Source organism: Aristolochia californica, unplaced genomic scaffold, assembly GCF_029961685.1.
Source record: "Aristolochia californica isolate CCGP_79_NKW_82.1479 unplaced genomic scaffold, dmAriCali1.0.hap1 SCAF_8, whole genome shotgun sequence".
Taxonomy (NCBI): Eukaryota; Viridiplantae; Streptophyta; class Magnoliopsida; order Piperales; family Aristolochiaceae; genus Aristolochia; species Aristolochia californica.
This window is the reverse complement of record NW_027182279.1, coordinates 37,611,827-37,683,915: the sequence shown is the minus strand read 5'-3', so window position 1 is coordinate 37,683,915 and position 72,089 is coordinate 37,611,827. Positions and strand designations below refer to the sequence as shown.

Sequence of the window (72,089 nt, the reverse complement as noted above, 5' to 3'; positions counted from 1 at the left end):
TGTCTAGACACAAGAAAATCCAGCTTCTTAGACAATATTTGTCATTGAATCATTGGTCTTTTTCGTCCTAACCATTACTCTGCTAGCTGGTTGAAGATTGGATTTTATGTCCTGTAACTTTTAATGGATAAATTGAGGAGATGTTTCATAAGTTTGAAGGCATACTCCAAATATTATCCTTCAGTTATTCAAACGCTGTCAATTAAAATGAAATGAAATTGAAATGCATCATTTAATGAGTGCAGTATATCTCTGGAGACTAATGTCAGTGGTACTTTACGATTTGGTGTATGCCATAAAGGATGAATGTGAAATTGTACACAGGTTTGCTACATGAGCCATTCTTTTTGGAAGTGTTGGGTGTTTATGGCTGCAGCATTATATTTGAGGAGGGGGAGAATGTTGAAGTGGATGTGTAAAAACTAGAAGAGTAGAGATGCATTGCTGGGTGTTTAAAAGTTGGCCTTGAAGACAATAAAAAATTCTTTCAGATGGTTTGGGTTTTTGGGAAGAGGATTAATTAGTGCTCTAGTTAGATTAGATGTTTGGGTTGAGGAACTGCCTAGAGATTATACAAAAATAGAAATAACATGGATGAAATAGGTAATATAAGGTTTGAAGAACACTGTCTACTAATGGAGTTTGTAATGATAGAGCATGAACGTTTGCCCCCACATATTTGGACAAAGCTTTGATGACGATGATAATGAGTCATTAGTTAGTCTGTTTTCTAAATGTTGATATTTCTTGGCATTAGCTGCATATGGATTTAATGAGTCACCAACTGGAGACATCTTATGTGCACATGCACATGTATGAGTTTGGGCTCTTTTCTCATGGGGTCGTTCTCTATACTAATAGCTGCTTATGTGATTATGTTCAGTACCTGCTTGTAAATTTTCATGTCTTGACAGCACTGCCAAGTTCCACAATGTTTTTAAGGGAAGATATATCTAGAAAAAGATCTCAAAATCTGTATTGATCTACTGTTGTCCTTTGAGAATTCTGAACACCACATTGTTTCAGGGTCGGAAGGCTCGCCTGAAAGCTACAAGAAGCAGTACAGCATCACAAACCCGACCCTCTCGTGGCAGTTCTATCTCGCTCTACTCTCCTTATTCCAATTCCAACAGCTCAAATGGGGTGGACGATTATTCTAATGAGGGTGGGTTTAATGAACAATGATGTTTTATGGAAAGGTTTCTTCAAATCTTTCCAGGTTGTTGCTTGTGCAAGCGATCTGAGGTCTGAGCACATGGCTCCTCAATCACCAGTACAGACTGGAAGAATGGTTCCCCTGCTTACTAGTTGGCACTAAGAAGACAAGGTTTGAATGCATGGAATTTGTCTGTGGTTGGTTTGGGAGTTCGAACACTCAATTTACTCGCTATGGTATATGCCATATTCCGGTAAATCATAGTTGTAAGATCAGAACTTGTGGTGTTTTAGATCATTTAATGTGTTTTGTGTCATGATCCTAACAGAAACAATGAACACTTTTGGACAGATAGTGGCAAATGTGAAACATCAAAAGGAAAAGTTTTGAAAGCAGAAAGTTGCAGGTGATTGTGGGTGTTCTGTAATGAGGCAAATTCTATGGTTTCATTGGGTGGGACAGTCTCTGACACCTAAGGTGGGAATGATAGTGAGACTGATTGGGTTCCCAAAAATTTGTTGTGCCTTAGGGTTTAGGGGACCATGTCCACTAAAACTAGGATTGCTTAGGATTCGACTGTAGTCTTATGAACCTGTAGTAGTAGAGATAATGTTAAAAATTAAAGGCATTTTTTGAAGGAAGCCACAGCTTCTGTGGGTGCTTAAACTTTATTGAGATAAAGATCAAGATAAGTTTGGTTTGGCTTTAATCCATATAGTACGAGGAATTTTGTACTTAAAGGCCGACAGAGCTGCATTAGTATTCTCGTATGTCATATATGTACTAGTGCAATAATTCTTACCTGTTGCTATACCATCTGCATATATAATGTGGGCTTAATGTATTCTAATATCTGAATCGTAAAGACCAAAATCAAAGTAGAAAGGAAAAGACAGCAGGAGAATACATCACAACAAGAAGGACAAAACGGCAACAAACCAAAATCAAAGTAGAAAGGAAAAGACAGCAGGAGAATACATCACAACAAGAAGGACAAAACGGCAACAAACGTAGTTTTAAAATGATGTGGAATTAAGTAGATTAAATTCTTTCTAGCAGAGTTGGGATTCAACAAATGACCGATGAAACCCTATTGTGACAATCAAGTTACAATCCACATTGCCTCCAATTTGGTCTTTCATTAGAGAACTAAGCATATTGAAGTGGACTGTCACTTTGTGCGAGAAAAACTGCAAGCAGGTATTATGTCTTAAACATGTCTTGTTACATAGGTAACTTGTTGATATATTCACAAAATCAGTTAACTCGAAGGTTCTCTCCACTGTGAGTACCAAGTTGGGGATATATGATGTTTTCTCACCACTAGTTTGAAGGGGAATGTTAAAAGATATAGACAAACTTGAGTATTATTAATGTAATTATTCTATGGTTCTTGTCCCTTATTCACAATGGTATACTTGTAATTTTTGTATTTTTGGCATCTATAAATTAAGCTTGAGGAGAAGGATTAGGAAACAAGTTGACAACCATAATTCTCCTCCCTTTCCTCTCCTCAACATGCTCATTCTCTTTTGTCTTTCTCTTTCTCTTGCTCAGTTGTCACCAAATTTTCTTATCCTCTCCTCCTCTCCTTTATCTCAACGTTGAAGACCTTTACATTATGGAGTTCTGAAAACAACAATGTATTAGTTAAAAAGTGTTTTAGTTATGTTAGTCTTCTATTTATGTTTAATTATTCAATTGCTTTAGGATGTTATCTTTAAATCTTTGACTTTGGGTGTAATTGGGATAATGATAGTTTAATTGTAAATGGACTCTACTTGTTTCCTTTATTATTAATAGAGTTTCATTGCACTCAAGTTAAAATAAGTTAGTGAAGTATTTCTCTTTTTCATAATTTAACATGGTATCAGAGCGGGTTTTATGAGTTGATTCGGTCAACCCACAGAGATAATGTGATCATTTTCTGATATTTCACCTTTAGTAGTTTAGGTTCGTATTCTATCTTTTTGTTTTCTTTCTTGTCCCTGTACTAGTTGTTTTCTTGACTTTTGCACTTTCATAAAAAACTTTTGATATTATAAATTATATATTGACAAAAAGATCTTCAAGTCTAGTTTCCAAAAAAAATCTAATTTTGGTAATTAGAGGTTTTTACAAAGATAAATCAATATTTGAATCTACAAAAGTTAAACTACAAGAGAGGTTCGAGAAGCAGAAAAAATCTTCAACTTTCGAGTCATTTAATAATATCAAGAACGAAAATTTATATGCAAAATTATATTTAAAAAGATAGATTTGTAAGTGTATTTTCTTACCTATTAAACCAATTCTTAATCAGATTTTTCTAGAGGGAGATATCAATATCAGAAGAGTCAATGGTCATGTTGGCCAAAGAAGAAAGATCACTCATTTTAGCCAGATTACAATATTAGAAATATATTAGATTCTTTCTCTAAAAAATGTAAATTTTATGAAGAAATATTATACTTGGATGAAATTTATAGATGTCTAGTTTCAGAAAGAGAAAATTTCATATCAATTCGATTTACATGTAAGGAGATATTCACATTGGAGTTGACAACCATCAAGCTACATAATGAAGAAAATAAAGAAGTCATAAAAGATTCAAGAATGTTGTTTTTTTTATGTCATATTAGGTATCAAATTAAAGGTCTTTGAGTCTAATTTCTTAAGAAATAAACGGTTTGTGATTCTGATTTATATTGTGGAAGATATTGATATCAAAAGTACTTAAGATTAGTTTTGCTGAAAATCTTTCATTTTCCCTATTTTCTCTCCTATTATCTCTCCATGCATTGGCGTGAATTGAGTTTCTTTGACTTTCTTTTCTCCTATAATCCTAGTTTTTAGCCAAATTTCTCTTTTAATTAGAGATTTTTTTTCAATATTAATCACTCCAAGATGTGCTCATTCAAGTAATGCAAAAATTTCCTACTTTGATGTTGTTTTTTAATTTTTGTATTTTTTGTTACATGGTTGTGTATCTTATGCATTGTTAATTTAAAAAAAATTGGTCAACCCATAAAATTTATACTTGGTCAAATTTATTAAATTCTGACATTATAGTCTCCCCTAGTTTTAAAAATATCGAAAGATATAAATAAGCTTAGGTGTTATTACTATAAATATCTTATGTTTTTGTCTTTTCTTCACTCTTACGAGGGTGAAGGGTATACTTATAATATATATATATATATATATATACTCTTAATATCTATAAATATAGCTTAAAGGGGAGGGTTTGGATTGATCCATGACCCTAATTCTCTCCCACTTTTCTCTCCTCCACATGACCACTTCTCTTCCTTTTTCTCTCAGTCGACCTTACTTATCTCTTCCTCTTCTCCTCTTCTCCTCTTCTCATCCTTCCCTCTTCTCTCCAACACTCTTAAGTTGAAGATCTTGATAGTATGAAATCCTGAAATCAACAAAAAAAAGGTCTTATGAATGTTGCATAGTCGCCTCCTTCTGGTTAAAGATTACAACGATGAAGATGTAGAGTTGATCTCTCTAATGAAGAATCAGTGGACATAACAACGAAGTTGTCCATCGAAAAGACAAAGGTTGGAAACTTTGGCTTCGCCAAATGGTGAGGTCAGTGGGTGCAAAAGGACTCCATCTAGAGAGAGGCACCTCAGACCTAGGCTTCTGGGACGAGATGAGCCCAGAACTTCAAGATAATCAATATGAGTTTGCAAAGAGGAGAAGAATGACTAAAGAAGGCACATCATCATCTTTCAACCGACTCACAACTCTTGAGGAAGCAGTGGACGATGTTCGGGCCACACATGCAACAATTCTTGCTACGCAAGAACAACTAAAATGCAGCCAACAGAGGATTGAGACCTTGCTTGAGACTCTCCTTAGCCGTCTACCCCTATCAGCCTAGACCTCTCCTAGACACACAAAAATCCCTTATTACTTTTGATGATAATAAAACTTAATAGAGGTAACAATTTGTAAACTAAGTATTTCATATACTTTACCTTCAAGAGTCAATAGATCTCAAGGTCTAAAGCTTCAAAATGATCAAGCCTACTCAAGACCTTAAACATCATTGAAAGTCATCTCTTGAAGAAGCACCCACAAGGAAGAAAACAACGAGAAGACTAGAGTTCAAATGTAAAACTCATATGTCAAAACTTAGTCACAAATGTAAGAGAGAACTCCTAAACTCATTTCTTTGAGTACAATAGTGAATATGGAGCTTTAGGTCATACATTACATCTAAACATGTTTACGAACATCATAAACATCCTTTAGAACATGTTAAGGCACTTAGACAAACTCTTTCCCTTACTTTCAAGTCAACTTAGTTAAATTGGCACTAGAATGATCGATCAACCGCTGCAATGATTGATCATCCAGAAGTTTGCAGGCCAAAATTATAAAGCATGATTGATCATCCCATTTGGATTGATAGATCAATACTATCTAGGTAAGCAAATATTTCATGGAATAATCGATAATACCACACGATTGATCGATCAGACAAAATCTTGCCAGTGAGGGACATAAAGCAGGATTGATCATAGGAAGTTCACTAATCGATCATTCTTGCATTAAATGACCAAAGGGAATTCTGATTAATCGATCATCCACTAGCAATGATTGATCAACTTAAATTTTTAGGACCAATTGTAACATATTAATTGATTAGTTTATTGATCAATAAGTCACATTCTGGCAGAAAAACAACCGATATGATCAATTGATCGATCAATCACATTACAATTATCGGTCAATCAATATATTGATTTTTGAACACAGGCAAGAAACCACTAGTTTGTCTTGAGGAAGTTATAAATACCTACTAAACCACGTATAAAAAATTTAATGAGTATTTACTCTCAATCTTGCAAAACTTCTCAAAAGAGTTCTAGAGTGAGAGAGAGAGCCTTAACCTTGCAAAATACTTTACTCTTTCCATTCCTTTCCTTGTATTATATTCTAGACAAGCTCTCTCACTCCAGATTGTATTACTAAAGAAGTGGAAACTTAGATCTCTCAATGAGAAGGAATTTTGCAAGTAAAGGGTGTAAGTTTTTCTTTCTTTTGTTTACGATTTGTGAAAGGTTCATCTAGAACCTATTCAACCTAGATAGAAAAGGCCATCTAGAGCTAGAATCTAGCACCAATATCTTGGGGAGATTGTGATTGTAAAAGCGTGTATTGAGATACATATGACTTAAAGAGAACCGAAATTTCTTTGTGTAAATTCTAGCTATTAGAGCTTTAAAATAGAAGAATTTTCCAAGCAAGGGTTGGGCAGTGAATACCATTAGGGGAACATCGATAACAAAAATTCTCCTTATTTTATGGTGTGTGAATGTTTATTTTCCATTGAAATTACGAATGTACATAATATTTCATTTACACACCTTAAATAAATTTAATTTAAAATACTAAATTCACCCCCCTCTTGAGAAGCCACTTGGGTCAACAAAATCAAACTGAACAACTGAGTGGTCAACCAGTGGAGCTGAATTGTCTGATTTAGTGGCTATTGGTGGCTCATTATATTGCTGAAAAGAGGGCTGATCCAATGTCACAACCAGCCAAGGTAATCCCAAAGAAGATGAAAAACGGAGAGGAGAAGGATCATAGTAGAAGGGTTGGTTTCCAAAGAAGGCAACATTAGCTGAAATTAAGGTTTAGCACTAGGATGAGAGAGAAAATATAACCTTTTTGAGGACGGGAACACCCATGAAAATTGCATTTAGATGATCAGTGATCAAACTTGTTATGTTTTTGGATCAATGTATACACAAAACAAACACAACCACATACTTTGGTGGAGGACTTGGAAAAAGGGAATCACCAGGGAACAAAGGGAAAAGGGTGATTTATTGTTAAGGGCATTATATAACATTCAATTGATAAGGAAGCAAGTTGTAACTACTGCATGTCAGCAATAAAACTATGGATTATTCATGGAAATCATTATTGTTCGCGTAACCTCTAAAATATGTCAATTCTTCCTCTCATCCACATCATTTTGTTGAGATGTGTAGGCACATGATGCTTGATGTTGAATACCCTTTTTCTCACAATATGGACGAAAATGAGATAAAAGATACTCTTGAGCATTATCATTATGAAGTACTTTTACTGTTTTGTTAAATTGTGTGTCAGCCATTACACAAAAAGATTCATAAATTTGAAAACATCTGATCTTTCTTTCATCAAGAATAACCAAGTGACATGAGTATAATCATATACAAATATGAAAAATATAAAAAAATGAGTAACACTGGGGACATGCACTTTCTTTCATTAAGAATAACCAAGTGACATGAGTATATTCATATACAAATATGAAAAATATAAAAAAATGAGTAACACTGGGGATGTGCACTAGGCCCGGAGATCTGATTGAATTAAAGAAAAATAAGTGTACTAACTTTCTAAAAGTGAGAAAGGTAATTACTATTATGATGTTTTCCCAATTCCCAAGATTCACAAGGTAACTTAATAAGGGGCTTTTTAGTGGTTGAATTAGAGATTGAAAAATTGTAAAGAGGGATTTCTAAGGCAATTGGATTTCTAAGGCAATTGTGCCACCGTAGAGCATCTTTGTTTGTTGCACCCACTACTGAAATTATTTGCTTGTTTAGAAAGTAACAACCTCTCTACTCATGGCCTCCACCAATCACCTGTTTGGTTTGAATATAATGACCAAAAATTATTAATTGACTCATTGACATGAGACTAAGAGGAAATTGAGGGGTAAATAAAATAATTGATAAAGTGATGAAGATGCAATAGAGGAGCCTATGCATTGAATTTTTGTTTGAGAGCCATCAGAAATAGAAACATATTTATTTGTAGTGCAATGAGATAAAGTGAAGTTTAAAAGGAGATGTAGTGAGATGTTTAGAAGCTTCTAAGACAATGATCGATAGTGAAGAACTAGACAATGAAACAAGGAATACATATCAATAGTGGCAACAATAGTAGCTACAAGAGTGGAAGATATGAACAACATAATTTTTTATTTCTACAATATTTCATAATCTTCACTTGTAAGAACAATCTTGCCTTGATCAGAGTCAGGGGATTCTTGTGCCTTATACCCATTAGTGACATTATCTTGATTATTCTTGAAGAATTTTGGTTTACCATGAAGTTTCTAACATCTTACAACCACATTCAGCTCCCAATAAATGTGAATTTCAGAATGTGTGAAATCACTACTATTATTGTTGTCTCAAAAGTACGTTGAGTAATTTGTGTTTCGGCCTCTAACACGAGCACAACCACCTCCCCCTCTTTCTCAGCCTCTTCTAGTGCAACTGCCAGCTCTCCCTTGAGAGAACATGGCAGAAGTGTCTATATGTAATGTTTGAGAAGTGGTTCTCTTGGCTAGAATTCATTGCACAACAACACATATGTAATCAAAAGATAGATTAACAATGGAGCTAAAAATCTGAGATTTAATTGCATCAAGATATGGTTTGAGATTGGCTAAATAAATAGCAGATATTATGGATTGTCTTTATTTTTTTTTGGACAAAAACATTTGTAGAATAAGGCTGAGTAATCTTTCGCTCTTGAAGTAGTCATCAAAATCGAGCAAAATAATCATGTAGATTATTCCCTTGTTTTGTATTGTAGCATTCCTGGAAGATATCATAAAGCTTTGGGGATTGTCAAGAGCGTAATATAATTTAGAGCAAGTGTCCCAAATTATTTTTGTTGTGTTTTTACGAATCAAGTTTTTTGCAGCCGAATGTTCCATAATATTGGTGAACTAGTTAATAACTAGTGTGTTCCTTCAACCACCTTTGATAGGAAGGGATCATTTTCATCAATAAGGGAGGGGGGGGGGGGGGGGGGGAAGTGTTGTGTGGCTTAGAGAGGTGGCTAGTAAGATCTCAAGTAATCGCTTAATACATTGGCCCCATGTAGCATAATTAGAAAGGTCTTTGAGAGGAATTGTTGTAATCCTCAAAAACTAATGCTTCCCTAAACTCACTAAGGGAACCCAATGACTTGTCCACTCTTTCAACCATGTTCTGATAATTGAATTGACCAAATATGGACATGGTAGGCTACAATTCAAAATTTGAAAGAATGAACTAAGAAGTAAGGAGAGTACACAGTATGGGTAGGAAAACACTATTGCATGTAGGTCATGAGTATAGTTGAAATAGACCATATGAGTCTGGCAGAATTGAGGAATTAAAAAAACACTCATTTGAGACTCTATAGTATGTGGAATAAATGCCAAATATATAAGAAATATTGATGTATGGAAAACGTTTTGAAAAAGAATAAGCAAACACTACATGCTTGAACATGAAATTTCTTACGATTAAAAATTGACAAAACCCTAATTTAGGGTTTCAAGCCACAAATTAGACATGAAATTTCACTAAAAATAAAAGATGAAGGAAGCCGATAACGAGGAATTTTTTAAATTATTTTTTCCATGCAATACAAATAACACAACTTGATTTGATCAAGTCTAATTAGAGAATGAAAAATTGACCCTTGTTTTGAGACAAACCCTTGCACATGTATGGAGAATTTGGAAGGCCAAAAAAAAGGAATTTAAAAGGCACCTTAAACCTAATGTTTTAATGCCTATGGAATAAAAGAACTTAATTTCAATTGAAAACTTATTTGATCAAATTGGAGAACTTGAAGGTGGAAACTTGCATGGCTTTAGTTTAACTTCCATTGAGCTTTAAATTGAAATATTGAGTAGCTTTTAATGAAACCATAGAACACCTTCTAAGACACCACATCAAATTTTTGGGTTTCATATCTGAAAGAGTTTACAAGTGTGAGTGAGAAGAGGTTAAAACGAGGTGTAGAGGAGAGAAGGAAGAGGATGAAAGAAGAAGAGAGAAATCGATGAGAGAAGAGAAAACATGTATGAGAGAAGATTAGGGCAAGTTGAAGTGCTTCTCAATTAGGTTCAACACTCCTCTTCCTCCTTTTTTTATAGATCAATCAACTCATTACATAATGTCAAATGTACCCTTGCCCTTAAATGAAAAGTTAAAAAAGTAAATACATAAGTGTTGAAATAGAAACAACCACTCTATGAACAACTTTACTTCCAACAGTTTGGGACTTGTCTTGTTTAAAAATATAGATCTTAAAGTAGGATCTTGTTTCATATAGATGGTTATTGTCAATGGCTACTTTGTGTGAAAAATATATTGGTGTTAAGCAGTAAATGCATAAGAGCTGGATGAAGATTGTTCACAACAAATCCCTGGGTGAAGAATACAAGAAAGGACTAGAGGCTTTTTTATTCAAATGACATATGAAAAATCTATGGTAGGTTTAGATAACAAGGTGTGTTGTCCTTGTCGAGTGTGTACTAATAAGGTTTATCGGGATGTACAACAAATAGAGGACCACCTGTACATTAAAAGGGGGTGTTACTAAGTTATATCCATTGGACATTTCATGGGGAACAAATTGATAGCCATGAGGGAACTCGCCAAAGGCGACCTCTACAATACATGTCAATCATCGAACAACAAGTGAATTTTGTATACTTGACGAAATTCATGATCTCATCCATGATGTGCAAGCTAAATAAACCTTCTGTAATGACAATCAATCATAGGCTAGTAGTCATACCAATTATTCAAGAATTGGAATAAGTGGGCATGACAAACTTCTCACTTGTTCATGAATGTCAATAAGGAGTTATATCCTCATGATAGTACTATGTCACATTTTTTAATGTAAGTGGTAAAAGGAAAGACTTTATGAAAGTTGGGTTTGACTTGAAAGATATGGGGATAGGAAATGACTTACACTTGAGAAGAGGCAGTGATTCGGCTTACATGTCTCTTGCATCGTTCAACATGTCTTAACAAGAGAAAAAAATGATTTTGTGTTTGGCATTGTAACAATAAATTTCCTTATGGATATCCTTCAAATATATTAGGATGCATCGAGGTTGATCCCCCATATGTATTAGACCTAAAGAGTCATAATTGCCATGTAATGATGTGACATTTACATGGATATCCATTCAATAGCATATCAACACCAATTATCTAGTTGAGATTATTCTTCAAAGACTTGTGCTCCAAAACACAAAGTTATTATCTTGAAGAAATTACAAGGTGACATCATGGTAATCCTGTGTAAGTTGGAAAATATTTTCCTATAGTCCTTTTTTTATGTGATGGTTCATCTGGCAGTTCATCTATCCTATGAAACACTACTCTATGGTTCGATACAATATCAATGGATATACCCAATTGAGAAGCTTCTTCGTAAATTAAAAATATCAATACTAAATAAAGCTTGTCTAGAAGGTTCAATCGTTCATGCATATATTGGTAATGAAGCTTTGATGTTCTACTCTATGTACTTGGATAGAGTTGAAAGAATATTTAACCAGATAGATTAGAATGATGATGGAGATGCAGAATGTGTTAGGAATCAGACGCCCTAATTCCAAACTATCGTGAACAATAACAATAATCGTAAAAGAAGGAAAAACAAATGCGAAACTACAACAAGATTTATAGAAGTTCGCCTTAAGGTGAGACTACGTCCTGTCTTTTGCCGTTGCAGTAGTCCACTATAAAGATGGAGTAGTTTAAAAGAGAAATCATTTCTCTAACCTCTTCGGCCGCAATAGATGATGTTGCTCTGATAATAATACTTCGGGTGATAAAACCTTAACAATGGCGCCCCAAAATATAAAGAGAAAATTATCGCAACCGCATTACAAGTGTGAAATACCTAAACTACCCTTAATAAAAAATAATTAATATATTATTGATCTAGTGGGGGCTCCCTGTCTTCCATCCAATCACCACAAATTCTTTATCACGAAGGTCGACCCACGTACCGATTCAGCGTAAGGTGTTAATTAGGCTCCACAACTTAACAGATTGCCTTAAGGGCAAAATTATTTTTTGTAGACTCTACTTGTCATAAAAGTGGAAGGACCAAAATAATTCTTGACCTAGTCTTGTATAAAAAAATATTGAGGGTTGTATTGAACAACTGCGACGAGATCGAAGAATATCTCTTGTAAGCTTTTGTTGACTTCCTCTTATAAGTTTAGCTATACAAGCTTTTAATTATTTAGTATTTAAGATAAATAGTAAACACAAAGATTGTTTTTAAAAGAGAGGGTATAACAAATTTGGACCAATGGCATGAAGAAGAGTTTGCTATTAGTTCAAAGAAAAGGTTAGTTTTCTCCATTAAGTATATATGGATTCAAATACAAGGTTAGTTGCATGTTAATATTCCTTATGTCATCTTATCTATTGTACATCAAAATTTTAATGGCTTGTCGTCAAGTTGAATTAAACGCTGATATCTACTATAGGTATAAATCCTATATCAATTAACACCTATTCGAGGTATATAGTTGATGGCATACACAATCCACACTGAACAACTAGAGACAAATCGTAAGACTCAAAATAACAACATCATTGTAAATGGGTATTATAAAGACTATTATGGGATTGTAACGGATGTAACTGAACTACAATACTTGGGCAATAATTCTATTTATATTCTCAAGTGCAAGTCACTTGAAGTAGTAACACAAGATAAGGTATCATGATTGTAATTGGTTCACCTTTGTCAATACCTCAAGGACATGGTGCAATGACGATCCATTCGAGTTGGTATTTCAAACAAAACAGGTTTTTACCTGGAGGACCCTTAAAGGGGTCGCTCGATGTGGATTGTCCAGAAATTAAAAAATGTGTTTGAAGTGTCAGAGCAACAACTAACTACAATTGATAATGTTGGAAGATGAAAACATATTATACAAAAAAAATAAAAAATTATACATCATTTGCAGCAAGCTGGAGTTCATGTTGTTCTCTCACCCCCAGCTTGAGGGGGAGTGTTGGCAGACACGGCACAAGCCCACACGACCAAGGAAGACACACATATCAAAGTGTATAAGAAGATGGGCCTAGGCCCATAAGACCAATGAAGACCCATGGATCCAAGAGATAAAGAAGATGAGCTCAAGGCCCATATACATTGATGGAAGGAAGGTAAATAAAGGGTCATCTCATAGAGATGGCATTGATATAATTATGTTAAAGTTCCAGGGTTAAAACCCTAAACCCTAAGTTCAGGGGTATTATTGTAATATTATAGTTTCATAAATCTATAAATAGAGTTTCAGGGAGAGGGTAAGGGATAATCAATTCCATAACCCTTCTTCCTCCAGTTTTCTTCCAATGGGTTTCTCTCCCTTTTTCTCCATGAGCTAAATTCATGGAGTCCTGAAAATCAACATGGTATCAGAGCTTTGATTTTCAAGACTCCGACTATGGTTTTTCATATCTCACTCCCCGTTGGGTTTTTTTTTCATAGTAGCTAGAACATCGTTCCTTTTATTTTTTTGCTCCTTTTTCCTGCTACTAGCATTACACAGTGTTTCTGTTTTTTTTTCTTCTATACTTCGGTAATTGACACCCGTTATGTAAGCATCAAAACCAATTTTCATATGAGAGCTTGTGCTCCTCCGCATCTGCCATCCCAAGAGAACTCATAATTTATCATCCCTGGATAACTCCAAACTTGAAGTGGTTTCTAGTCATCGAAAGTTGGGTGTTCCTCTGCTCAGAAGGACAGCCCAGGAGGAAAGTAATGGGCACACCTTTTAAGGTCCCTTAGTTCAAGCCAAAGTATTTTAGAGGGTGTAGGCGATTATACCGGCGCAGAGGGGCACTACGGCACCACCGAGACCGATACTTGATGATGCTTCTTCCGGTACTCGTGCAGGTTACCAGAGGTGCAAACCTCGGTAATGAAGTTGAGTGTGTTATGCTCTTCATCGGTCCAGACATTGTAGAGGTGAATGATGTTGGGGTGCTTCAGCTTTCGCGGCAGCCGCACCTCAGAGAAGAGACGATTGATAACCGTGCAATCATCACTGAAGTTGTGTAGTTTCACCTAGTTCCACGCCACCTCTATAACCTCCTCCTGATCAAACCCGTGGTACACCTTCTTCATTGCTCCAGCGCCGAGCAGCTTGCCATACCGGTCATAATGGCCGATTGGGTCTACTTCCATGAACGGCTTGCCGTCTTTGTCCGACGAATCTGCATTCACGCAACGCATATTCGCCTTCGAGTGAATTTTCTGGACTCCATGAATTTAGCTCATGGAGAAAAAGGGAGAGAAACCCATTGGGAGAAAACAAGAGGAAGAAGGGTTATGGACTTGATAATTCCTAACCCTCCCCCTGAAGCTCTATTTATAGATTTATGAAACTACAATATTACAATAATACCCCTGAACTTAGGGTTTAGGGTTTTAACCCTAGAACTTTAACTTAATTACATCAATGCCATCTCTATGAGATGACCCTTTATTTACCATCCCGCCATCTTGAATGACTTTTTCGTTTTGATCCTACGGAGGATTTCCTCATATGAAAGAAAACTCAGATAGCTCACGCTAACACTCCCCCTCAAGTTGGTGCTTACAGATATTGGATACCCAACTTGCCAAGTGAGTTGTATAAGTTATTGCTACATACTACTCTTGGTCTGAGACAAAATATGCCATATATCCGCTCTTCTTGAGTGCTCCATCAGGTGCGATCAGTGGAAGTCTATTTGTGCGATCCAATTCGGATGTTCAGTTCGGTCCGATTTGGTAATTCGGTTCGATCAAGTCTGGTCCGAGTCAAATCTGGTCTCGTTGTCTTCTTCGTCGAGATCACTTTTGAATCGTGCTCTCACGACGAACCAGAGATTAATTCGAGACAGTCTTTGGTGATGGGTGACGACAGAGCATCTTCGATGACGGGTGACGACAGAGCATCTTCGGTTATGGGTGACGATAGAGGGTCTTTGGTGACAACAGAGCGTCTTCGGTTTTGTGGTCACGACAAAGCATGTTTGGTAATGTGGTGACGACAGAGCATCTTCGGTGATGTCAAAGCGTCTCCGATCACGGCGACTACAGAGCAGACCTGCTCTGTTCTTCTCCTAGATGCTAAGACATTGCTCCATACTCCAGTCTTAACTCATGCTGGATGTAGCTCCTCGATCCGTGGGCTTTGAGCTTGTCTTCTATATCTCTTGGTTGCACGAGTCTTCCTTGGTCTTATGGGTTTGGGCCCTGTCTTCCAACACTCCCCCTCAAGCTGGGGTTGAGAGAATAGCATGAACTCCCAGCTTGCTGCAAATGAATGCTGGTGCTCTCGTTCATGACGCCCAACGAGTTGCTCCGAAATCTTGGACACATTTATGGAGGTAGAAAATAAGTGGTGAGTCAGGTTGACCTAGACCTGAGTTGGTCTGGTTGGGTTGACCCAGACCGAGTTGGTCCTAGTTGACTTGGTCCGGCTGGTGCAAAAACAATAACTCGGGTTGCTGGTACGCTGGCTCATTGGTCCGAGTTGACTCGGGCGAGTCCGGGTCTCTGCAGAACAGGAGCGGGCCCGACTGATTAATTGAGTTTCCTAACTTAGGAAACATTAATTTTGCTACAGTTTCGTCTTCCTCACGGGTTCTTCGGCGGAAACAGAACTCAGCAGGAGGAAACTTTCCCACATAGGCCCAAAGGAGTTTCCGAAAAACAGCAACAAAGATTTCAGGAAGATGCCAGCAGAACACCAGCGTCTACTTCTTCCCTGCGACGCTGGTGATTTCCGAACTCCAGAAACAGCAACTCCCCAATTATTCAGGGTAGAGAGTTTCTGAAATAAAAAACTGCTCCAAAATGCCAATGAAAAAATATTCCAAACCTAATGCAGAGTAGCCGAGCCTTCGGTCTTCAGAAACGGAAACCAAGCTGACAATGTTGTCTTTTTCGCTTCTGAACAGAGCGAGTTCTGGAGGTCTACGGCAATTTTGATAAAAGAAAATCTGCCAAAATCTAAAAACTAAATTCTAAGAACTGTAAAAAAAACCATCAAGAAAAGAAAAATAACAGGTTTCAGGAATCCTGAAAAAACCATACCTACGAGTCCTATAAAATCAATGCTCTAATACCATGCTGATTTTCAGGACTCCATGAATTTAGATCATAGAGAAAAAGGGAGTGAAACCCATTGGGAGAAAACAGGAGGAAGAAGGGTTATAGACTTGATGATTCCTAACCCTCCCCCTGAAGCTCTATTTATAGATTTATGAAATTATAATATTATAATAATACCCCTGAACTTAGGGTTTAGGTATAGGGTTTTAACCCTGAAACTTTAACTTAATTACATCAATCCCATCTCTATAAGATGACCTTTTATTACCATCCTGCCATCTTGTATGACTTTTCAGTTACAGAGGATTTACTCGTATGAAAGAAAACTCAGACAACACTCCCAAAATCCAAACTATCACTCGACGCAACCCTAGTCATAGTGATGTTTCCTTTCACAAGCTCCGTTTTCGAAACCAAGAAGACACACAGCAGTATTCTAAAGAAGAAAGAAGAGTTTGGGCAGTGAGTTTCCTTCCCTTCACTGGATCCCGACAAGGTCAGAAAACACAGAAGAATCGAAATCAAAATAGAAGAAGATGGAGAGAATTTGCCAAGGATGAAAGTTTCCCTTCCTGATTGCTTCTCCGGGATCCTTGGCCCGAACGTTGCTGCTCTCGGAAAGTTTCCTCTCGAAGAGAAGCTCTGTTCGATGATACTTCCTTCCATTTTTCGTTTCCAGAATCTGGATATTTTTGTTCAGCCATTCTCTTTGGCGCCGAGAAGAGGAAGAAGTAGTTGCCAAATTAATTTTTTTGTTTCCTAAGTTAGGAAACCGAATCCAGTGCATTACCATGGAGAATATTATCATTGCCGAGTTTTTTCTAGACTGTTTCCGCTGATAGTCTTAGGCGCCGAAGTGGGGAAGAAGATACTATTCATATATTTCATGTTTCCTAAGTTAGGAAACATGAGATAATCACTCGGGCCAACTCCTGTTCTGCGGAGAACCAGACTCGCCCGAGTCAAGCCAACGAGCTAGCAAACCAGCCAACCGGCAGACCCGAGGGTACTGTTTTGTTACAGTCTCGGATCTGACACAAGGATTCTTTGGGAGGATCTGGGGTCTGCCACGGGTTACGGGTCTTCCATGCATTACTGTAGGGATAGTAGGAAAACATGGGGAAGACGAAAATGAAAGATCAAGCCTAAGGGAAGCTTGAAAACCCTAGAGTTTGTTGAGGAGAACTCTAAGTCTCTTTACGCTAGATTTAACCTAATTCTTAATACTTCAATGCTTTTATTTCTCATTACTCTTACCCCTTAAATAGGGTTCACCCTGTTAGGGTTTACAATAAAATATTCTAAAAATACCCCTATAAATAAAATATTCCAAAAATACCCCTATAAATAAAATATTCCAAAAATACCCCTATGGCCTAAAACTGAAATAAAATAACATAAATTATAGAAAATAATAAAATAATAATGTTATTGCGTGCATAACATTACACCCCCCTTGGAAGACGAGCTTGTCCTCAAGCTCGGAAGTAGTGTCTGTATGTCGACGTCTCCACCGGTGTCGTAGTAGCATCCGCAATAACTATGACCCCCCCTCTGTTTGCCCACTTTTTTTTTTTTTGGGCCGGTCCGAGTTAACATGGGTTGACTCGGTTCAGGAACCCGGTCCGGCGTGTGACTCAGCGGACCGGGCAGATTAAATTTTCCTAAGTTAGGAAAATTTAATCGGAACTCGTCTTCTTCCTTCGGCAGTTCCCAAACTCTGCGGCCGGCGGATTCTTTCCTCACGGCACCAACGAAGGCCGGCGACGAACGTCTCCTTCCTCTCTCCCGGCACCGACGGAGTCGCCTGATTTTCCGGTGGCGTATCACAGCCCATCGGGGCTTCGCCGCCTGGATAGTTTTCGAGATAGAGGGATCTCGAAAACTTGTGAATCGTAGTTGCTCAGCCTCCCGGAACCGAGATCCCTTCCGGAAAAGTCGATTATGGCGTCGACGAACTATCCTGGTTCGCCGGTGGCGAAGAGAAGCCCGTTGGGGCTTCGCCGCTGGGAGCATTGCCGAGACAGAGAACCTCTGTTTCTCAGCCCCCCGGAACAGAGACTAGCGGAAATTCCATCGAAAATTTTGCCTACGGCACTGACGAAATTTCCTATTCCCCTCCGATTTTGGATTTGCGGTCACCCCCAAATCCTCCTGTGCTGACGAATTCGAAATTTCCTCTGTTAGGAAATCACCTCCCCGCAGCAGCTTCGGTTCGGAGATACGCACGGCGTCCATTGGGAAATGGTGAGCCCCTTCCATTTTTGAAATTCCGGTGTCTCCGCCGTCGGATTGGTGAGCTTTTCCGAGACAGTCTTCTATTCGTCTGAGAGAGCTTCTGCTGCGTCTTTTGTGCCACTGTCATGCTCGGAGAATTCAGGTTGTGTGACCTGTTTTGCAGTAGCGCGTGGGTCCCTTGTCCAGCATTCCATGAAAATTTCATATAATGCTTGTGCTTCTCTAAATTCTTTGTATAGTTTGTCCGCGGAGTTGTATACCTTCTCCATGCGAGTTTGTGTTCCTTCTTGAGATATAGAATAATAATCTATTGTGTTTCCGCTCTGACACAAGGATTCTTTGGGAGGATCTGGGGTCTGCCACGGGTCTTCCATGCATTACTGTAGGGATAGTAGGAAGACATGGGGAAGACGAAAACGCAAGATCAAGCCTAAGGGAAGCTTGAAAACCCTAGAGCTCGTTGAGGAGAACTCTAAGTCTCTTTACGCTAGATTTAACCTAATTCTTAATACTTCAATGCTTTTATTTCTCATTAGTCTTACCCCTTAAATAGGGTTCACCCTGTTAGGGTTTAAAATAAAATATTCTAAAAATACCCCTATAAATAAAATATTCCAAAAATACCCCTATAAATAAAATATTACAAAAATACCCAAGTGGCCGAAAACTGAAATAAAATAACGTAAATTAAAGAAAACACTAAAATAATAATGTTATTGCATGCATAACATGTTTCAGCACCAGCCAGACCGAGTCAAGTCGGACCAACTCAATCCGAGTCAACTTGGGTTTGGGTCAAGTTGACTCGGGCCACTTAATTTATGCCTCGGGATGTGTGCCTAATATTTCTGTGCTAATCGTTAATTTTTTTTCTCTGGCTAGATTATTATTTTTGAAGAATTTATAGATTATTCCTTGGTCAACATATTATTTGGTCTAGATATGTGCATTGGATTATTTCATGGGTGATATTACAAGGATTATTTTGGGTCGTGTTAAATGGGCCCAAGCCAAGCCCATTTCAGCTGCTGCTATTGTGTCTCTTTTGATGAGACAATATTATTGAAGAAGAGGTAGCCTCATACCATTATTTATTGTCAACCCCGTCAAAAGTATCAAATTGTTTTTTGGTTGGGAGTCCATGACGGTGGCACTTCATCCCCGTAAAAAATATCAAATTTATTTGTGGTTGGGAGTCCATGACGGCGGAACTTCATCCTCGTAAAAAAATATCAAATTTATTTGTAGTTGGTAGTCCATGACGGAGGAACTTCATCCCTGTTAAAAATATTAAATTTGTTTGTCGTTGGGAGTCAATGACAGAGGAACTTCATCCCCGTCAAAAATATCAAAATTTTTGTGGTTGGAAGTCCATGACGAAGGAACTTCATCCCCGTAAAAATTATCACATTTTTGTGGTTAGAAGTCCATGACGGAGGAACTTATTGTTATACTTATGTTACTTTCCCCCCATTAATATCATATATTACTCCACCACTTGAGAGTCGTTGTCCTATGGAGGGACATGGTGTTGGAGGTGGACACTTCAGAGTAATGTCTTAGCGGCTAGGAGTGATTTACTCTCACTGATATTATACCAGTTGGGCCTCATTGAATGAGAGTACCAACTTGAGGGGGGTGTTAGAAGATGAAGGCATATTATACAAAAAAAAGATTTTATACATCATTTGCAGCAAGCTAGGAGTTCATGTTGTTCTCTCACCCCCAGCTTGAGGGGAAGACAGGGCACAAGCCCACACGACCAAGGAAGGCCCACATATCAAAGTGTATAAGAAGATGGGTCCAAACCCATAAGACCAGGTAAGACCTATGGATCCAAGACATAAAGAAGATGGGCTCAAGGCCCATAGATCAAGGAGAAGGCCCATAGGCCCATATACATTGATGGCAGAATGGTAAATAAAGGGTCATCTCATAGAGATGGCATTGATGTAATTATGTTAAAGTTCCAGGGTTAAAACCCTAAACCCTAAACTCTAAGTTCAGGGGTATTATTGTAATATTGTAATTTCATAAATCTATAAATAGAGTTTCAGGGGGAGGGTAAGGGATAATCAATTCCAGAACCCTTCTTTCTCCAGTTTTCTCCCAATGGGTTTCTCTTCCTTTTTCTCCATGAACTAAATTTATGGAGTCCTAAAAATCAACAGATAACCAAAGGCTTACCAAATATGTTGTCAAATGATAACTTTAACGTTGTCTGAGTGGACAACGTTATTAGACCATTGACTAGGTTGGATGTTCTTCCAAAGCATCCAATTACTTCAATTCAAATGATAGATAATGAAGACAATGAGTCCCTATGGAATTGTTGGATTCAGAATGGGGGGCAACATGGATCATATTTTCAAGTATAAAAGTTTTAATTACATAACTTTTACCATTTAATTCTAAATTATAGAAACATTCATGAGTAAATGTAAAAAATGTGAGAACACAAATAGTTCGACAAACTATGAGCCAAAAGTCATTTATGCACATTCAAGAGGAGATAGTACATATTGAAGTCTTTAGTATGCTTTTTATATATTTTAGTACTAATGAAGTCATTTATGAACATTCAAGAGGAGATAGTACAAATTGAAGTTTTTAGTGTACTTTTTATTTATTTTAGTACTAGTGCAACACACTCAATTTTGTATTTAAAAAATTTGTAGGGGAAGATGTTGCTCTAAGATTGAACAATTTTGGATTACTCATCGGTAACACCATTTTGGATCTCGGTTTTCTCCTCCTCTACTGCGACTCTCCCTAGGTCGTTCCTTTGGTTTCTCTCTTCATAGGTGACAATTTGTTTTTACCTTTTACCTAAGTTGAACTTAGAGAAAATGTCATTAACGAAATAATTTTCTTTAATGTTGTCTTTATTAGGTTAGTATGTGGTAGATTAGAAATTCATTAAATTTTGAATCCACTATTAGTAGATTTATCATTATTACCTAAGTTTTTTAATAAGACTTTAATGCATTCAATTTGAATTAATTATCTTTATCTGATCTTAATTATAATTTCATGTAATACCTAAGTTTCTATATTTGATTTAATGCTATTTGGTAAATCCTAATAGGCTCATAGAAAAATTATAGATTAAGTTATTATATTTTACAAATGAAGTGATTAATCATGAAAAGATTGTAGATACCTATAATTTATTATAAATAAATTATAATAATAGTAACATGAATAACTAATAGAAGTATTAAACCTGAAATTATTATTTAATTCTTAATAAAAGTATTAGATTAATTATCGTTAAGTCGAAACAGAGCAATATCAATTATTATGTATGACAATTATACTACTTAAAAGTAATATTAGTAATATGAATTTAAAATTACTAATTTTTATTTTAATATTAATCATTAATTAAGAAAAAATTATTTAATAGAATTATTGATAGTAATAGTAACTAACTGATACAATAGAAACAATAACTTATTAATAATTAAGTATGAAGTAGTAATAGAGTAATAATAATTGTGAAATATAGAAATAATTATTAATTAATATAAAAATTTAGATGCCAATAATTAACATTTTTATTTATATTTAATCAATAATTTTGAGTAATAATGATCAACAATAATGGATAATAAATAGGACTTATTATTAATAATTTTATAATTTAATTTAACTTAGTTACTAATTAATAGGGAAGCTAAAAAATTATTATATAAGTCATTAAGTTAATTAATATGACTTATTATTTATTTATTTACAAATTACCTAAATGTTTTCAGTTATCATGAATTGTGAAGGTTTAGGGTTTCCAAAACCCTTAAAATTATTAGTAATTAATTAAATTATTAATTTGATTAATAGGAGTCATTATGTATTAATTTATAAATAATTTAAAAATAGGAAATTCAATATTATTAATTTTGAGGGTTTAAGGTTTGAAAAAACTCTGAAAACAATTATTTGTAGCTCCCCAAATGTCATGGGACATTTCCATAGCTTAAAATGGAATAAATTTTCTTTTTTTACTTTATAAATCAAAATCTTAGTGCAAGCACCAAATAATTATTTAATTAGATAAAAAAATATTTGATCAATATACTATTATTTATATTTAATTAATAATTATTGACGAATTATTAATAAAACTAAGAATTACTCAAATCAAACATTTAATGTACAAATGTGTCACCTAAATTTTTATAATATTAATGTTTTAGTTTAATTAACAAGCATACAATTGTATAAACAAAACAAGGTAAACTATTGATTTGAAACTATTTTACAAAAGATTAAAATATGGTACTAAAAAATTTAACCTGAAATTTTTGTTATTTATTGTATAAAACTTTCATTTATGATTAGCGATTTTCTAGCCACTTTTGGAAACAATGATTGATTAGTTTTTAGTTGTAATATTCTTCAAAATTAGTTCAATAATTCATTTTGTAATAATGTTAGAAACAAAGAATTGCGAATTGTAATGTAGTTTGTTGATTAACTAATAAATTTTTTTTTATCTTTTTTTAACTACTAAAAAGGAAAAAATTCTCATTTATTTCATTATAAGTTTGCCTTTAAATTTAACCAGATATATTTCTATATTTATAATATTCTTATAATATTATTTGTAAATTGTGAGGACCTAGGGTTTTGAAGAACCATTAAAATTATTAGTAAGCAAAGAAGTAATTAATAATATTAGGTGTTTAATTTAATTAATAGGGTTTGTATATTAATTGATAAATAATTTAAAATTTAAGGAAAATTAATTATTATTAATTGTGAGGATCTAGGGTTTTGAAGAACCATTATTATTACTAGTAAGCAATGAACTAGTTAATAATATTAAGTCATTGAGATTTGTAAAGGCTTCAAGCCCTAGTTTTGTAAAAGTTTTGAAAGAGAAGTTTTGTTTCTATTATATAAAAATTTCAACTTTTGCATAAACTCTTCATTCATTTCAGATGTACACGCTCTCGTCATATCTGCTAGTCTGTGCTTAAAGCATTGTAGGATTGGATCTATTCATATCGGTGAATTGCCTTTCTTAATTAAGTTTTTTGTAATGCTTATTCATTTTCTTTTCTTCTATCAAGGCCGCTAGAGTCGTTCATCTAATGGGTTTGGCTTGTAAGAAGTCATACAAGGAAAGGAGTACTTGGATGGTGTAAGAAATTGTTGGAGGAAGGGCCTAAGCCCACACGACCAAGGAAGACCCACATGACCAAGTGTGTGGAAGATGGGCTGAATCTCACAGACCAAGGAGAAGGCCCACATGCTCACACAATGGTGGCATGATGGTAAATAAAGAGTCATCTCATAAAGATGACATTGATGTAATTAGTTTATGATTTATGTTTCTTATTCACTCTTACTAGGGTGAAGGGTATTCTTATAATATTAGTACTTTTGATATCTATAAATACAACTTAAGGTGGAAGATTTGGATAAGTCTATTACCCTAATCTTCCTCTTCTTTTCTCCAAATTCGTCAATCTTCCTCTTCTCTTCCTAAAACCTCTCTCCACAACTCTTATTTTCTCCAAATTCGTCAATCTTCCTCTTCTCTTCCTCTTCTTTTTCTTCTCGCCCCTTAATCCTCTTCTATTATGATTATACATAATGTAATCCTATGTTTAAAAAAAAATGCAAACGTTATTTCTTTAAACACAATGCGCCCAAAGATATATAAATAGGTTTACTTTTTCATATGATAGCAACAAAAGCCCTTACATTTATCACTAAAGCTATTAAACATCCTAGGACAGATTGAGGATCTAGTTTAGAGCACAGATACGGAAAACATGCATAAACATCTGAATGTGTGCAAGTGTGTGAACAAAGGCCTTTAGCAAGAAGTACAAAATATATGGTTTTACCTTGAATCACTTAGGAGGATACTTGGTTAATCTGATATACTATAGTAGAAGCCGTCCATCCAATGCCAAGAGGAGCACAACTATAGAACATTAGTATGAGACAAGTTTTTGTTATATGCCCTTGTTTTCATTCTAACACTCCATTTTATTATACAATACAAGGATAGGAAACATGTTGGAGGATGTCATAATTCCAAATAAGGTAATTAAAAAATTGTTGAGACAAAAGTTTACTACTATTATTGTTAGAGAAAAATCAAAGATCCTTCCATATATCCTAATTTTGATCATAATAGACCCAACAAACTAATCATCACATTCCAATGTAATTATTGGAGTAAAGGAAGAAATTTTTTAAATCTAGGTAAAATGAATTGACCTCTTTGGCAGGAACGCTGAAGTGTTAAAACTTAAAAGTTCAAAGGAGTAAAACACTCATGAAGGATTGGATCCCTTCAACTTTTCAAACGTGTTGCTTGATTGATCAACTTTCTTAAACAAAACTATCTTTTGGCAGTCAAATTCTTGTCCTTGATTGGTAATTGGTATAATTACTTTAATTTGGATTTGTAACATCTGCCTATTGAGAGGCATTATTGAGGTGAATTAGAAATGTAAGTCTTGCAAATTGTAAACCAATCAGAACAAGGATAAGTTGATTGCTACCTGAAGAAAATCCCTTTGAGGATCTAAGTGCTTGTACCTAGTGGTGATTGTCATGTGTTGGATAGGTGTTACAATTGGATCCAAGAGATTGATTGTTGTAGATATTGTTAAGGTTAAACACATAGTTAATTAACTCTAAGGTTCAAACACCTTGAGAATGGATTAGGAATCCACAACAGTATTGAGAAAGGAATCCAAGAGATTGATTGTTATAGATGGTTGATTATGATTATTGCATGCTTGATGTGTTTATTTCAATAAATTTCCAATTTAATTGAATTATAACCATAGAAATTTGACAAACCTATTCAGCCTCTCCCTCTAGGTTTCCTTATTGGACCTTACAATTATCACATTGAAGTAATTTAGTTGCATGACTAAATAGATGCTCTACTATCGTCTTGAAACTAATAAAAATTGAAAAATCATCAGACTTCAACACCAAAGGATAAAATCAAGTGCATTAGGAAAGTCATTCAAAAGATAATATAATATTGAAAATTATTACGACAGGCAACACATCACTATGAATAACTTTCAAACGAAATTAATTGAAAATCACAAGCACTACTAGTAAACGAAGTTGTGGATTTTTACCTTTTCCAATCAACTCATAATTCATGAGAAATAGAGAGTTTTGAAAGTATCAAATGAGGCACAAAATTATTAAGGGGACACCTAAAAGGGTGTTCCAAACATATGTGTATATGTGAATCAGTAATTGAAATAGAGAGCATGTTTTCTTGCTAGGAACATATTATGCATTAAGCATTTTACCACTCACCATTATGTCTACTTGCATTAAAATCGAATTGATTAGGAAAGAATTCTAGAGAAAAATTATTTCTAGATTTGAATTTATGATCCCCAAGTCAGATTGTTGTTTATGGATGGAACAAGTGTTGGTAGACAAAACTTCTGTTTGGGAGTAGAAATATACACTCCACCACCAAAAGGTGTTGGAATTTCAGTGCTATTTCGACCAACAACCATGTAACTCCATGATAAGTAGAAAGGAAAATATCCTTGAGTTGTGTCATATGGGTTCCTAGTTATCGTACCCTTAGTTTCAAGCAAAAGAGATGCAAGTGCAACACATAGTGGTTGTGATTGAACCAAATGCCAACACATAGCAGCAATGTTGTTTGGTTTATAACAAGTTTGGCAGCAAAGGCCATCTTTGGCAGCATATTTTGAGGAAGTCATGGGAGGGACATTTCTCATGTGATTGGAGGCTTTGAAGTTCTTTACCCGTTAAAGATGACTTGGAGCCTTGTAAGTTGTAGGCCTTGGTAGATTTGGTGAATAGATTGAGAGGTGGCTATAAATTTCTTATAGAGAAGGCTGGGTTCTTTAATTGCATCTCCTAACTTTTGAGCATAAGAACTTGCCCATCAAAGGTGGGAATGGGAAGCTTGAGAGAATCATAGTGACAAAAAACTCACCAGGAGTGCCAAGGCCAATGCATGCATAGAATGTTTTGTATGCATATGTTATCGACGATTGAATCATAGCCAAGGAATCCAAATATTTTTAAAATTTTAAGATATTTAAAGATACATAAATTATATTTCCCTCTAGAAAACTCAAATTTGAAAATTAGTTTGATAAGGTAGAAAATACACTTACAATATTTCTTTTGAAATATAAAACTCCATATAAAGTCTCATTCTTGATGGCTTAAACAACTTGAAAAATGAATCTTTTTTCTGGTACTCGAACCTCTCTTATAGTTTAATCTTTGCAGTTTCAAATTTCTATTTCTCTTTATAAAAAAATCTGATTGCTAAAAAAAAAATTTGCGATGGAAAATAGACTCAAAGATTTTTTCTTCAATATATAATTTTCAATATGAAAAGTTCATTATGGAGGTGTGAATGCCAAGAAACCAACGGGTATTGGGACAAGAAAGAAAAAAAAAAGATAGAATATAAACCTAAACTATTAGTGATGGTATATTAGAAAAAGGATCACATTATCTCCGTGGGTTGACCGAATTAACTCATAGAACCCGCTCTTATACCATGTTGAATTTTTGGAAAAAATAATGATTCACTAACTTGTTGTAACTTGAGCACAATGAGCCTCTATTTATAATAGAGGAAACCAGTAGAATCCAATTACATTAAACTACCCTTATCCTAGTTATACCCAAAGTCAAATACTTAAAGTCCTAAAACAATTGAACAAATGAATACAAGTATAAGACTAACATAACTAAAATACCATTAATTGAGAATATTTTGTGAGACCTCGTCTTGTGAGACTCCTATAAGACTCCACCATATTAATGAAGTCTCTATTGAATTTTTGGAAAAAATAATGATTCACTAACTTGTTGTAACTTGAGCACAATGAGCCTCTATTTATAATAGAGGAAACCAGTAGAATCCAATTACATTAAACTACCCTTATCCTAGTTATACCCAAAGTCAAATACTTAAAGTCCTAAAACAATTGAACAAATGAATACAAGTATAAGACTAACATAACTAAAATAACGTTAATTGAGAATCTTTTGTGACCTCGTCTTGTGAGACTCCTGTAAGACTCCACCATATTAATTATGGCTCTATGAGACTTCTTACTGTGAGAGACATGTAAGACTCTTCTATACCTACTTTTCAACATTCCCCCTCAAGCTGAAGTTTATAACTTTAGCTTGCAATAAAAAATGATTCTTTGTCTTCAATATTAGTCTTCAATCTTCATTGGCTAAAAACTTTTTAATGATGTTAAATCTTTATCATTTGTTCTCCCCTTTTCTTGAATATTTTGGTCCCATAAAAATTACCTCAAAATGTGGAACAAAATACCTCTTTCTCGTACTTCTTCTTCTACTTCTTTCCCCCAAGTCGGGATAAAAATGACATAGAGACCTAGCTTGGATAAAATACAAGGTGGGAGAAGGAAATCGCTTTTAGCCATACAACAAAGCTACATACACCAGCCAAAACGGTCATAGTCTGAAACTCACTCTACTCACTTTTTAAGGGTAGCTCAAACACAAATCACCTCTTGGGTGAAAAATAAAAGACTTGACTCAAGTTGGATGTTGGGCACATTCCTATACTTTTTAGCTAGTGATTCTAGGCATTGCTCTCAAGTGATGACAATATAAGAAGATACATTAAATAAACACTACAGAAAAAACAACTTTAACTAGGAGGCAACTTTGCAACAATACTCACACTTCCAAATAAATCTAGAATATGAATTTTTTTTTTTTTGAAAAACAGGGGGCAATAGAACTTAAATAATTTGACCAAGTATAACTTTTTAGGGGTGACCACAATTTTCAGAGTTGATGATGAGTAAGACACACAACCAAATAAAAAATATAAAACTTGAAAACAACATCAAAGTAGGAATTTTTTGCATACCTTGGAAGAGTACATCATAGAGTGATTAATTCCGACTGATTAGAAGAGAAGTTTAGCTAAAAAACTAGGATTTTAGGAGAAAATGAAACTCAATTCATACCAATGCATGGAGAAATAATATGAAAGAAAAAGGAAAGATTTTTGGCAGAACTGACTTTTAGTATTTTTTATATCAATATCTCCTACAACATAAATCATAATAACAAATAGTTTGTTTTTTAAGAAAGTAGACTCAAAGAGCTATGCTTTGATACCGAATTTGACATAAAAAACTTTGTTCTGGAATCTGTTATGACCAATTGATTTTCTTCATTATGTAGCTTGATAGTTGCTGACTCCAATGCAAATCTCCTTTCATATAGATTGACATGAAATTTTCTCTTTCTGAAACTAGACTTCGATACCTTTAATTCAAGTACCATTTTTCTTCATAAAATATTTCTTTTGAGACAAAGAATTTGATAGATTTTGGATTCTATAATTTGGCCGAACTGATTACTCTTTCTTCTTTGGCCAGCAAACCCATTGACTCTCTCGATATTGACATCTCCCTCTAGAAAATTCAGATTAAGAATTGGTTTAATAGGTAGGAAAATAGACTTATAAATATATCTTTTTGACATATAATTCTCCAGATAAATTTTCGTTCTTAATGGCATAAAATGTCTCGAAAGTTGAAGTTTTCTGTTGTTGCTAGAACCTCTTTTGCACTTTGACCTTTGTAACTTCAAATATTGATTTTTCTTTATAGAAAACACCGATTGAAAAAAATCTTTTTGCTCAACATATAATTTGAAATATGAAAAGTTTCAGTATGGAGATGTGAGTGCCAAGATATCAATTGGTACTGGGATAGGAAAGAAAGAAAAAATATAGAATACGGACCTAAGTTGGTGGAGGTGATAGATTAGAAAAGGATCACACTATCTCTGTGGGTTGACCAAACCAACTCATTGAATCTGCTATGATACCATGTTGAATTTTTTGAAAAGAGAAAAACTTTACTAGCTTGTTGTAATTTGAGCGTAATGAATATGTATTTATAATAGAGGACACAAGTATAATCCAATTAAAATTAAACTACCCATATTACACCGAAAGTGAAATACTAAAAGATAAGTCCTAAAACAATTGAACAACTAAATATAAATAAAACACTTTTAACTTGAAACTGTTCTATGAGACCTCCTCATGTGAGACTCCAATAAGACACCACCATATTAATGTAGGTTATTGAGATTTTTTACTGTGAGAGTCATATAAAACTTTTTCGTATTTGCTCGTCCACGGTACTCAATTCATGTACTAATCAATGAATTATTTCTCTGTCCAAAATTCCAATAACAATAAATTAATAAATTTTAAAATGGATCTATCACCAACCTACATCATATTCTTATGCATTTTTAAAAGAGATAAGTTAGATATTGTTTGGTTTTTTACTTCAAACTATTCTTTCATAGTAAGTTCAGTGATTCCAAAGAGAATAAGCTCACCCACTACCTCACCTTTTCTTCATGATTTTGTCCACTTAGAGGGGGTTAGTCCAAAATGAAGTGAGATGAATTACTCCCGTATTAGTTCATTAGCTTTTAAGGGGTTAGTGTACAATGAATTACACTTCAAGTGAATCACGTCAATTCATTCGCTCAGGCAAAAAATGGGGAATATGGATTCAGATCTATTTTGTGAATCAAACACTTGGAAGTACATTGCTCCAGCCCGCCCCCCCCCCCCCTGTCAGCCTTCCTCTTTCCATCGCAGAGTACGGGAGGCCGAGCCTCTCAGCCTCCCTCTCTCCTCCTTTCTCCCCCAGTCGGCCTTCCTCCCTCTCAACCTGTCACAGAGAACGGGAGTTCGAGCCTCTGTCGCTGAGCCTCTCGACCTCCCGACTTCTCTTCTCTCTTGGCCTCCCTCTCGGCGTACCGTCGGAGCGCCGCCTCCGTCGCCGTTGTTGGCTGGCCCGCCGTAGTCTCCTGCCTCTGAGGAAGACGATGCTCGCCATGAGGAAAACGATGGTTTAATTTTTCCTAAGTTAGGAAAAATTAAACCATCATCATAAAAATAATAATTTATATAGTTTATTTATAAAATAATTATTTTTATTTATTTAATATATTTATTTTATAATTACTATATTAAATTAGTGATTTAATAGTTATAATTAAAATATTGTTAAATTAAATATTTGATAAATTGTTTTGGTTTAACTATCCCATTGCTATAATTAATTAAACCAATGGTTTTAAATTTTGTAACAATATATTATTAATTAATAATACATAAAAATATATATTATGATATTGATAAATATATTAATTAATTAATTTATAATTTTATTAAATTAGCGGTTTTTAATGTTAAAACATATCTTATGTTATTAAAAAATAATTTATTTATTTATTATATTATCTTATGCTATTTATTTATTTTATTTATTTATTTTAAAAAATTTATTCTAGTCACATGTAATTATTATATTAATTTATAATAAAATATAATCATTAAGTAATATAATATTTTTTATTAATTAGGATATTAATATATTCTAATACTACACGTTAAATCACTTATATGTGTAGTAACAATGTTTATTTTGGTTAATTATCTGTTTAGATACATGTTTTATTTAAGTATATTATAGGGCACTGACACTGAAATCTGTATTTCAATGTATTTAAACTCGTCTACACTGACACAAGGATGAAGACTAACCCCCCCTTATTTTTTCTTCAACTTCTTATTTTGGGTCCTTTTTGCCTCTTCGGTTTCAGTTTTTCTTAGTTGTTGTTATTTTTAAATTTTTTCTTCTACATATGTGGAGGTTGAGTTTGTACTTCTGTCTTTGACATTTTGACCTTCCAACCGACAATGTCAGAAACTAAGGACAAAAGTGTAAGGCCGAGCAGGTAACCCTAGAAGAAAATACTCGTGAATCATTAAAGAGAGGTAAAAGCTTCGAGCAAGATGGTACAACCACGGAAAAACTGGTGATATGTTGACTGATCAAATGTCTTTCCGAGTGGATTATACCTGCTATACGTTCATGGCATCAGGAATTTGGACGGGATACTGGTCGATGCAGTCGGCCCAAGCCCCCTCGGCCGCCCTCGAGATCGTCCGGTTGCACGTCCACACCGCGCTGCTACACTTGAAACCGCTCCCCAGTGCTATCTGCCACACCCGATCTCCTTTCTGCATCCTCCCCTTGGCCTCCGTGTACCCAAGCGAGTACCATGGAGACGACGACGAAGTGTTTCCGAACCTGTACAGCGTCATCCGGGAGGCTTCCACATCCTCAGCTGACAGTCGGAGGGACTTCTGAAGGTCGTCGATCACGGCGCGACCTCCGGCGTGGATGCAGAAGTGGTCGAAGGCGCGTTTAAAGTTGGGGATGTAAGGCTTGAACTTGGGGTCGTCGAATAACTTCCGGCGCAGGAGGTTCAGTACGAACATGAGCTTCTCGGATATGGGAAGGACCAGAGGACCCAGAGCGGTGATGTTTGCCCTCAGGGCTTCACCGGCAATGAAGGGTAGGTCTTTGGAGAGCGCGAAGCCGATGTATCCTTGCTCGTCGTCCAGCTGTTGCACGCAGTCGTAGGCTCGGTCATCTGCGCCCAGATGAGTCCGAATGACGTGGTTGAGACGGTACTTCGCCCGGCGCCTGTCGCTCGATCTGTTTGATATGATCAAAGCAGCTCCACCCATCCGGAACAAACAGTTGGTCACCAGCATAGGCCTCTCCTTCCCCAAATAGCTGCAAGGAGTGATGATCTCAGTGGAGAGCAGCAAAGCGTAGGAATTAGAGTGCACTTGAAGCAGGTTTTGCGCAAGCTTGAGTGCGATGAGCTCGGCGCTGCAACCCATCCCAGACAGATTATACGCCTTCACGTTTCTTCGCAGCTTGTACTTGTTGATGATCATCGAAGTTAAGGACGGGGTGGGCGCGAAGACATTGCAGTTAACCACCAGCACATCGATGTCACTAGGCTTGAGTCCAGTCTTCGCGAAGATCTCGTCGACGAGGGAGAAGATGACAAGGCGAGACTCCGCGGTGGCTGCAGCCTCGGTGGGCTCCGGCGGGACGAATTGGACTGCGGGAGGCAGGCTCGTCGCCTGACCAAGGCCGGATTTCTCAAGCACCCGCACTTGGAAATTAGCATCCTTGGGGCTGCTCTCGAAGCAAAGATAGCAATGCTCAACGAAAGTCGAGAACGGTACTCGGCATGAAGGCGGAGGCCGGAAACAGACGAAGTCGACGAGGTAAATGGTTCGATGCCTTGCGAGAACGACCCTATACAAGAAGTAACTGATGAAGCAGGCGCAGTACACGACCCTTAACATTTTGAGTTCAGGCTGCGTCATTTGCAGACGGAAACAAAACGTTCCAATCAGGAAGGCGATGATGGCAGAGAAAAGAGTGGGGAAGGAAAGATGTCTGAGCTCCATCCTTAGAACATAGAGCTTGTTGGGGGCTTTCAGGGATGCAAAGCAGCAAGCAGTGAGCAATCATGCAGCAAGGCGGAGAATTTAAAGGGTGTTTAAGGTGCAATGAATTCGGTTGGTGGGTATTTACGAAGAAGACAAAGCAGTTATTGTTTATGCCTATGCCATTTGAGTTCGAAATGTGAACCTAGCTACTGCAAAATCAGAAAACTTTAATAGATACAGTAGGGCTGCATCCTCTCTCCCTCAAAAAGAGAATTAAAGGGTTCAGACCTTCTTAGACTCAAAGTATGCTCTGACTATGGCGAAACATTTCCAAATCCCCAAATACTCTTTAGCATCATAAGTTTAAGCAGCACTTCTGGTTCGATGATCTGCTTCTGGTGAAGGGAAATTAGTCTGGAGAAGATGACCTTCTGCTGCTTTGTGCTCTGGCTGTTGTGATCTCCTCCGATCTCCATGCTGTTGCCCATACAGTACAATCCTCAAGGTTTGGACCTCTAAGGCCACTCTCTATTTTCTGTATTTACCATGCACATTTAAATAGATGCGTGCTTCAACATGGGTTGTAATTGTTCAGTCTCTGTCATCGTCTTTATAGGTCGGTCATGGTCATTACACTTGTACCTCTGGTGATGAGTTGGGATCTGCTGCTGCTCTGCTGCTCCCTGAGCAACAATTCGTACCATAATAGCTTATTGATCCAAGTTCTTTACTGATGGCTATAACCCCAACTCTATAGCTTTTCCTTTATCAAGCAAACCCTAGTATGAAGTCAGAAGTAACTCCATTGAATACACTCCTTTTAGAAAATACATTGTAAACAGTACATGAGACCCAAGTAAGGGTGGGCATCCTGTGGAGACATTTCGAACATGGCCTCTCAGGTTTTTAACCACCTGTTAAGGAGACTGTTATAGGTTCCCTAAAATTAGCCCTATTATGATGTGGTTCCACTTAGGAGACTAATCACAATATCTATTTTAGATGTTTTGCATGATTTTGTATGTCCTTGTTTTATTGAAGGTTCACCTGCTTCTTAGTTTAGTACTAATAGATCTAAATTTTTTATTGTTACTTATGATCGCCTCTCTTTTAAGTTATGTGTAATACTCAATTATACTTAGTTAATCTCCTAAAGCTTTGGTATATCAATAAATGCTCAATAATTACTCTTGAATGAATCTGAGAGTTTATTTATAAGATTTCTAGCCAAAAATAGTTATTTTTTACGCTTTAAAAAAGTTACAAAAAAGGGTTTATCAATCAATGAAATGGTGCGTGTTGCAATAGTTTGAGTGGTATTTTATGTAATTATGAGAGTGAGTGAAGTTAGATTTCAAATTCAAGGCAATGATTTGATTCATATTGAACTCTTGCTTCCTTGGGTGTTAGTGTAGACGAGTGCCCCAAAATGAAAAATATGATGTAAACAAGAGAATGGATTTTTTTGTTATAATATACTTAAATAGAACATATACATAAACTGATAATTAACCAAAATAAATATGGTTACTACACTAATAAGTGATTTAATGTAGTATTAAAATATATTAATATAATAATTAATGAAATACTATATTATAATAATTAATGATTACAATTTATTATAAAATAATATAATGATTAAGTGTGACTGTAATAAATTATAAAAAAAGTAAAAAATAAAAAATGCGAATATAATAAATAAATAAATAAATTTATTAATAACATAAGATATATTTTAACATTAAAATTCAGTAAATTAATACAGTAATAAAAATAAAAATAAAAAAATAATTTTGCAATAACACATTATATATTTTTATGTATTATTAATTAATAATTTATTGCCACAAAATTTAAAACCATTGGTTTAATTAATTATAACAATACGATAATTAAACTAAAATAATTGATCAAATGTTTACTTTAACAATATTTCAAGTACAACTATTAAATCACTAATTCAATACAGTAATTACAAACTGAATATACTGAATAAATAAAAAAACTTATTTTATTAATAATAGAAGATAGATTTTTTACGTACTATTAATTAATAATATCTTTTTACAAAATTAAAAATGATCAGTTTAATTAATTATAAAATGGGATAATTAAACCAAAATAATTGATCAAATGCTCTCTTTAACAATATTTTATTTACAATGATAGATTATAAATAACATATAATAAATAAATAAATATACTATTTTATTAATAAACTAGGATAGATTATTAATAACACACACACACACACACACACATATATATAATTAAAACTTAAAAAACATGCTTAAAAATGAACCGAGTTACTCGTAATAGTCCACAATTTATAGCATAAAAACAAACGGTTATGCCTAGGAATATAACAATGAGTTCGTGCATTTAATATTAAAATCATCAACTTACTAGTTTAATACATATGAACGACAAAATACATATTCAAAAGCAATAAGATACAACCATCAATGATCATTCCACATACTAGTTGCTATGGCATCTCGAAATTGTGCAGCTCTTGTGGATCCTAATACATGTAGCCTCCGCATTTTTATTGATTGGCTGTCTTCATCCACAAAAAATGACCATCCAAATTATACTTGATAGTGAAAACCCATTTACAACCCACATGTTTCTATCTGAGAGGAAGTGAAATGAGAGTCCAAGTCTGATTATTGTACAATGAATTCAATTCTTCTGCCATTGTCGCCTTCCATCCTAGATGCCTCGGAGCCTCTTGATATGTCTATGGAACAGAGATGGAAGAAATAGATGCACGAAATTGATAACATGAAGAAGACAACAAATCGTGAGAAACAAAATTGCATATTGGGTGAGAAGTGGAGGGCCTAGTGCTAGTTCTAGGCTCCTTCTACGAAGCTATGGGCCTAGTATAAAAAAGGTGGACAAAAAATAACAGGGGAAGAAGAGCTTACCTCGGAGGGATCCGTAAACTCCATAAGTGTGGTATCGATTGATGCTTCAAGAGGCTAAACTAGATCCGGATCAAGTGGCACAACAAGCTTCAGAGCTACTTGAGCAGATGAAATATCTAGAGGAGCATCTTTTGAAGAATAAAAAGATGTGTCCTCAAAAAAGGTTACATCCTTAGAGATAGTTAACTTATAAAGAGAAGGATTGTAGCAGACATAACCATTTTGGGTAGAAAAGTAACAAAAAAATAAAAAATACACTTAAGAGACTTAGGGTCAAACTTACTCTTTTGTGGGGATGTGACATGAATAAAGCATGTGCAACAAAAGACCTTCAAAGGAAGGGAGAAGAGGAGAAAGAGAGAGACTTTGACAGAACAGTCTAAGGAGGAATTTGAGAGGGAAGAGGAGAGACTTGATGATCTACCCCTTGCCTTGAGCCTCTATTTATAATTTATGAAGGATTATTATAATGACTAAAATGCCCTTAGGGCTATAAGCTTTCAAAAAGAAAAGACATAAGTAGACATACATCATCATCTTTAAATACACCCTTGTGCCATGCTTATGATAAGACATGCATTTCTTCTTCCATGGCAGCCTTCCATCCTGGATGTCTCAGAGCCTCCTAATAGGACAATGGAACAAAGATATTAAAAATAGATCTAAGAAACTGATAGCATGAAGAAGATAATCGATGTTGAGAAACAAAGTTTGAAATAGAATGAGAAGTGGAGGGCCTAGTGCAAGTTCGAGGCTCCTTCCATAGAGCTATGGGCCAAGTATCACATTGTGGCCAAATACAACAGGAGAAGATGGACTTACGTCAGAGGGATCCATAAACTCTACAGGTGTGGTGTTGGTCGAGTCTTCAGGGGGTTGAAGTTGAACCGCATCAATTGGCTACGGGCTTCGGAGTTGGCTAAAGTGATGAAAGATCTGGAGGTGTATCTTTTGAGGAATAAAAAGATGTGTTCTAAAAAAATGTGACATCCCTAAAAGCAATTAACTTCCGAAGAGAGGGATTATAGCAGACATAGCCTTTTTGGATATGAGAGTAACCCAAAAAGATACACTTAATTTATTTAGGCTCAAGTTTACTCTTTTGAGGGGATGTGATATGAACAAAGCATGTACAACTAAAAACTTTCAAAGGAAGGGAGAAGAAGTCTTCATTCGAAAACTAAGAATTGAAGAATGTAGTCTATTAATAAGGTTTAGGTTGTAAAAATGGTATGAGGCCAGTAAAAATAGGGCACTTTCGTAGAGTAGAGTAGGCCACAAGTTACTTCAAAGATATGTCAATTTTTCCTTTTAGCTACACCATTTGGTTGATGGGTGTAGGCACATGATGTTTGATGAATAATGCCATTATCGTGGCAAAATGATTGAAATTCACTAGATGGGTACTCTTTGGTATTATTTGAGTGAAACACTTGAATTTGTTTTCCAAACTGAGTGGACACCATAGCATGAGAGGATTTAAATATGAATTTTTTTCTAATAGTTCTTTAAACAGAAATAGCCATGTGACTCGAGTAAAGTCATCAACAAAGGTGACTTAAGGGAGAAAAAATACTTAAGTTGAGACATGTTCGAGACACTTAATGGTCCCCATATATCTGAATTAATTAATGAAAAAGGAGCAACACCTTTAAGTTTGGTTCAAAGAGAATATGATGTCCTTTGGTGTGTTGCTCAACTGACAGACATCACAATTGAAAGTTGGTCAAGTTTTTAAGGATGGAAATAATTGCTAAAGTGATGTTGCAGACTGATGATCAAGCTGGTTGTACCATGACCTTGCCTCTATCTGAGAAGTGGCAATCACAGTGATTGGAGGCAGGTTCAAGTAATAAAGGCCCCCCTATTCATAGTCGCCACTAATCACCTGCTTCATTTGTGAGATCCTCGAAGACACAAGAAGAAGATGGAAAGCTGATAGAGCAATTAAAACATTTGGTTAATTGGCTAACATATAACAAATTTAAGGAAAATTGAGGGACAAATAAGACATCAATTAGAGGAAGACATGGTGTGACAAAGGACGATCCCTTCCCAAGAACTTTGGTTTGGGATTTATCGGCAATGGTAACAAACTTGTTTGGTAGACATGGAAATAGAGAATGTAATAGACTCTTATTACCTATAAGATGCTCGGAGGCCCCTGAGTTGATGATCCAGAATGAAGAGGAGGAAGTGGCATAAATTATATCTGAAGTAGTGGTGGGAACAATAGTAGTTGAAGGTATTGGAGAAGATGAAGGAGATACCATAAGAGTTCGCATCCTTTGGAACAGGTCATAATCATCATTAATGAGAGTTTACTTTCCTCGTTGATTGATTGGGCAGTATTATTCTCATTTTGAACTAAGACTTGGTTGGCAGTGACCCAGTCTACTTTGCCATGAAGCTTCCAGTAGGTATCCACCAGATGATGCAATCCACCATAGTGAGTGCAGACCCGATTGTCTGACCTTGAAGAACCAGAGCCACTTCTACCACCTCTTGCTTGGCCTCTATAATTTCTACCATGCCCTTGGGTGGTAGAAGATGTACCTCTATTTCTTGAGTATATAGTAGATGATACTTCAGTATGAGAAGTGGAGGAAGGATTTGGGATACGAAGTAATGTTGTACTGATGTCATCGAATGATGGAAGTACAGAGGAGCTAAGAAGTTGGATTTTGGCTACTTCAAGATATGGCTTGATATTTGACAAGAAGATAGTAGCTGATAAGGTCTCACGCTGTTTTTCTTGAACCAGTATATCAGTTGAATATGGCTGAGTAAGTTTCCACCCTTGAATCAGCTCTCTAAATCTAGCCAAAAATTCATGCAGGTTTTCTCCTTATTTTGTAGTAAACATGTTCAGAAATACACCATATAATTTTTGTAAATTCTTGGTGCTAGAGTACAACTTGGAGCAAGTGTCACATATCTACTTTGCGGTCTCAAGGTGGACAACATTATTTGCTGCATGTTTTTCCATGCTATTAGTGTGCCAACTAATGACAAGTGTGTCATTCTAGAGCCATTTAATATAGGAACTATCATCTTCATCTATAGGCAGAGTTGGTTTAGCCAAATGTCCTAAGAGTTCTTTAGTGATAAGGAATCTTTTAACCAACTGAGCCCAACTTAAGTAATTTGATAACCCTTTCAAGGGTATTACGATAATATTAAGTAAGCCCCTTTTACCACTCATATGCACATAATCTTCTACCATTACTAATGTATATACAGTGCACTATATGAGCCAACCAATAATAGAGGAGAGGAAATCAATCAAGCCAAACCAAGTCAAACTGAACCAAACCGAGTCAATTAACAATTCACACTAAGACAAACCAAACCAAGGCCTTAATCATGCAAGTAATTAAGGAGATTATGATTCCATATGCTAATCCAAATCAAATAAGATTGATTCCTATTGAATTTATGGAAAAGAGAAATACTTCATTGACTTATTATAATCAGAGTACATAAACCTTTATTTATAATAGAGGAAAGTAGTAAAATCTAATTACAATTAAATTACCCATGTCCCAATTATACCCAAACTCTAATACTTAAAGATAAGTCCTAGCATAATTAAATAAACTAAAATAAATAGAAGATTAACATGACTAAAACACGTTTAAACTGAAACTCTTATGTGGGTCCATATCTTATGGGCTTGAGCCCATCTTCCAATATTCTTAGATATGTAGGCCTTCTTTGGTTGTGTGGGCAAGGGCCTATCTTCCAACACTCCCCCTCACGCTAGGGGTGAGAGAACATCATGAACCCCCAACTTGCTGTAAATGATGTATGGGATCTTCTTGTATAAAATGGCAGTCCTCCATATCTTTCAACACTCTCCCTCATGCTAGTGGCTCTTCCATGAGGCCCAGTTGGCATAAGATAAGTGAGAGTAAAATCACTCCAAGTCGTATGACATTGCTCCATACTCCAGTAGGGCACACTCCTATCTTTTGTAGGTAGTGGGTCTATACGCAATGCTAAGAAGTATAATAAAACTCCTCCATCATCATGTCCCTCCACAGGACAATGACTCCCAAGTGGTAGGACTAATAAATGCCAATTAAGGGGGTTATAATATAGATGTAGTAAGCTCTTCCACCACAGTCTCCTCACCCTGGCACCGACTCTCACAAGTAGAAATTAACGAGTAACATAGATGAAGTAATAAACTCCTCTGTCACGGTGTCCCAACCCAGGCACCGACTCTCACAGGTAGAAATTAACGGGTAACATAGATGTAGTAATAAGCTCCTCTGTCACGGTGTCCCAACCCGGGCACTGACTCTCACAAGTAGAAATGGGTGATCAATGGGTAATGCCTGTCATTCACAAGACGGCGATAAAAGACCCACAGGTATATATATAAAAAAGTCTCAATGGACTTAAAACACCCATATGTATACGTGATGGACTTAAACTCCCATCCGAAGCAACACTCAAAAGGTTACAATAAAGGTTGGCCCAAAGATATGTGTGAGAGTCAAATAAAGGATGGTATGAGAAAGGATACTGAGGCCACCACTTCTTCAATAATAATGCCTCATCCAAAGAGACACAATAGGAGCAGCTAAAAAGGGTTTGGGCCCATATAACATGAACCAAAATAAAAATCCTTGTAAAATGACTCATAAAATAATCCAATGCAATATGTTGACCAAAGAATATGTTGCAAATACCTCAAAATAATAATCCAGCCGAAGAAATAGAATCGATTCGAGCCGAGTCAGGTATCACCAATAATTCAACTTCTTAGATGCAAAAGCTTCATCTTTTGTGTTTTCCCTTTTCTTGAATATTTTTGTCACATTAAAATTACTACAATATATAAAATACCTTTTTCCTATACTTCTTCTACTTCTCCCCCTCAAGTTGGGAGGTAATGGTAGTGATCCTAGCTTGAACCAAATAACATAAATGTAGTAGTAAACAACTCAAAACAAGGAGAAGTGAGATATTTTCTTGATATAGCAACTCAAAAAGTGACGTAAAACCATCAGATTAAATTCAGATTTTTCAATGCAATAGGATACCAACATGACCTTTGATTCTTCCAATGGGAATATATCTTTAAATATAGGTCAGATTGACATGAAACTTCCTCATTATGAAACTAGACTAAAATACCTTTCATCCAAATATAACTTCTCTTTATAAAATATAATTATTTTGAGATAAATAATCTGATAGATCTCGATCTCTGTAATCTGGCCGAACTAAATACTCTTTCTCCTTTTGCCAGCATGACTATTGACTTTTCCAAGATCAATATCTCCCTATAAAAAACTTAGATGGATAATTGGTTGAATAGGTAAGAAAATAGACTTATAAATATTTCTTTTGATATATAATTCTCCACATACAGTCTAGTTCTTGATAGCATAAAATAGCTCAGAAGTTGAAGCTTTCTACTGCTACTCGAACCTCTTTTGCAATCTGACCTTCGCTAAATCAAATATCATTTTATCTTTCTAAATAACTCCGATTGGAAAAAAAATCATTTTTCTTGGAAAGTAGACTCGAATATATTTTCGTCAATATATAATACGAAATATTAGAATCTCAGTATAAAGGTGAAAACGCAAAGCAAATAACAGGTGGACTACAAAACAAAAAAGATAAATACGAACCTAAACTGCTAGATATGATAAATTAGAAAATGATCACATTAACTCTATGGATTGACCGAGTCAACTCACATAACCTGCTCTGATACCATGTTGAATTTATGGAAAAGAGAAATACTTCATTGACTTATTATAATCAAAGTACATGGACCGCTATTTATAATAGAGGAAAGTAGTAGAGTCCAATTACAATTAAACTACCATTGTCCCAATTACACCCAAATACTAAAACTTAAAGATAAGTCCTAGCATAATTAAATAAGCCAATATAAATAGAAGATTAACATGATTAAAACACCTTTAAACCGAAACTCTTCTGTGGGTCTATAACTTATGGGGCTTGGGCCCATCTTCCAACATTCTTAGATATATGGGCCTTCCTTGGTCGTGTTGGCTTGGGCCCATCTTTTGTGGGTTCATATCTTATGGGCTTGGACCCATCTTCCAATACTCTTAGATATGTGGGTCTCCTTGGTTGTGTGGGTTTGGGCCCATCTACCAACAATTCCAAATCTTCCACAATTAAGAAAGAATTATAAAGGCAAGTTAAATCTCAAGGGATCTTGGGCAACTTAGAGGATCTTCTTAAAGAAGGCAAGTTTCCTTCTATGCCTCCCTTATTAAATAAGGCTTGATATGAGCATGGAAAATAGCAGGGAGCTAATGCCTCCCTTTGTTTCTCATGGACCGCAATATCTGTAGAATAAGGTTGGGCAATCTTCCATTCTTAAATAAGTCATCAAAATCGAGCAAGATAATCATGTACGTTCTCCAACTGTTTGATATTATACATTGGTTGAAAAACATCGTATAGTTTAGACTATTAGCGCTGGAGTATAACTTGGCACGAGTATCTCATACTTGTTTAGCGGTCTCAAGATGGAAAACATTGTTGACAACATCTTCTTTCATATTGTTTATCATCCAGTTCAGAACTTGTATATCTTCTTTAAGCCACATCATGTTCATACTATCTTCTTCATCCATTGGAGGAGGGAGCTTACTTAAGTGACTCAGCAAATCACAAGTAATGGAATCTTGTCACCGATTGAGACCAACTTAGATAATTAGATAGTCCTTTTAAAGAAACCGTAGTGATTTTAAGCAAATCACTTTTCCCAGCCATTGTAGCACTAAGTTCAACAACCATAAATGATCTTTGAGAAATATTTAGCTTTGTACTCCTTATGCAATATCAAATAGAGGAGAGTAATATATTACTCCTGTAATAAAGACCAGAAACATGCTTCAGAAAAATAAGAAATAACTGCTAAACAATAGTCTCCTACTACCATAATATACTGTTGTAAAAAAGATATAAGAGCTGCTGTAATAGACGTCAATGAGAGGTAATATTTACTGTTGATTACAAAATAAGATGGAGACCAATATCTCATTTGGCTGCTACAAGAATAAACTTTTGAGAGATGAAATTCCAGCACCAAGAAAGTGCACACGTGAGCAGTAAACCAATAATTGACGTCCTCCAACAGGTAAGTATAGAAGAAGTAAAACAAGTATGGAAAGTCTGGTAATTGTAAATTTTAACCACAAGATTTATTTCCAAATTGGGCAGTCCATGTGAGGAAAGTTTCTAATATGGAAAGCTTACGAATTCCTGGCTGGAATCCTATCTACATTAGAAACAAACCAGGAAGTTTCCAAAGATAGACTTTCCTAGGTTAGCAACACTTTCCTAAATTAGATTTTCCAAAGCTAAGGTCTCTCTAGGATTAAAGAGGCTTTAAGACAAGAGGTAAATCTTTGTCTGATATACTAGAATTCATCTAGAATTCTAGAATTCATTCAAATTTTCTTGGCATACATCAAACAACAATTTAGGATATCAAATTGCAGCACTCTATCAACCAGTATTACAGAAATTCAACCCATGTATGTAATAAAAGAAAGGTATCCAGTAGTGATAGATTAGACTACTGATTTCCAGAGAATAATATCATCAACCAACCACAAGTTTATAAGAAAAACAAAGTTTTATGAGGCATAAAAACAAGGTTATAAAACCCTTGAAAACGATAACTTTCTTCCACAAAAAAGAAAAAAAAATAGCTTTCTTGGAGTAGGAAAAAGTTCATCTTTTCCTCATAAATCTCATGAAAGAATCATAAATTCTGGATGAAAAATATCTGACATTAATATATTTGAAAGAAAAAGTATCAAACCTGAAATAAAAACTTAGGTTTCCCAAGAAATTTCAACACAAACCGAAGAAGAAGACTTTAGCTTTTCAAATCGAAACTTGCACCTTGGAGTCTTGAAATAAGGTGCTCTGATACCATATTATTTTCGGTACTCCTTCTCTGAAGTTTAAGGTCAAGTATGATGAAGGAGAGGAGGAAGAAGGAAAGAAGAAAGAAGAAGAAGAGGAAAAGAAGAAAAAGAAGGAAGGAAGAGGAGAGGACGGCAAGAGAAGAAAGGAGAGGGAGCATGTAGAGGAGGGGAAAGATTATGGTTATGATGAATGACCTAATCCTCCCTCTTAAGCTTTATTTATAGTGATTAAGAATACATCAAGTATACCCTTCACCCTAATAGGTGTGAATAAGAGTATAAAACAAAAGGGTTATGGAGTCATTACAATAATGCCATTTACGCTTGACCCATATTCTCCAATACTTTGATACCTACAATTTCTTGGCTCCCGGATAATTATTAGGTGAATAACATGTGATGAATGTGAATAATAATGGAAGAAACTAGAATAAAGAAATGGTTTGGTACCAAATCGAGAAAGTACCAAATCTCCTAACCATCTTAAATTGAATTTGTCTACCCCCTTGAAGCACAACACTTTTTCTTTTTTCATTTTTTGGGGTGAAAAATAAAGCTATCAAAATGACCCTCTTACCGCTTACATCTCCCCTTCTTATTCCCTATATTTATTTATCCCCTAATAATCTTTTACCCTACAAGTAGACCTATTACACTTATAATTAAACATAATTAACTAGGTACAAACATAAAAGTGTCACCTTTTTCTTTTGGTTGGCATAGAAAAGGAAAAGAGAGTCCCTTTTAACGTGTAAAGTTTTTAATATTATTTCAGTAGAAAGTTCTATATAGTGGTTATACTCTTTTTTTTTTTATGATTCCTTAAACTTGCTAACCGCAAGAACACATTTGTACACTAGATCTTAATGAGGAGCCTATTAAAACTTGTGATATAAATGTGTAATAAAAAATATGGTATCGAAGAACATACCGAATTTGATGGAATTTGTATATGTATCCCTTTTCATAGCTATAACTATTGACCTAATTAGTTAAAAAATTGTCAAATTTACATTACTAAAAAAAGACATTCTTTCTGGAGGAAGAATTGGATCTCAACGAGTTGGGTAAGCCTTTTCTTCTAAATGAAATTTGAGAATCATTTTTTTAATACTAATACGACTCATCGTATTATGATAATCTAAGATAAAAGCACTTTGAATGAATTTTGTCTTGATTCGAGAAAAAATTATGACTTAAAACAAAGAAAAATAGTAAGAAATATTACTTTTTTTTAATTAAACATTTATTTTTATTAAAATATTTACTAAAAATATCTTCAACAAATTTTCTTCTGTTTGGATTTTTCTATTTATTTTTCATTCATTCTTATTGTAGTAATAAATAATTATTTTCTATTCATTCTAATTTTCTAGGTACAAGTACTCCCCTTGATAAATGAAAAAGACCACATTGAAGAATTTAGATTAAATGATCGATTAATCACTTTGACTAGTCTCTAAATTAATCACGAGCCTATTCTTTAAAGTGAGAAAAAGAAAAGCCCCTGATGCGGACAAACGCCTTTTACAATCAACAACTACTGATATCTCACTTAGATAAGAATATCATTTATCGGCTGCCCGCAGCCCACCACAGCATTCATCTCCAGCTGCAACACTCCAAGAAAAATCAATGAGCTCTGCAGGAATCCCCGAGTTCTCTCATGACAGAGCCAAAGACCTCAAAGCCTTCGATGAATCCAAAGCTGGAGTGAAAGGACTAGTTGACGCCGGCGTGGAAAAGATCCCCTGGTTCTTCGTCCGGCCAGCGGAGGTGCTGCAAGAGATATCATCTTCCAAGTCAGGTACGCCTGATGAGATTCCCGTCATCGACCTACTAGGAGTGAGCAGCGGTGCTAGTCGCGACGAGATCATCGACCAAATCCGACGTGCTTCAGAGAGAAGGGGATTCTTCCAGGTGGTTAATCATGGAGTCCCCATAAACCTTCTTGATGAGATGATTGAGGGAACTCGCAGGTTCTTTGAGCAACCGGCCAAGGAGATGATGCTATATTACATACGAGACGGCGCTGGAAGAGTGTCATACACGTGTAACTTCGATTTGTATGAAGCGCCGACAGCAAATTGGAGGGACACCCTGTTGTGTGACATGGGTTTTGAACCTTGCTGTTAAGATTTGCCCCCTGCCTGCAGGTCAATCTTCTTAGATTCACCAAAAATTAACATGTCACTGTCTGTGAAACATTTTGAAAATCATCTACAACACAAGAATAAAAAATAAAAAAAATGTAAGGTTGTGTATGTGCCCACCTACTTGTTAAGTTGTGGAGTCTAATTAACGCTTTATGCAAAGTCGGCATGCGGATCGGTTACTTGGGAATTTCATACTTGTATTTCGATTACCCTAGCTTTCTTTTTATAATTGGGGGTGCCGCTATGAGGGTTATCATCAAGGATCATCAGTTGATGTAGAGAGAGGTTAGAGAAAAACATGAGTATGTGTGATTTCTATTGTAAATTACTTCATCATTATAGAGAATTATTGCAACGGTAGAAGACAAGACAATCTCACCTTGAGGCGAACTTGTATAAATCTTGTATTTGTTATACTTGATTATTTCTTCTTCTGCAATTATTATTGATCTCGTTAGTATTAAATCAAGGCGTCTAATTCCTAGCACTACTAATAGAAGAATTCTCACAAATGTAGAGATGTGATAATGGAGTACTCAAACCATATGAGAAGACTAGGGAATACCCTCTTCCAGTCAGAAGGCCTTGGTCTAAGCAGTAATAGTCTGATAAATAAGGATTGCTCCAAGGGGCACGTCCTTCTTTCTCACTACTACCCAGCATGTCCGAAGCCAGACCTAACCCTGGGCACAAGCAAGCACTCAGACACTGATTTCCTTACAGTTCTTCCCCAGGACAGTATCAGTGGTTTGTGAATTCTTCACACCGATTTGTGGGTGGATGTTCCTCTGGTCAAGGCAGCCAGACCATATCATTTTGTGAAAATTTATATTTATCATGATAAGTTGTTTGTTTTGTTGGCTAGGTGGCTCCTCAAAACGGGGTGAATTGAAATTTATAATTTAAAACTTTAACTTAGTCATGGAATGTAAAATATGTAATATAAAAATTAAAGTAAAAATTCAATCACACACCATATTAGACAAGCGATTCTTCATACAAACTGGAATTTTGCTGATTCCAGTTACTCGAAGTTACTATATACACAAGTAACAATGACAAATAGACCAATTACATAAGACTTTGTGCTTGGGACCTTTGAAAATTGAAAAGCAAGGGTACTAACTCGTACAACAGATGAACAACAATTTTTTGTATGTAATAATAATACTCTACAAAAGAAACATAGTAGTAGATTTCAAGCACCTTGAAAAGCTAATTTTGGATTTTATTACATTTGTGGAGAACATGTTGGAATCATTAGTTTAAACTTTAACCACATGAACTAGAAATTGTTTTTAACTGGAAGGATAGTGGGAATCGAGAGTTGAAAACAGTAACAGGAAATACTCAGGTTTGTTAAAAGAATTTCGGCCACTCTGGCAATTCATAGACTTAAGCACCTATTAATTGTTTTTTAGATAATGGTACCAAAACACCTATTAACTATTTTTTGAGATAATGGTACCTAAACACCTACTTTTCTTTCATGAGATTTTTCAGTGGCATAATGTTTGTATGGAATAGACAGAAAATATATAACATAGTATGGAATTCCCTTTGTTGTTTGAATTTCTATTTTTATTTATGTCATTTATTTTTTGTACAAGTAGCCAGTAGGAATGTCAACATCTTTTGTTCATGTAACATCTATAGCTAACACTAGTTCTAGTGTGGTCATAGATAATGACTCACTCCTCTATACTATATTCACTCTCAAACTACTAATACAGTTGAAAGGAGCATAGATGAAGGTACCTACATTAAGGAAGAATGTGACTCTATCCAAGAGTACAAAAAGACAAAAAAAGGTCTCATTTGTGGTTAGAATTCAAAGAAATCTCACTTCTAAATGGTACACAAAAGGCCCGATGTGTTTATTGTAAACCCAATTTGAGTATTATTAGTAGCAAAGTGGCCTTATTTATGAGTGGGCATTTGAAACATTGTCCTAACATAAAAGTGTCATTAGGGAAGAAAAAAAACCATGAACTTTCAACCAATGGGGTCTATTGTTGATATTCCTTTTATGGATTCTAGAGATAAATATGATAAAGCTAAAATGAGAATGCGTATTTCCCATTGGATTCTTATCTAAAAACATTCGTTCATGAGAGTAGAAGAGGAGAGTTTTGATTTTATAACGAAGATGACAATTGTGAATTATGAAAAAATATTTTGTAAGATTATTAAGGAGTATGTGGAGGTGTATTAAGTAAATAAAAAATTTAAAACTTTATTGAAAGAGATAAACAAGATTAGTCTTACCAAGGATCTTTGGAAGTCTAAAATAAAAATAAAAATGAAAACATGGTTATTATTGGGCATTTCATTGATAGTAATTGGAAGCTACAAAAATAGGTCTTGAGTTTTGACCATGTTCCTCCTCCTCTTGGTGTTGAGATAACAAATGATTTTTACAAGTGTTTGAAAGATTTGGAAATTGAAAATAAAGTATTTAGTATCTCAGTTGATAATACTGCATAGAATGATGTTTGTTTGAGAGATAATTTTTCAAGAAATTGGAAGTTAGTTTCTGGCGGGAAGTTATTTCATGTGTGTTATTGCGCTCATATTCTAAATTTATTAGTCCAAGATGGTCTTGTTGAAGTTAAGGAGATCATTGAGAATGTACGTGAGAATGTCAAGTTCATTAATCAGTTAAGGTTAGACTTCACACTTTTTCTTAAATTGTGCAGCAACTACAACTAGGTGTAAAAAGGTTGGTTATTAATTGTCCGGAACTTTATTTATGACATGTTGTCTTCCGCATTAAAATTCAAAGATGCATTTCTTAGATTTCAAGATAGAGAGTCAACTTATGATTATTTGCCAAGTCTTGATGAATGGGAAAAGGTTGAAATGGTGTGTGACATTCTAGAAGTTTTTAATGTAGTCACTAATATCATTTCTGGAAGTGACTACCCTACTTCTTATTTATACATTAGTCAGCTATATAGGGTAAAAGAAGTTTTTAATTTTCATTGTACAAATGAAATGTTTTCATTAGGACGATGGTTAGTAGAATGAAAGAGAAATTTTTAAAAAAAATGGGGTGAATACAATTTGTTGATGGTTGTTGATTCAGTTTTGGATCCAAATGTCAAATTAAGATTGATCAAAATGTGTTTTCCAAATATATATTCTAAGGTGGAAGGTAGAATGAATAGAAACTTAGTTCAACGAACCTTATTTAAGATTTATGATGAATATGTATCCATATGTAATGTGGAGATTAGTAATGAAGTGGTTATTTCAAATATTAGCTCTACGGGTGTTTCTATAAGTTGTAGGTCACATTCTTTATCAAATTCAGGTTGGTCAAAGTTAATGACTATGTGAAGCAAGTGGAAGTAGTGAATTCACCAAAGTTAAAATTGGATAATTATCTTCAAGAAGGTGTATATATTTGTGAAGAAACTTCACAATATGATTTTGATATTTTAGAATGGTAGAAAGTAAATAACATACGATTTCAGCTATTATAAAAGATAACAATAGACATCCTTGTAATTCCATATCTACAATAGCATCAAAGTCTATATTTACTGCTAGTGGTAGAGTAATAGACCCATATCGTTTTTCCTTGGCACCAAATATAGTTTAAACTCTGACTTGTGGTAATGATTGGGTTCGGGTTCTTCACGGTGTCAAGAAAAATCAAAAGGTGTACAACTTTTGAATTTTTTAGTTTTATTTATTAAATTTTTTTTGATGATTGCAACCTAAGAAGAAGTCTGTGGAAATAATGGTACCATTTACTTGATTTTTCATTTTTTTTCTCATCTGGGTAATTTTAATATTTTTCATTACATTAAGTAATTAGTAGTGGAAAAGCATTTTTATCAGACAATAAAAAATTTTATTCTTATTTTTTTTGTCATGAGTGGAGATTTTGCTTATGCGAAGAGGGACTAGCATATTGTTTTCTAACACGAAGATAAAAAGTTAGTTATATTGGATTTATAATTTTTGTTTGGCTAATTGTCAATTTGATATTGATATTTCATTTAAATTTTTATTTGATTATTGAACAAATTATACATAATTTTGTAAGTGTTTATGAACAATTTTATGCTGAGTGTATGGACAATTTTAAACAAAGATTATGTATAGTATTTATTTTATACCTAATTTTATGTAGAAATTTAGGTTGGAGCTCCAACCCAGATGCTCAAACTCGGTTAAAATTTGGGTTCGATCTTGATTCTAATTTTAGACTCCAGGCTGAACTCGACATGTTTGAAGCTCATCCCACCCAATTAAGCCCCTAATTTCATTTTACTATTATGCCCTTTTTCCGTCCGTTCGCGATTCTCGTGTTACCGAAGGATCCGCGAGGAGAAAAATTATGTGGTCTCGCTAGATTCGATTTATTCTGTCCGTGCCGCAGCACATGAGATTTTTCTGTAATTACTTTTCTCCTTCACGTAATTGGCTCGAAAATCATCCCTAACAGCGACAGGTAGACCAGACAATTCCCGAAGCTCAATCCCTAAAAAATCCAAGTCTCTTCCATCCAAATCCTAATCGTCGCTTGTCAGGTTCACAGATCAACAACCATGGCAGTCGCTGGATCCGCCGAAGTACCAACGGAGATTTCCCCAAGCTATGATCGATTGAGGGAGATGAAGTCCTTCGACGAAACAAAGCTCGGGGTCAAAGGCTTAGTAGATAATGGGGTGACCAATATCCCCAGATTCTTCATTCTGCCTACTGAAGATTTGATAAACAATCAGGCACCCACTCCAGTCCAGAAAGGAATACCAATCGTAGACCTGGACCGGGTCGGGCGAGAGGATCGGCGGAAGGAGATCGTGAAGGAAATCCGAGAGGTTTTGGAGACATGGGGGTTCTTCCAGGTGATCAATCATGGTATTCCACAGAGGGTTTTGGATGAGATGATCCAAGGAGCGAGAAGATTCCACGAAGAATCCGACGAGGAGAAGATGGCGTTCTACTCGAGAGACCCAAACAAGAAGGTGAGGTTCGTGAGCAATTTTGATCTATATCAGTCGAAAGCTGCGAACTGGAAAGATACCCTCGGTTGCAACATGGCTCCCAACTTTGAAGGCCCAGAAGCATTGCCAAAATCTTGCAGGTATTTTTCTCCACCTTTGAATTCTTATCCATGGCGGATGTCCAGACGACGATTTACAGGCTAAGTGAATTTTTTTTAAAACAATCGGACGTCATGAATCGTGTCAAAAGCAAACTTTCCTACACGGACATATTCAATCCCCTAACCAGATAAGATTTTCTTTACTTTCCTGGTTCCCAATCTCATGTTTTCATTCCGTTAGTTACTGGACTTCCAAGTTCTTTGTTCGTTCAGTTTTGGTTTCAGTATTCCAAATTGACATTCAGTCTCCTTTCTTGTAGACGTCGGTGTTAGACGGTTATGATAAACACCTAGCTAATACTACCCAAAAGACCGGCCTGTTAGGAATGGAAGACATAGGTATTTAACCCAGGACTATAACAGTACAGCCTGCCCTCCCGAGCCGATGACCACGACGACAATAACACAGCAACGCGACCTGGGCTAGAGGATCCCATAATCCCCTTCTCGGCGTCCCGCCAAGGGCATGCGGTCCACCTGTGTTCGTGGGGACTCGAAGTCAGGACGTAGCCCCTGCTCTGATACCAAATGATAAGCACCTAACCAATACTACCCAAAAGACCGGCCTGTTAGGAGCGGAAGACATATGTACTTAACCCAGGACCATAACATTGGCCAACAGTCACCACATTGTGACCCGTCGTCCCCCTTCCTGGGTTGGTCTCCGTTGTAACTGACACCTTCCTTGAGGACTATAAAAATGAGTTTGGTCTAGCAGAGGCAAACCTGAACGTTGCCATCGACGAGCCTATGCGATAAACGAGATGCTCTGTTCGCTGGAAATTGACTCCATGTCCGGAGGTACGATTTTGAGTTGATGCATTTCGTCTATGTTATTTAGAAGTTCATGAGGTGGTTAAAGTTCAAGTTAAGTTGTTTCATTTAAATAACGAGTTGACTCAGACCGGTTGAGACGAGTTGAAGCGACTTGGACATTCAGGGTCAACTCGGACAGGTTGAGTCAGCTCGCCCGTTCCAAATCGCTGTGTCAACTCTCCCATAAGTTTATGTCGTTCATGATCAGGTAAATGCACAAAACAAACACAACCAAACGTCCGAAGAGCTGTGTAGGACGGAGAGTAACCGAATAATTTAACAAAGGGAGAGACATGATGCAAGACAGGCGAGGGCAGGCGGTTAATTAAATGGACGGAGGTAGAGAGAGCTTCACACCAAAACCTAGGAGGAACGGATGATTCAATGAGAAGGGTGCGGACCATATCAAGAAGGTGACGATTTTTGCGCTCAGCAACACCATTTTGTTGGGGTGTCGAGGGACAAGAACGTTGAGAGATAATGCCTTTGTTTTGAAGAAATTCTTGAAATTCTGCCGACATGTACTCGCCCCCAGAGTCAGAGCGGAGTACTTTAAGGTGAGCGGAGAACTGGGTTTCAATGAGTGCAAGAAACCTCTTAAAAACGACAAAAACGTCAGACTTAGCTCGTAGGAAGTAGACCCAGGTAAATCGACTAAAGTCATCAATAAAGGTGACAAAGTACTTAAAGCGTGCATGCGAGATAACAGGAGCAATTCCCCAAACATCACTATGAATAAGGTCAAAGCAGTGGGAAGCATGCGAGGCATGATGCGGAAATGATAAAGTTTTACTTTTGCCAAGTTTACATGATGAACAGTCAAATGACGTGTCACGAGACATACAATCTTGATTGCCTAATAAACCTGATTTAAATAATGTACGAAGTACAGCCGAGTTTGGGTGGCCTAGACGTCTATGCCACAACTTAGGGCCAGATCCAACAACATTACAAGCAAAAGAAAGTACAGGAGAATGTGGAATAACAGTGGATAGAAAGACTTTAAGTGGAAATAGCCTGCCCACTTTAGGCCCCTTCGCGATCACCTTCCCCGACGATTGATCCTGCACAACACAGCCAAAGCGAGAAAACTGAACATTACAATTTTTATCAACCAATTGACCAACAGACAAAAGGTTTGTCGACAGGTCAGGAGACACAAAGACATCAGCTAAAGATGGAGAGAGATCACCAACAGCACTGATAGGCAGAGTGCTGCCATCAGCAGTGTTGATGTGCAGATTGCCATCATACTTTCGGACATTCGAAAGAGATACCACATTGTTGGTCATGTGGTTAGAGGCACCAGAATCAAAATACCATGGGTGAGTAGAAAAGTTCTGTTTACCTGAGATACCAAAAGTAGAAAAGGCAGAAATGATCATCTGTTGTACCATTTCAGGAGTGAGAGTGGTGGAACTGGCAGGTGCTGGTGGAACAGGAATGATAGGGACTGAAACAGCAGGTGGCAATGTGGTAGAACTAGATGTACCAATGGATGCATGATAAGCGGTAGGCTTCCTCCGTGGAGGTCGTGTAGGGCAAACGGTGATGTGATGACCCGGCTTCTTACAGTAGCTACAGAATAGAACCGACTTCTTGGGGCAGTCCCGAACAAAGTGACCATAAGCCTTGCAATGGAAGCACTGAACAGAACTGGTGTCCCGACCCTGAGGCCTTCCTTGTGCTACATAAGCTACAGGAGCCGAGAGATCATCCTGAACGCGAGGTGTCATGCTAGCCTGAGTAGTAAGGCGTTGCTCCTCCCGGAGAAGGTCACTCAAACAGGCATCTAGGGACGGCACCGGATGACGATTCATCAGATGTGATCGAGCAATCTCAAACTCGGGACGAAGCTTCATCAAGAATTGATCCCGTTTACTGGTGTCATGGACAGCTTGCACAGCAGAGAGAGCAGCAGCAGGGACATCCTCGTAAACAATGTCAGTGTAGTCAGCCCATAGATTTTGGAAGCCCGAGAAATATTCTTCAATCGAACGACTGCCTTGGGTGAAATTTGCAAGTTCATATTCAACTTGAAATCGACGGGCCGTGCTGGTTTGACGATAAACTTTGTGGAGGTAATTCCACATATCTGCGGCAGTTTTGTAGGGCCTCAGATTTGGGACTAGGTGAGGCTCAAGAGATCCAAGTATCCAAGTCATGACTCTAGCATCCATGATGATCCATTTTGACAATGCGTCAGCATCGCCAGGGGCCGGATCACTCCCATCAATATGACCCCATAAACCTCTTCCCTGAACAAATAACCGGAACTGAAATTCCCAAGTACCGTAGTTCTTGCCCGTGAACCGAATAGGAACGAAATCGGACTTATCTGCTGACATGATAAAATTGAATCTAGCAAAATTCCTGATGCACCCCCGCAAGATAAGAAATTCCAAGTAAACCCTCACTTTTCAGAAATTACAAATAGACCCCTATACTTACAGAAATCCAAGAGTTGCCCCCAGGTTAACAGAAATTCGAATTAGGCACCCAAACTTTCAGAAATTCGAAAAGCACCCTCGTACTTTCAGAAATGCCAGAATGGCCCCCCAAGCTTCCAGAAATTGCAAAGCGGCCCCCAAACTTTCATAAATTTCAAAGCGGCCCCCAAACGTGCATATATTTCATAGCGGCCCCCGATCTTTCATAAATTTCAAAGCGGCCCCCAATCGTTCAGAAATTGCAAAGCGGCCCCTAAAGATTTTAAAATTGCAAAATGACCATATGCCAAATAATCACCCGAAACGAACGCGCGGGAGAAAAAAAATTTACCTTCGTTCCCCCTTCCGGCGAGTTTCTGCCGAGAACCTCCGTCGCGCTGTAGCTTCTCCGGCAACGAAACCACCGATGGAGCTGTTCCGACGACGGAACCACAACGTTTCCGAGCTCGGAAAATACTTGCCGACAACCCCTTTTGTTTCCCCTTCCGGCGAGAGCCTCTACGGGTCGTTTCCCCTTCCGGCGAGAAGCCCCTTTCCGGTAACGGAACCCCCGTAACTCGTCCGGCAACGAAACCACCCCACAAGTATTTCTAACAGCGCACGAAATCAATGCCGAAGTGAAGAGAAAAAAAATTGGTCGGACAACACAGGTCGTCGGACGAGAAATACGTCGGGGTTATTCTTCAGAGCTCTGATACCATGACAAAACAAGATCAAGGGACTGACGGAACAGTCCAAACATCCACAAGAGAGAGCGTAGCTCTCTGGTTTCACAGCGAAACGAAACACACGACGAAATCCAGAATTCTGTCCGTCGGAGATTTTTCCCCTTTCATTAAATATATATCCTTTAGGTTTTCCTGTTACAAAATGGCCCATGGGCCCAAGACAATACCCCCTCATCCCATTAAGCCTAATCAAATAACCCTATATACATATCCCAAATTATACAATAATTATGAATATAAATTACATTGAATATACATTTTAACATATCGTAACAGTGGCTTCTTGATCGATCAATATCTTACCGTTGGGCCTAACACATTTAATTGGTTGATCATTATCAGGGTATGATCCATCAATTAGAATTCCCTCTGGCAGTGCAATACAAATATGATCGATCAGTGCTCTTCCTATGATTGGTTATGTTGTATGTCCCTAACGGGCAAGATTCTGTAAGTTCGATCAGTCATATGGAGTGATTAATCATTCACTTTAAAATTTGTTTTCTTGGACAATATTGATTGTTCAGTCCAAGTGGGATGATCGATCATGCTTTATAGCATGATATAGTCATATTATGGATGATGGATCAATCGATTTAGGTTGATTGACTGTACTTTATAAACTTGGCCTGCGCAGTTCTAGATGATCGATCATTGAAAGATATTGACGATCATTCTAGTGCCATTTTAACTAAGTTGACTTTAAAAGCATGGGATAAATGATCTTAGGTGCTCTAACATGTTTGAAAAGATGTATTTGATGTTTTAAAACATGTATGAAAGCAATGAATGCCCTAAAGCTCCCTGTTTAACGTTGTACCTCAATTCGAAGAAGTTTGGACGGGTCTCTGTTACCATACTGAGTATTGATATTCATCAAGGAATCCTAAAGTTTAGTTTTTGCTTTGACTTCTTCTTCAAGGGTGCTTCTTCAAAAGTAGACTTTCCATGATGTTTAAGATCTTGAGTAGACTTGATTCGTTTTGAAGCTTTAGACCTTGAAATGCATCTCTTGAAGGTAAATTATCTTAAATACTTAGTTTCAAAATTTTGAGCTCTATTAAGTTTTTTATCATCAAAAGCAAGAAGGGAATCTACCTATGGTCAGCATGTGTTTAGGGTGAAAATAGGTCATTTTCTTGAACTACAACTTGATGTTTTATTGGTAAATTTGACTTCAAAAGAAATATGATAAAACAGAAATGTGTGTAATAATACCATAATCTTCTAATCAACTTGTAGTGATCTAACATCCACAATGAACCTAGAATCATGTTAGATCCAAGTTAGGGCACCCTATGTTTCAGTGAGTCAGATTGAAATTTAGACCCCTTTTTGGAGAAGGTGGAGCTTTTTTAGCCTACCAAAAATAAATCTAGATAAGTTGGATCTAGGTGTATTGCCTAGCTTTGTTGGCCTAGGTGGCTTCTCAAGAAGGGGTTGAATTGAGATTTTACATAAAAGACTATTAATATGCTTAATTAGTCATTCAATCGAATCATAGCATTAAACATGAATTGTAACATTAACACATAAGCACACAACCATAAAAAAAATATTAGAAGAAGGGCCCAAGCCCATACGACCAACGAAGGCCCGCACATCTATGAGATGTGGAAGATGGGCTCAAGGCCCACATATCAAGGAGAAGGCCCATAGGCCCATATAGTGATGGTAGGATGGTAAATAAAGATGGCATTGATGTAAGTAGGTTAATTTCCAAGAGCATAATTGTAATATTGCAGTTTCATTATGTTGAAAGATAGGCCCAACCCCACACGACCAAGGAAAGCCTACATATCTAAGAGTATTATAAGAGACGCCACACGACCAAGGAAGGCCCACAAGATGGGCCCAAGCACATAAGAAGCAGGACCCACCATGATTACCACAAGTTGGCATCCTTATCACATAAGTTAGAAGATCAAGAAGGACTCACAAAGGCGTCTTTATCTTATGGTCACGTCCTAGAAGAGTTCTAGTTTGAGTTATGTTTGTCTTTTATCTATATTGAGTAATTTAATGCTAGGACTTATCTTTAAGTATTAGAGTTCGGGTGTGATTGGGATAAATGTAGTTTTATTGTAATTGGACTCTACTACCTTCCTCTATTATAAATAGAGGTTCATGTACTCTAATTGCAAGAAGTCAATAAAGTTTTTCTTTTTTCCATAAATTCAATACATTCATCTATAAATTGAGCTTCAGGGGAAGGGTTAGGATATTAGTCCATAACCTCTTCCTCCTCCTATTTTCTCCCAATGGGTCTCTCTCTTTTTCTCCATGAACTGAATCTATGGAGTCCTGAAAATCAACATGGTATCAGAGCATTGATTTTCAAGACATGTAGTATAGTTTTTAGGATTCCAGAATCCCTTTAATTTTCTTTTCTCATATGATGTTCTTTTTTATAGTTGTTGAAATTCAGTTTTAAATTTTGTTGCTCGTTTTCTAATGGGATTGTGTAACTTTTTGGAATTTTCCAATTAGAGAAACATGGGGGAATGTTTCAGTCTTGATGATCCTTAACAGTGACTGGGTAAGGAGGAGAAGCTAAAGCTACGAACTTTTCCATTTGATTATGTTATCTACTGATTTTTCCTCACGGTGTCCCCGAAATCCATTCTTCTTGTAGCAGCGCATGGCTGCAGCAAAAAACAAGGATTGGGAGACTGATAGGGGCGACGAAGGATCTGGTGCTGAGGTTGATATATACAAAAAGCTAAAGAAGCACAAAGGTTGTGTGAACACAGTGAGCTTCAATCGTGAGGGAGATGGGAGACTAGTATCAAACCAACATAATCAATATAATCTAATATATCAGCAACATCATGTTCCCCGGTGCCGGCAACATGATATCTTGTTGCGGAGAAAAAATCCATCATTTTTTGGCAAATAATAGTTATTTTCTCTGAATTTTCTATCCAAACTCTGAATTTCTCTTCGTCTAGAGTTTCTGGTTACAGGGAGAACCTCCGACTGGATCAGCAGAAGATACATCATCTGCGTCACTGGAGAGGATGACTTTGATTCTATTTCTCGTGGAGAGACGGAAAAAATTTGTTCTTGTACTTTGATTTGTATAGCCTACTGGTTCTCGTTGGCTATCTTCTGCTCTACTAATTTCTTGGCTTATCTCTCATCTGAATTGTGGTGTCGTGATGGTAATGCCAGTTGGGTTGTCGCTTTGGGAAGACGATGATAAAATGCCAAACTTAGGTGGTTGATTTTATCCAACCACCAATTTTTTTCATCCGTCGAACCGAACCAGGCCTGGTCTAATCGAGACCCGGTCCGGGCCGAGTTAACCCAGTGAACCAGTGACCCACTTGGGTTAGCTGCTTCTGCTTCTAACCCGCTTGGGTTAATTCGAGCCAACTTGGACCTAGTAAACTTGGTCTGAGTCCATTCGGGTCCGGGTCAACCTAGCTCGGCCTAATTGTTTTCTACCTTGGTTATACGGGTCTAGATCTCGAGGTCTATAGCTATTTCTCTTGCGATTCGATTATATTGGTATGATATCTGACTCGACTCAGTCCCTCTATCTCCGGTTGGATTATTATTTGAGGTATTGGAAACTTATTACTTGGTCAACTTATTATTTTGTACAACTTCTTTATTTAGTGATGGACTATCTGAGGATTATTTTATGGGTAATTTTTTAAGATTTTCATTATTTGGTATGTGTTATTGGGCCTAGGTCCATTTAAGCTGCTACTATTGTGTCTCTTTAGCTGAGACATTATTTTTGAAGGACTTCTCAATTTTTTATCGTTATTTGGATTGGTTATTCTGATGAAGAAGAAAGCACATGGTGCCCCAAAATATTATATTTCGGGTGATTACCCATGACCTCCTTAATTGGCATTTATTACTCCTACCATTGGAGAGTCTGTGTCCTATGGAGGGATACGGTGATGGAGGAGTTCTATTACACTTCTGAGCATTACGTATAGACCCACGACCTACAAAAGATAGGAGTATGACCAATATCTAGCATGAATTATTTGACTAGAGTATGGAACGATATCTTACAGTTAGGAGTGATTTTACTCTCACTTATATTATGTCAGTTGGGCGTTCATGATATGGTGGACTACCATTTTATACAGAAAGATCCTATAAACCATTTGCAGTAAGCTGGGCGTTCATGATGTTCTCTCACCCCCAGCTTGTGGGGGAGTGTTGGAAGATGAGCCCAAGCCCACACATCCATGAGATGTGGAAGATGGGCTCAAGGCCCACATATAAATGAGAAGGCCCATAGGCCCATATAGTGATGGCAGGATGGTTAATAAAGAGTTATCTCATAGAGATGACATTGATGTAATTAGGTTAAATTCCAAGGGCATAATTATAATATTGTAGTTTCATTAATCTATAAATTGAGCTTAGGGGAAGGGTTAGGGCATAAGTCCATAACCTCTTCTTCCTCTTGTTTTCTCCCGATGGGTCTCTCTTTTTATCCATGAGCTAAATCCATGGAGTCCTAAAAATCAACAAGAAACACACAATTTGTTTTGTTATCAATATTCTCCTAATTGTGGTTACCACCTAAGATCCCTTGCTTGGAGAATTTCCACTCTCTTGCTCTAATAGCTGGAAAAATACAAAAGAGATTTTGACTCTCCTTAAGCCACATGTAGTACCTATTACACGATCTAAGTGTTTCCAAGAGATTACAACTAGATTCTAGCTCTAGTGGGTCTTTCCTTTCTAGACTTAAAGAACTAGGCAACCTCTACAAAGTAAGTATCAAAATACAAAAGAAAAAAAAATTAACTTTCTTGTAATGGAGAGATAAACCTTCTCCAAGTGAGATCCAAGTCTCCACTTTTTTAAGCACAAGATATTGAATATCTGGAACTTGATAGAACTAATTGATGCATGGATAATAGGAAGAGAAAAGAGAGATTTGGGTAATGTTGAGATTTTTCTCTTCAAAAGGGTAAATTTGGAAAATGATGCTCAAAATACTTTTCCAGAGTTTGGGTATACCAATGTAAGCTCAATGTTATGTTCCTCTACGAGTTTGGCACCTATTTATTGATTTTGAAGCCCAACTAGTTATTTTTTATCCATTACCAAAAGTCTATAAAAAGTATTGTTCGATCAATGAAAATGTATGATCGATTAACCATGCATAATTACTATATTTTTGTTACTCATTCTGCTCATTGATCAATGGTATGATCAATCAATGCAATATCAAGCATTTAGAAAACTTAAGGGGAAGTTTCTGGAAAAAATAAAAACTTCACCAATTTATTTATAATAGAGGAAACAAGTAGAATCCAATTACAATTAAACTACCCTTGTCATTGTTACACCCAAAGTTACACACTAAAAGATGACCCTAGAACAATTGAACAACTGAACATAAATAGAAGACTAAAATAACTAAAACACCACTAAATGAGACTCTTATGGGAGACCTCCTTCCATAATAATTTTGCCTCTGTAAGACTTCTTGTTGTGAGAGTCAAGTGAGACTCTTCCATTCCTGCTCTTCAACAGTCCCCTTCAAGTTGGAGTTTAGAACTTCAACTTGCAATGAAAAATATTTTTGGTCTTCACTTTTCTTTTGCTGAAAAAATTCTTCACAAATGCAATTCTTCATAGATGCAAAAACTTCATCTTTTGTGCTCTCCCTTTCTTGAATATTTTGATCACATAAAAATTTTCACAACATATATAATTCTTCATTATAGATTATACTACTCCTAAAATGTGGAATTCAAAAAGAAGTGCAACCACTTCTATTCTTCCCCTCAAGTTGGGAGATAATGGCAATGATCCCAACTTGAAACAAAAAAAATAGTTGTAGTAATTGTCTCCTCAATCAAGGTGTCCCAAGGATAACTACTAAATTAGACACATACTCTAAAAAATGGGTGATAAAACAAAAGTCGAAACCAACCTCAAAAGATTTTGATAAAAAAATAGGGATAGTAATCATTAAAGTTAGTAATGTCTGTCATTCACAAGACAGTGATAAAAACCCAAGGGTACCAATAAAAAAATCTCAAAGGACTTTAAAAACCCATATATAAAAAAAGAGGATCAACCAAAATAACCCACCAAGGGTTTGGCCTAAGACGGTAAACGAGAGTCAAAAAGGATTGTAGGAGAAAGGTCACGAGTAAAAGGGTAATGATGAATTAAAGGAAGAGATATAGCCACCACCTTAATAAGAAGAAGATTGTAATGGTAGTAATGAAATAATTGAACAAATTTTATCAAGTATAACTTTTTTGGGTTAACCACATTTTTTTGGAGTTAACTATGCCGAAGATATACAACCAAGTAAAAAAAACACAAAACATGAAAACAACATTGATGCCAAATATTACATATCTTGAATGAGCATATCATGGAGTGATTAAGTCGGACCAAAGATCTCTGGTTAGAAGATAGATGTGGCTAAAAAATTGGATTTAAGGAGAAAATAAAACTTAATTCACTTCCAATGCCTGGAGAGATAATTGGAGAGAAAATAAGGAAAAAATAAGAGATTTTTAGTTGAATTGACCTTTGGTACTTATGATATCAATATCTCCTTAAATATAGCTCATAATCACAAAAGGTTTATTTTTCAAGAAACTAGACTCAAAGAGCTTTAATTTTATATCTAATTTGACATAAAAATATTCATGTTTGAATATTTTATGACCTCTTGATTCTTTTCATTTTGTAGATTGACCTTTACTGATTCCAATGCGGATATCTCCATAAATATAGATTAGATTGACATAAAATTTTGTCATTCTGAAAATAAAATTTGATCAAATTCATCCAATTATAATATTTCTTCATATAATATACTTATTTAGAGAAAAATAATCTGTTAGATTTTGTATAGTGTAATCTGGAGGAACTGAGTACTCTACATTCTTGGCTAGCATGACCATTAGGGGTGCCGAGCCTATGTTCGAGCCGAGCTTCAAGCCGAACCTCATCTCAAGCCTAAAATTGTCATCGAGCTCGAGCCCAAAATTTTTAACCGAGTTCGAGCCGAGCTTCGAGCCAAGCTCGAGCCTGAACATACATTTAAAACTTTTTAAAAAATATATATCAAATAAATTGTATATAAAATTATGCATACATTTTACATAAAATTGGACATGACCTCTACATAAAATTAGGCATAACATATATATATATATATATATATAATATACATGTATAAGATTGGGCATAACCTCTTCTTAAAATTGAGCATAATCTATGTATATCATACCTGTATAAAATTCAGCATGACCTCTACTTAAAATTGGGCATAATCAATATACATAATACCTGCATAAACACTCCATAAACACTCCATAAAATTATCTATACATTCCATAAACATTCCATGAAATTGTTTATACACTCCATAAAATAGTCTAAACACTCCATACACTGCATAACATTATAAATAAACTCCATACAATAATCAAACACAGCAAAATTAAATGAAATATCACTATCAATTTACAATCACCCAAATAAAAACTATAAATCCATTATAAATTTACAAATTATAATTGTTTCTCTTCATGCTAGAAAATAATATACGTCCCTGCATGAGCAAAATCTCCACCTATGACAAAAACAAAAAATTAAAATTAGTTATTGTTAGATAAAAAAAATACTCTTCCACTACTAGTTACTTATTGTTGTTAAAAATATTAAAATTACTATGATAAGAGAAACATAAAAGGTCTCACATAAGAGTTTCAGTTAAAATGTGTTTTAGTTATGTTAGTCTTCTAGTTATGTTCAACTGCTTAATTATACTAGGGTTTATCTTTAAGTGTTAGACTTTAGGTGTAATTGGGACAAGGGTAGTTTGATTGTAATTGGACTCTATTACCTTCCTCTATTATAAATAGGGGCTCATGTACTCATATTACAACAAATTATGAAGTTTTCCTCTTCTAAAAAAATTCAAAAAATTTCAGTGATTCATACTCCATATTCAACTCATTATGCCAAAATCAAATAGAGATATAAAATTCTAGAATCAACAAATAAAATACCAACTCTGACCTTCAATTCTAGAAAATTCCATACTCAACATTCAACTAACTATGCTTAAATTGATTAAAAAAATATGAAATTTCTGCACTATCTCATCCGTCTATCCTAGATCTTCAATTTCTATGCTTCTTATAATTTACTCAGTTAACTATGTCTAAATCAAGTAGAGATGCCAAATTCCAGAAATCAAACCAAAAAAAATATTCAACTCAGACCTTCAATTCCAGAAATCTATACTCAATATTCAACAAATTGTGCTTATAGTGCTCAAAATACCAATTTCAGTAATTAATTCCACACCCATCTATCCTAGATTTCTAATTTCAATACTTGTTACTCCTTAATTAACTATGCCAAAATCAAGTAAAGGTATCAAATTCCAGAAATCAAATCAGCTAAATATCCAATTCAGACCTTCAATTCTAGAAATCTATACTCAACATTCAACTAATTATACTTAAATTGCTCAAAAATATAAAATTTCAGCAATTAAATCTACACCCATCTATCCTAGATTTCCAATTTCAATGCTTCTTACTCACTCAATTAACTATGCCCAAATCAAGTAAAGATATCAAATTCCAGAAATCTATACTCAACCTTCTACTAACTATGCTTAAATTGCTCAAAAATATGAATTTCAGCAATTAAATCCACCATCTATCCTAAATCTCCAATTTCAAATCTTCATACTCTATACTCAAATAAAAATCGAATAGAGATATCAATTTTCAAAAATCAAATGAATTAAAAATCCAACTAAGACCTCCAATTCCAGAAATCCATACTCAGCACTCAACTAGTTATACTTAAATTGATCAAAAGTGTGAAATTTCAGTAAGTAAAAATCACGTAGATCTGTCCCAAACCTTCAATTCCAGTGCGTCACACACCTTACTCCATTAATTACACCAAAATCGAAGAGAGCTGTCAAAATTCAAAAATCAAATGAATTAGAAACAAATCCAACTACCCAACTCCAGATATCCATACCGAGTACACTATCCATACATAAATCTAGCAGTACAAAATCTCTGAAACTTAAACAACCCTATTCCAAATCAGAACCCTTGATTTAAAAAATTTTCAAGCTCCATACATGACATTTCATGCATGAATTGAAGTAAACATAAATTTTTTGAAACCTAACCATCCTAACCTAAACCCAAAACCACCAATTTAAAAAATTAGAACCAATACACAATCAATTATGCATAAACTGAACAAGGCATATAATTTTTTAGTTCTATAGGTTTAAATCTGAACTCAAACTCCGTGGTTCAAACAAAAGATCAATTATTTCTTTAAAAAAAGAAGAAGATGAATTAAAGACATCAACAAGAAAACAGACAGTGAATTTGGATTCAAACATACCCTTCCCCCCTTTTCTCCTTTTCTCCTTCTTTGTTAAACAAAAGATTAAATAAAAATCTTACCTTCTTCCGTAGGACCGTCGCTTTCGTCTCGTCGGCGAGGAAGAACTTTGGATGAAGAAATTGAAGAGGAAGAAGAGAAAGAAATCGCAGAGGAAGAAATTGAGGAATTGAAGAGGGAGAAGGAGAACGAGGGATTTGAAGACCAAATCCCCCATTTCCCCTTAATACTTGTTGACGGACAGCGATTTCGGGGAGAAATCATGCTGAAACGGCATGGTAATGGTAGAGAGAAGTATGGGTTTCGCAGGCGGCAAGACGAAACAGAAAGACGGGACTCTCTTTCCCAAAAATTTTCCAAATTCCCCGATCCCCGAATCGCTCGTTAAATTAACGAGTCGGCTCGCGAGCCGAACCTGGCTCTACTCGAGCTCAGTTCGTTAATCTAAACGAGCCCATTTCTAAACTCGAGCTTGGCTCGAGCTCGAAATATAATGAATTGAATCGAGCTAGCACCGAGCCGAACTCGAGTGGCTCGCGAGCCGGCTCGGTTTGAAGCCAACCCTAATGACAATTGACCCTTACGAAATTTATATCTCCCTCTAGAAAACTCAAATTGAAAATTGGTTTAATAAGGTAGAAAATAGACTGACACATATTTCTTATACATATAAAGGCTTTAAAAGGCTCAAAAGTTGAAGCTTTTTGTTGTTGCTCGAACCTCTCTTGTAGTCTAACCTTTGCTGCTTCAAATATCAATTTCTCTTTGTAAAAAAACTCCAATTGTCAAAATTATTTTTGAGTTAAGAAAGTAGACTTGAAGATATTTCCATCAATATAATTTTCAAAATGAAAATAACAGTATGTAGGTGTGAATACCAAGTAAATAAAGGGTACTGGTAGAGGATAGAAAGAAAAAAGATAAGATACAAACCTAAACTACTTGAGATGATAGATCAGAAAAGGATCATATTATCTCTATGGGTTGACCAAGGCAACTTATAGAACCCACTCTGATGCCATGTTGAATTTCTGGAAAGGAGAAAAACTTTATTGACTTATTGTAATTTGAGTACATGAGCCTCTATTTATAATAGAGGAAACAAGTAGAATCCAATTACATTTAAACTACCCTTGTCCTAGTTACACCCAAAGATAAATACTAGAAGATAACTCATAAAAAAATTGAACAACTGAACATAAATAGAAGACTAGAATAACTAAAACACCTTTAACTGAAACTCTTTTGTGAACCTCCTTCCATAAGAATTTTTGCTCTGTAAGACTTCTTATTGTGAGAGTCATGTGAGACTCTTCCATACTTGCTCTTCAACACTTAAGTTGATCGATCAATCGAAGAATTGAAGCTCTTTCTATGTGAAGCAAAGTATGATCAATTAATACAGTGGGTATGATTGATGGTGTTTTATGTCCCTTTATGACATGGTTTTTTCAGATCGATCAATACATAGGTATGAACAGTCATGCCTTATATTTTTTCAATGGTTAATAAGTTTGATCAATCAATCTGGTGGGGTTGATTGATCATGCTTTATATCCCACTCTGGAAAAGTTATGGTTGATTGAGCAATTTGGTTGGGATGACGGATCATGCTATATATTGCTTGCCAGTTTTCACAAGGTATGATCGATCATGCCAATTGCCAATTTTCTAAACATATTCTAAGCATGATCAAATTTATCCTAAGGTGTTCTAGCAAGTTTTAGTCATATGTATGCATCAGCTAAACACAATCTTGAAAAATATTTTCACCTAAAGCTCAATACCATATATGTACTTAAACAATTGGAGTTTGGTGGCTATCTACTTACATGCAAGAGTTCTTGAGATGTTCTTATGAGTTGACTCTAGTCTTTAGTTTTTTGTTTATTTTTTTTTTTTAAGTTCTTCTTGTCAACAACAATCTTCATGTCATTTTTCTTTGGGTCTTGACTTGGCAACTTGATTCAGCATTTGTTTATTTTGAGCTTTTGTAGTAGACCTCTTAATGTTCATACTAGAAGGAATGTGTCTAGCTATATAAATAATGCCATTAGTTGCACTCTTTCAAGCTACATATTTTTTCATCATAAAAACAATGGAGATTTATATGATTCTACCATAGGCCTAACAATCTTTCCCTTTTTATGATGACAAATTCCCTAGCTTGAATCTTATCAAACATTAAAAGTGTATGTTGATAAATTTGTAGGATGGCATATTGTTATCAAATGATTATTTTTATTTCATACTCCAAAACTCGTTAACCATTTATAAGTAACGTCCTAAATGGTCTAGCATTTTGACTCAAGAACTACCTTCCTAAGTATTGGCTTTCCTTTAATTTAAACATGCATGGGAATTAACTCCCCCTAGATTTAGGCATGTATGGGTTCCTATTTGATGTAGGCTCCCCCTTAATTTGTGCTACACCTTTTTCTTTATGCTATTCAATTTCTCTCCCTTTTTGTCATATGTAAAATGGTATACTTAAGAAAGGTACAAATAATGACATCCTTAAAAAATTCGATTCGTATTGATTCTTCCCGCAACTAACGAAGAGATATTGGCAGAATTTACACTAAAGAAAGATTTTTATTTATGTGTTATATCATAAATGGGATGTGAAGGCACTACGAGTAATAAGCTAATAGGATGTAAAAGGCCATAGGAGTAATGTCCATCCTAGGCTTCTGCTCTTGAGATTTCAATTTTTGAATTCTAATTGGGTTACCATCACTTCAATAATCATGAGCCAGTCTAAGGAAGTTTTATAGTGATCCCTACCTTCTCACGTCAACCCCACAAGCCTCTTATCCATTCTCATTCGATCACGATGAGAGAGCAAAAACTCACATTGGTTTAGGGATAATCGGCTCAAAGTGATGACTTCAACTACGTCAACTTGCATGACTTCCTCATAAATCTCTGGTACCTCTGTGGTGGTCTGTTACTTCTGGCTGATCTCATGAGTTCAATCATAGGAATTTTCTGATTTACTTCTGAGGGTATGCTTTCCTGGTCTTCCTGAGCAATATTCTCCATCTCAATAACCGAAAGATCTCTCAACTAAATCACTTTTGATTTCTTGGTTTCATCACTTGTGCTCACAGACTCTGTTCTTAACCTATCTTTATATAAGCCACCTTCATTGAAGATCATATCCTTGCTCCTGATAACCTTACGACTTTGGTCATCCCTGAAGTGATAACCAAACTTAATACCACCATAGCCAATAAAGAAACATATCTTAGATTTACAATGAAGTTGACTTCTAATAGGAGAATAAATTTGAATATAAGAAACTCAACCAAAAACTTTCATGAAAGAAAGGTTTACCTCTTTGCAGCTCCATACCTCTTCTGGCATTTTGCAATTCAATGGTGTTGAAGGACCTTTGTTGATCAAATAGGCAGCGGTGCTAATAGCCTTAGACCAGAACATCTTTGGCAATCCCACATGTACTCTCATGCTCCTAGTACACTCGTTCATAGTCCTATTCATCCTTTCAGCCACAGCATTCTGTTGAGGTTTCCAAGAATGGCCTTCTTCATCATGATTCCATTATCATCACATTACCACTTGAAATCATCATCTATGTATTTCCCCCCATTATCTGACTATAGGTACTTCACCTTCAAGTTTGTCTCATTCTCAATCATTGCTCTCCATCTCTTGAATGTATCAAAGACATCAAATTTCTTTTTAAGGAAATAAACCCATACCATTCTATTTGCATCATCAATAAATGTCACATAGTAATTAGAATCACCAAGGGAGGTAACAATTGAAGGCCCCCACACATATGTGTGAACCAACTCCAATTTTGTTGTATTTTGATCCTTTCTAGCCTTAGAAAAACTAACCCTTTTTCTGCTTGCCAAAAATACAGCCTTCAAACAAAATTGTTGTTTACAGTTTTAAACCGTGGTAGCTTCCCTATGGACTAAAGTACTTTCCTTCCCTTCTCACTCATGTGACCGAGCCTATAATACCATAAATCAGAATCAGTAACAACATCAACAACTACAACCATGTCTCTACAACTGGAAGTGATATACAAAGTTCTAATTTTAACTCCTCATGCAATAACCATGGCTCCCATTGTGACTTTCTAGGCAGCACCAATAAAAGTCACATTATGACCTTCATCATTAAGCAGCCCTACTGAGATCAGATTATGCATCAATTTTGGTACATGTCTCACCTTATGAATTTTCCACATTGACCCATTTGACATCCTCAAACTGACATCACCAATATCGACAATATCCAAAGGTTCTTCATTAGTAAGAAACACCTTCCCGTGATCTCCAACAACATAGTTCTCCATGATCTCGCAATGTGTGGTGGTGTGAAAAGAAGCTCCTGAATCTAACACCCAAGAGTCAATAGGGCTATCAACTGACAAGAGTAAAGAATCTAGCACCTCTTTAGTCACCACATTTGTCTCTTGGCTTTTCTTTTTATCCTTCTTCGGTGCTCTATAGTTCTTTTTTATGTGACTAGACTTGCCACAATTCCAGCATTCCACATTCCTTCCAAATTTGGACTTGCTTCTACTAGTCATTGACTTCCCTCTACCATTGCCCTTGTTGGAATTCCTCTCAAAGTTTTTTCCCCTAGTATTGACACTTAGGGTATAATTAGATGTCGACGATTCTCCGAAGTCCTTTCTACAAACTTCTGCAGCAAGAATGATATCCCAAACATCAATAGAAATCAACTTGCCATTGCCTATGGAATTTCTTATCGCAGCCATCATAGGCTCCCAATAATTTGGTAGAGACGCCAAAAGAATTAAAGCATGAACCTCATCATCAAATTTAATTTGAACAGAGGTCATTTGATTGACAATTCTGCTAAACTCATTCAAATGCGATGCCACTGATGTATTTTCTGTCATCTTTAAATTGAAGAGTATTTTTACGAGATGTATTTTATTATTTGTGGAAGGATTCTTATATATGTCAGACAGAATCTTCATCATCCCCGTTGTGGTTTTCTTCGATGCCACATTGTGAGTGACGTTCTTCAACAGTGTTAATCGGACTACTCTCAACACTGTCTATCAAGGAGATTCCACTCACCATCTTTCATACCTTCTGGTATCATATCCAAAAGTGGTGAGTGCAGCTTGTTACTCTACAAATAATCTTTGATCTGCATCCTCTAGAATGCAAAATCCATACCATCAAACTTGTTGATTAAAAGTGTCGATCCTTCTCCGCCAGCCATTGCTCTCAATCACGAACCAAAGCTCTCATACCACTTGCTAGGAATTAGACACCCTAAATAAAGAATAATGAGAGTAATAATAATGATTGTGGAAAAAAAGGAAAAGCAAGCACAAAACACAAGATTTATACAAGTTTGCCTCAAGGTGAGACTACATCCTATCTTTCGCCGCTACAGTAATCCACTATGAAGATGAAATAGTTTGCAAGAGAAATCACACACACTTCGCTAACCTCTCTCGGCCACAACTATTGATGCTCCTCGGATGAATGATTGATTAAAATACCAACAGTAGGAGTGCCCCCCCCACTCCCATTATAAAGAGAAAAGTAAGGCAACCGCTTTACAAGGGTGAAATTCCAAAATATTTTACCAACTCAACGTAGGGCATTGATTAGGCTCCACAACTTAACACATAAAGACAAAATTTAGGATAGGTGCTTGTAGTTCAATATAGAAGAAAGGACCTCATCGAGCCGGGATCACTACCTAATATAAAATAAAATTATAGAAAGGAAATGTCTTTTCTGTATACTTTCCCCTGTTCTATTGCTACCACTGGTCCTATGCAATCGATCGATGTTGAATGTAGGACCCTATGATTGTAATCTCAAGAAAGGTGAGAGAGAGTGAAAAAAAAGAAAGAGAGAGAGCTCTCGGGTAGAGAGGAGAGAAGAGAAAAAAAAAGAAAAAAGAGTTTAGGCTAGAGAGAGATACTTCACAAGTTGGGAAGTGGATAACTACTTGACTTGATTATAATTCGAGTACATGAACCTCTATTTATATTAGAGGAAAGCGATAGAGTCCAAATACAATTAAACTACCTTGCCCCAATTACACCCAAACTCTAACACTTAAAGATAAGCCCTAGCATAATTAAATAACTCATCATAACTAGAAGACTAACATAACTACAACTGAAATTGTTCTATGAAGCACGTGATCATATGATAAGGATGTCAGCTCGTGGTTATCATGGTGGGTCCCACTTCACTACCAGATCTTCCAATTCATGCCAGATCATGTGATGACCGATCATGCCATCTCACATTATCATGGTGGGTCCCACTTTGTAACACTCCCTCCAAGTTGGGGGTGAAAAAATATCGTAAATGCCCAAATTGTTGCAGATGGCGAACAAAATCTTATGAGTGAGTGGTTTGGTGAGAATGTATGCAACTTGGCCTTGTGAAGATATAAGTTTGAGACATAATATGCCGGTTTGGAATTTCTGTCATATGAAATGGCAGTCTATTTCAATGTGCTTTGTTCTCTCATGGAAAACCGGATTTGACGTAATATGTATTACTGCCTGATTATCGCAATGTAGATCCATAGGGGCTTTTTTATAGAATCCCAAATTAGTGAGAACGGATATAATCCATAAAAGCTCACTAACTGTCTGTGCCATGGCCCTGTATTTTGCTTCTATACTAGACCTTGCAACTACATTCTGCTTATTGCTTCTCCATGTAACTAAGTTTCCTCCAACCATTGTACAATATCCCAAAGTATATTTTCTGTCACCCAGGGATTAGGCCCAGTCTGTATCTGAGAATCCTTCTATGTTGATGTGACCATGGTTCTTATAAAGAAGCCATCTTCCTGGAACTCCTTTCAAATATCGCAATATTCTTTCTAGTGCTTGCCAGTGACTGAGTGGTGGTTTGTGCATGTACTGATTCACCACACTTACTGCATATGATATATCCAGCCTTGTTACACAAAGATAAATGAGTTTCCCCACAAGTCTTTCATATTTTCCAATATCCACATCTTCTCTAGTACTTGCAAACACATTTGTATTTGAATCCATAGGGGTTTTTGCTGGTTTACACCCGATAATTCCTTTCTCCTCCAGTAGATCAAGGACGTACTTCCTTTGAGATAGTACAATCCCATGTTTGGATTGTAGTACTTCAATACCCAGAAAATATTTAAGTAGTCCAAGATCTTTTGTCTTGAATTTTGCACATATATTTTCCTTGGTTTCCTGAATGCCCTCGGGATCACTATCGATTAAGACAATATCATCAGCATATACTGCCAAAATCACTTCGCCTTTAGATGTGTCTTTAATAAATACGAAGTGATCTATAGAACATTTGAGAAATCTGGCCCGTATGAGTGTTTGGCTAAATTTATCAAACCATGCACGAGGAGACTGTTTCAGACCATAAAGGGATTCTTCAATCGACATACCGAATCCCCCTCAACCACAAATCCAGGTGGTTGTTGCATATAAATTTCTTCCTTGATATCCCCATTGAGAAAATCATTTTTCACATCAAGCTGATAGACCTGCCAGGAAGAATTAGTAGCAAGAGATAATAAAATACATACTGAGTTCATTTTGGCCATTAGAGAAAATGTTTCCTCATAATCGATCCCATAACATTGTGTATAGCCTTAAAAAATGAGGCAGGCCTCAAGGCGAGCAACAGACCCATCCGGATTGTGTTTCACAGTAAAAATCGACTAACAACCGACATGTTTCTTATCATATGGAAGAGGAACTAGAGCCCATGTCTAATTTTCATTGAGTGCCTACATTTCTTCGTCCATTGCGGCCTTCCACCTTGGATGTTTCAAAGCCTCCTGATAGGACTGTGGGACTGAGATGGAGGAC

General features: G+C 36.0%; 3 protein-coding genes and 2 pseudogenes across 5 annotated transcripts in view; 4 read left to right on the top strand and 1 right to left on the bottom strand.

Annotated features, from left to right (window-relative positions):
- Positions 1-1,791, top strand: part of LOC137939138 (SAGA-associated factor 11-like) — a 5,076-nt gene extending 3,285 nt beyond the window's left edge. For all 3 annotated transcript variants that reach the window (XM_068784341.1, XM_068784340.1, XM_068784342.1), the window contains exon 4: positions 1,027-1,791. In XM_068784341.1, coding sequence (XP_068640442.1) covers positions 1,027-1,185 — 159 coding nt within the window. In that variant the 3' untranslated portion in view covers positions 1,186-1,791. The remainder of the gene's footprint in view (positions 1-1,026) is intronic.
- A 29,363-nt stretch (positions 1,792-31,154) lies between these two features.
- LOC137939031 (3-ketoacyl-CoA synthase 5-like) lies at positions 31,155-32,722 on the bottom strand. Its single transcript, XM_068784195.1, has one exon. It carries the CDS (start codon positions 32,691-32,693, stop codon positions 31,281-31,283), a length of 1,413 nt encoding a protein of 470 aa, XP_068640296.1. The 5' UTR covers positions 32,694-32,722; the 3' UTR covers positions 31,155-31,280.
- A 12,464-nt stretch (positions 32,723-45,186) lies between these two features.
- Positions 45,187-46,594, top strand: LOC137938456 (deacetoxyvindoline 4-hydroxylase-like; annotated as a pseudogene).
- Positions 46,595-47,455: 861 nt separating this feature from the next.
- Positions 47,456-49,049, top strand: LOC137938455 (uncharacterized; annotated as a pseudogene).
- A 1,055-nt stretch (positions 49,050-50,104) lies between these two features.
- LOC137938938 (1-aminocyclopropane-1-carboxylate oxidase homolog 1-like) lies at positions 50,105-52,646 on the top strand. The gene has a single exon (XM_068784058.1). The coding sequence runs from the start codon at positions 50,270-50,272 to the stop codon at positions 50,870-50,872; it is 603 nt and encodes a 200-aa protein (XP_068640159.1). The 5' UTR covers positions 50,105-50,269; the 3' UTR covers positions 50,873-52,646.
- Positions 52,647-72,089: the final 19,443 nt, after the last annotated feature.

Bases quoted from the DNA above. Each gene is read 5' to 3' on its own strand.
- LOC137938938 (XM_068784058.1), top strand. From the start codon at position 50,270: ATGGCAGTCGCTGGATCCGCCGAAGTACCAACGGAGATTTCCCCAAGC.
- LOC137939031 (XM_068784195.1), bottom strand. From the start codon at position 32,693: ATGGAGCTCAGACATCTTTCCTTCCCCACTCTTTTCTCTGCCATCATC.